This window comes from Zingiber officinale, chromosome 4A (genome assembly GCF_018446385.1).
Source record: "Zingiber officinale cultivar Zhangliang chromosome 4A, Zo_v1.1, whole genome shotgun sequence".
Classification (NCBI taxonomy): Eukaryota; Viridiplantae; Streptophyta; class Magnoliopsida; order Zingiberales; family Zingiberaceae; genus Zingiber; species Zingiber officinale.
The window spans coordinates 145,942,189-146,014,277 of NC_055992.1; the positions used below are offsets into that span (position 1 = coordinate 145,942,189).

The 72,089-nt window shown below is 37.4% G+C and overlaps 3 protein-coding genes and 1 non-coding gene across 5 annotated transcripts in view; 2 read left to right on the forward strand and 2 right to left on the reverse strand.

Moving 5' to 3' along the window:
- Window positions 1–19,481: 19,481 nt before the first annotated feature.
- Window positions 19,482–19,587, reverse strand: LOC121973891. The gene has a single exon (XR_006109800.1). It is a non-coding gene; the product is annotated as a small nucleolar RNA R71 (small nucleolar RNA).
- An 11,188-nt stretch (window positions 19,588–30,775) lies between these two features.
- LOC121971582 lies at window positions 30,776–42,848 on the forward strand. Of its 2 annotated transcripts, XM_042522906.1 has the most exons (7): window positions 30,776–31,482; window positions 31,996–32,059; window positions 32,460–32,685; window positions 39,746–40,149; window positions 40,232–40,486; window positions 41,743–41,781; window positions 42,566–42,848. In XM_042522906.1, the coding sequence occupies exons 4-7, from the start codon at window positions 40,081–40,083 to the stop codon at window positions 42,569–42,571; spliced, it is 369 nt and encodes a 122-aa protein (XP_042378840.1). In that variant the 5' UTR covers window positions 30,776–31,482; window positions 31,996–32,059; window positions 32,460–32,685; window positions 39,746–40,080; the 3' UTR covers window positions 42,572–42,848. The 2 variants fall into 2 exon arrangements, with proteins under 2 accessions (XP_042378840.1, XP_042378839.1); XM_042522905.1 differs by lacking the exon at window positions 42,566–42,848 and having other exon boundaries at window positions 41,743–42,559.
- On the reverse strand, window positions 33,656–34,545 carry LOC121972900 (F-box/LRR-repeat protein At3g48880-like). Its single transcript, XM_042524517.1, has 2 exons — window positions 34,175–34,545; window positions 33,656–34,091 (listed from the first exon to the last, which is right to left on the reverse strand). The coding sequence occupies exons 1-2, from the start codon at window positions 34,543–34,545 to the stop codon at window positions 33,656–33,658; spliced, it is 807 nt and encodes a 268-aa protein (XP_042380451.1).
- Window positions 42,849–68,147: 25,299 nt separating the features above from the next.
- LOC121971583 (acyl transferase 4-like) overlaps window positions 68,148–72,089 on the forward strand; it is a 6,777-nt gene continuing 2,835 nt past the window's right edge. Inside the window, exon 1 of the mRNA XM_042522907.1 lies at window positions 68,148–68,402. Within this exon, the coding sequence (XP_042378841.1) occupies window positions 68,192–68,402 (211 nt within the window). The 5' untranslated portion in view covers window positions 68,148–68,191. The remainder of the gene's footprint in view (window positions 68,403–72,089) is intronic.

Sequence of the window (72,089 nt, forward strand, 5' to 3'; positions counted from 1 at the left end):
ACAAAGTTGTTCTCTGGCTTCTGATGATGGGTAAAGAGAAAACATCGGCCAGCGGTGGGTGCAGTACTCATGGCAGAACAGCACCGCAAGCACATGGGTCAGTGAGTGTGTGACATCGAATCTAGCGGTGGTGGTCGAGTGTGGATCCGGCTGTCATACGCATGAGAGAAACGGGAGGAGAAAATGTTGTCGACGTTGGCCTGCTCGTATCGACGAAGGAGTAGCACAGGTTGTTGCATGATGCTAGTTAGTCTCGCAGCGGAATGTCGTCGCGTGGGTGGGGGATGCTCACGACGGAGATGAATAGGAGACCAACTTAGGTTTTGATTAATTAAACATTGCTTTGATATTCAATCAATTCCTAACTTAAAATGTGTATTCTAAACAATCCTTATATCCTACCCGTTTATCTCTATAAAATTTAAAATGTCTCATATTAAATTCTAAAAAATTCCAAAAAAATTCTAATAAATGCTATAAATTCATTTCATTATTAATTATTTCATTTTTATTTTTCTAAATAAATTCATTTAGTTCTAATTTTAATCGTTTTAAATCATTATCCAAATATATAATATATATATTTTCGAGTATCTTACACGCCTACTCAAAACTACACTAAGGGTGTGTTTGGTTCAAGTCATCATGTATGACCTTGGTTATGTGATTACCAGGTAATCACATAACCAAGGTTATGGGGAATAAAACATAACCAAATGTTGTTTGGTTCAACCTAGATAATGTAACAAAAACTTGTTTGTTTGAAGTTTTAATGAATACCCAAGTTTAATATTTTACCGTATTACCCTCAATTACAAAACCAACTATACATAATATTATTATTATTATTTATTTATTTATTTTTTAATGTTTTTTACTTTTTTTTCGGTATATTTTTTTACTTTTTATGTGTTTTTTTTATTTTTTTAATGTGTTTATATTTTTATATTATTTATATTTTTTTATTTTTTTTACATTTTTTAATATTATTTATTTATTTATTTATTTTAAAAAAATTTTAAAATTTTAAATTTTTTAAAAAAAATTAAATTTAAAAAAAAATGTAATTAAAAAAAAATTAATTTTTTTAAAATTTTTAAATTTTTTTAACATTTTTTAAAATTTTATTTTTTATTTTAAAATTTATATTTTTTAATTTTTTTTAAAAATATATTTTAAAATTTTAAATTTTTTAAAACAATTTTTATTTTTTTTACATTTTTTAATATTTTTTTACATTTTTTCTCTTTTTTTCATATTTTTTCTTATCGGAGGATATTTTTGGTAAAAAAAATTCGTTAACCCCGGAATCAAGAAAAACCTTAGTTTTCTGAGGTTTTCCGATTCCGGGCTGCATGACCTTTTTGCTGACGTGTCAGGAATGGAACATTACTTAGGAATCATCGAATACCTAAACCAAACAAGGTTTTTGTTGATAACCTTGGATGGATAACCAAGATTATCAAGAATAACCTCGAACCAAACACACCCTAAGGATTGCAACCGTAGCCAGCGTTATTGAAAAGTCACAACCACTCGAAGTTAACAGTGCCAGGCAATGAAGAGTCACAGTCGCCAATATTAAAGGGCATACAACTGATAAAAAATAAAGGGCGTTAGGTAATGAAAAGTCATGATCGCAGGTGGAACAAACACCTTTCTCTTCCTATAGAAGGTAATTGTTCCAACAATCGAAGGTATGATAACAACAATTCTCAGAATCTTCATCGACTCTAGTTCATTTTCTCTATTCATTCTGTATGTTCTCATCCACAACTTTGACTTAGCATCGGAGGGGTCACATCGAGGTATGACTTGGCCCCTTCTAATCTCGTGTTAATCCTTTTCTGAAAGGACAATTCTCTTGGCAGACTGGCTCTAGGAATTTACTAGTTCTTGGTAGACATTAGCCTTATAAGAGTCAGCTCATCGACAACCAACCATTGTTGCTTCATCGAAGGTTGACTAATCCCTAGGGTTCTGGTGCCGTGGTAGGACATCCAGGTTATCACCCAAGTACCCACTGTTCGAACTCCAACTATGACGTATTTTTAGGAATCTTTCCTCCAAGTAAGGGGCGTAATCAAAGGATGCTAGGTTTTTGGGATGGTCACCGTGTGCGCTTCCCAATTTACCCTAGTGATCGGTGGGAAACTTCCATAGGGCCGGGCCAGTCACTCCCAGATATAGTCAATGTGGCTAACTGGGATTATCATTTTTTTCATCGAAGGCTGACCATCCTTGGGGTTATGGTTCTGTGATAGGACATCTAGATTATCACCTAGGCACCCGCGGTTCAATCCCCAGTTATGACGTATTTGTAGAAATTTCTTTTCCAAATGTTCTGTGGGGTTAGGTCGGTCACCCTCAGGGCTAGTCAATGAGGTGAACTGGGTTCATAGTATTCATTGAAGGTTGACCTAGGTAAAAAAAGACTATGACGTGACCCAAGTCAACAGAAGGAAGTTCCACGACAGTTGACCCATCTAGATTTCACATCGGAACACCTTTGATCTATTTGGTTGTGTTTCTAGTAACTTGATATTGTTGTATAGACTCTGCAAATTGTTGCATAAAATCCTAGTGTTGTTCAGTTTGAGTCGTGATGAAGTTTTCTAGCAAAGTTTTCAAGTGGGATTTTGTTTGTAGTTGTAGATGGCATCCGCTTGTTTCGTCTGCGAAGGTGCAAATATTATTGGGCAATTGACATCTATATGATATGTTGTATCACAAATCTTACAATAAACATCAGCAAAATTCACAGTATTAAATTGATCATACCTTTGAGTGAGAGTGTCCATCTTTGCATAAAAAAACTTGTTCACCACAATGAAAAAAGAAGCGAAAAAATTGAAGAAAACATAAAAATAAAATAAAATCTAGATTAATTAAATTCCAAATAAATCTAATATTACGAAGCGCATTCCTCGGCAATAGCATAAAAAATTTAATGTGTGCTAACTGCAAGTGCACGGTCGTCGTCACATAATAATATTATCATCCTCTAGGATTATGGGGTCGAGTACAATTTACATGGAACAAAAGCTATCTAGACGAATCAAACAAGATAATTATGAAACAAAGGTGTTTGGCTCAAAAAAAATAAATTTTTAAAGATTAGAGCACTTGTTCAAACATATGATTTTTTTATGCTAATGTCATGCCATGAAAATAAATATAAAATATGTTTGATTCTTGATTCAATTTTTAGAATACTTAACATACTAATAAGTATTAACAAGCATTAACATATATTCACATATGTTTGTATGATCAAAGATTAATGGATGGATTTCTTTGAAATAGACTGAGAGATGAACCTTAACCTAGGAGCTTGCATATTAACATACTTTGCGATTATTAGAGAAAAGGGGAGGGGTTGAAAGGTGAACTATGATCTCAAACCTATAAGATCCTGGACTTGAGGGTCTATTCTCAAGGATACCATTGGCTATCATAGAGCATAGAGGGTCTATCCTAATTTGACTACTATGAAAGTAGGGGCTGTGTCAAGCTAGATACATTGATGTATTCTCAAAAGAGAGAATCATGTACCTTAAGATAGACCACCTTCAAGCATTATCTAACATTAAGGTAAGAGAGGGATTTATAACTAAAATTTCAACATTCATCATGGTGAAACCAAAGTCTTATGATCGTCTCTAAAATTGATTTCTCATTGTTTTTTAATTCCACTTTCTTAGTTCACCTGCTTTCACAACAATTTCCTCATTTGATTTGCCTAGATAGCCTCTATTGCACATAAACTGCTATACTCAATAGTCCTAGAGGATGATAATTTTATTACTTAATGATGATCGTACACTTGTGCTTAGCATGTATCAACAAACAATACCACTTCTCTCCCTTCTTAATTAGAGGATCCTATTACCTCTAGTCTCTCAGTCCATGACTTAGTATGGGGCAACTATAAGCCATTGTCACCTTCATCAATCAACATTCAATCTTTTTGTTTTCAACTCAACATGGTGCCTCGATAAGTTTAATTCTATCATTGGATCAAATGACCTTTAGACTTTCCATCCATGATTCAATATATGGTGTATTTGCCACCATAAGTTCGATTTATAACTGTGACATATTTGTAGGATTTTTTTTTTCCAAATGAAGAGTACAACCAAAGGATATTGGACTTCTGCACTACAAAAAAATAGGAATTTAGGGACGAATTTTCCAAAAAAAGGAATTATTTGCGACAAATTTTGTGACAAAAATATATTCGTCGCAAATTAGTCGTTGCTACATTTTGCAACGAAAAAAAATTATTCGTCCCAAATTTTGCGACGAACTATAATTTTTGTCACAAATTTTGTTGCAAATGTACACTGCATAGTGTCTTCAAATTTGGGACAAAATTAGATTTTCGTCCCAAATTAGGGACAAATTCTGGTTTGTCCTGAATTTGGGACGAATTTCGGTTCGTCCCAAAATTCGAGTTTCCGCATTCTCAAAGTTCATCCGATTTCGGGACGAAAATGATTCATCCCAAATTCGGGACGAACAAAAATTCGTCCCGAATTCGGGACAAACAAGATTCGTCCCAAATTCCGGACGAAAAATATTCGTCCCGAATTCGGGACGAATCAAAATTCGTCCCGAATTTCGTCCCTAAGTTGTGGTAAATCAAAATAAGTCAGATTTTGAAACGAACCCAAATTCGTCCTAAGGTTCATCCCAAATTAGGGACGAATATTGGATTCGTCCCAAATTAGGGACGAATATTGGATTCGTCCCAAATTAGGGACGAATTCTAGTTCGTCCCAAATTAGCGACGAATTCGAGTTCGTCCCAAATTTGGGACGAACCCGAATTCGTCCCTAATTTGGGACGAACTCGAATTCGTCCCAAAATACATTTACCCAGCACCCATATATTTTTCATTTTCTTCATCCTATTTTACATATCAAATACATTCAAATATTTATACACATCCAAACAACTACACATCCAAACAAACATTCAAACAACTTCACATCCAAACATTCAAATATTTATACCAAACTTCAACACACATCATATTTATACACATCCAAACAACTACACATCCAAACAACATTCAAATATATCAACTCATAATATTTACACATTCAAACTACACATCCAAACTAACATTCAAATATATCAATTCAACAAACATCATATTTACACATGAAAACAAGAACTAGTTTGGTTCATCAACTCATAATCCAAATAACAAATACATCTAAGCATAAAATAAAATACTAATCGTCATGCTTCGGGAGCTTCATGCACCTTCTTCTATGCTTTGTTCTCCTTTTCCTACATCAAATTACAAATGAATAATAACTAACATTTATAACAATATATATATATATATATATATATATATATATATATATATATATCAATGATATCATATTGAAATAAGACATTTAAAACTTATGCAACTAACAAGTTAAATATTGTCTTGTTTTTTTTTTTAAAAAAAAAAGAAAACTAAGAAAATTAACGATTCTATAATAAAGAAAAAGTAATTAATTAATTCCTTGATGGCATCCTAAATGGAGTATTAGATCTTGTAGATTTACAAGCCTGATTATGCTCATGATAGCATCCTAAATTGAACTTGCTTTTCTTAATATGGGTTTTCAGAATACCAACAAGAGCAATTTGGAAACTACAACATAAATCAAAATTAGAAATAGAATTGGTAGCTGTCACATGAAAAAGACCCTAGAACAATTCTGTAACGTTTCCTAAGAAACTTGTATTTGGTTAGAAATAAATCTTTTCAAGTTCATTTGGAGTATCAAGTAACCTATAAGAAAATTGGCTATTTAGGTGCATGATAAAAATAAATCTTTCAATGTCATGTCCCCTTGCTTTTTTCTTTGCTTGTCTCATTCTTTAAATGTCTTTGTGATTCCTAATGGCTACAAGGAAATCTTGGTCATTCTCTTAAAGATAATAGAGGGGTAAACAAATCAACCAGATTGGGAAATAAGTTTACTTAAATTATGACAATTCCTTTTCTTTCATCTCTTCAAGGCGAGCTTCAACTTTGCACAAAACCCACTAACTATTAGAATCACTTCAACATAAACAGTAGAATTTCATAGCTAGAAGAAGCAAGAAATTTAGGAAAGATTAACCAAATAAATCTAGAGACATGGTCTTAATACATGATTATCATAATATATCAAAGACTTAGATAGCAAAAAAATGTTTATGTAATAAAAAATACATCTATCAAATGTTTATGACATAATAAAAGTATTGACACGTATATAACTAAATTGCATAGATTAGTAACAGAAAAATCAAAAATATAAAACATGGCATAAAATGCAAAGTAGCAAGGTAAAGTAAAAATTTAAAAGAAACTATAACAATAAGTGTAAAAAAATATCTAATATAAAACTTACAATAATTTAACTAAGATTCACCACCATCGCCATCATCATGATCACCATCGTCACCGTCACCGGGAGGATTCTGACTTGGAGCAGAAATTAACTTAAAATGTCGTAAAATCAATTCTTGATTTAGGCGCATTTGTCTCATTTCTTCATCCCTTTCATTTAAAATATCCTTCAACTGTGAAACCTCTTCAGTCAAGTGGGTCATCTGCTGGGTCTGTGAGGAGGAAGAAGAAATACAGCCAACTCTATGGGTTCTGCTCAAAGAACCCATTCCAAATATCTTTCCTCCTTTTTTTGACCCTCCACTCGCTTGTAGCCATAAATTTAAATCAGTAACAACAGATGGCTCAGACCCCTCCATATCTGCACTAGTATAACCAGAACATCTTTGTGCTGCCTCTAGTTCATCATATTTCTCCTGTATTGTAATAAAAACATAAATTATAATTATAATAACATTAAGTTATTATAGTGCGTACATTAATAATAGAATCTAAGGTATAAATTTAGATCAAAAATTTATTCAAACCTTGATTGCTCTAGCTATATCCCTGCTCCAAGTCTTATCTTTTTTCTGAAAGGTGCGGGTGAAAGTTTCTATAAATGTAGGCTCCTTTCCTAGTTCTTTGGACTAAAAAAGATGATTAAATAAAATCAAATAGTGTCCAATAGAGTAAGAAAATAATGGGAGTGTTAAAAAATTACCAATATGCGTCTATGCTCATCAATATTGATAGATCCTCTCGCATATGTAGCAGACATGTATGTCTCCAGAATTAAAAGATTGATTTGTTTTATTTTGGTGACTTCTTGTTTTAAACTCCTCACTTTCCCAATAATTGGTAATCCTTATCTAGTTGTCCTCAGTAATGAACGGTGGTTTTTTCCCCTTTGACTTCGCATGATTGAGTACATGACGAATATGATTGCCACATTTTTTTCATGAAAATCCTTCTTATTTCCATGTCATCATTCATGTCCCAAGTGAATGATCACTGTAATAGAAAAAAAATAATTATTTATATATTTACTTTCATTTAAGATATAAAACAAATGAGATATACCTTAAATTCACTCCACCATAACTCTCTAGTCGGTGTTGGAGTGCTAGTATAACTCATCGAGTCCCCTCTCCAATGGTTATTCACGATTCTATTAATCTCGTGAATAACATGGACAGAATTATTGAACCTATTATAATTTACAAAAAAAGCATGTTAAATAATTATGAAAGTTGATAAAATAAAATATTTTAATTTTGCTTACGAATCTCCACAAGGGGCTATAGACTCTCGAGTGTCTGGCCTCTCTGTAATCGAATGTCAGGAAGGAATGGAAGAGGTTGTTGGGGACTCGATCGATGAAGGTACAGCCGAAGGGGAAGGGGAAGGCGATGGTGCACAAGAAGGTATTGTTGAAGGTGTATGCGACGGTCCTGCAGTGTCTGCTTGATTAGGTGGGGGTGTAGATACAGTGTCTGTAGGTGGTGTATGCTGAGCGCCCCGTCTACGACCACCTTGTCGAAAGAGATTCTGAAAATTCAAACAAATGATAAATTTAATACAAATTTGTTTCATAATAAATAATATGAAACCAAAGAACTTACCATATTTGCTAAGAAAAAAGTGAATCCACGAACCCCCGAGAAGACGATAAGATGTAACTTGTAATTATTTAAAAAATACAGAGTATTAACAGATAAAACAACTCTTATTTTAACCAAGTCATAGGTTCTATCAATTTGATATTTTCAATTTAATTATCGCTAACTATATTGGGGCTTTGAGTTCACTAATGTGGTCATGAGATCGATACGAGCACATAGAAATTTGTTCCGCGTCATTCCGAGCTCTATAGGTCTAGTTTTTTTTTTTTTGAAAGATTTTTTTTTAATTTTCAAATATTTACAGTTTGGGACGAACTCCAGAGTTCGTCCCAGATCTAGGACGAATTTTGGAGTTCGTCCCAAATTTCTAGTTTTCTTAAATTACAAAATTAAATGATAAAAATACGGATGCATGACCTAGATACCTTAGAATGACACGAAACTAGTTCCTATGCGTTCGTATCGATCTTCTGATTGTAATGAAGGCCCCAAATATTTTTTCCACTCAATATTTTGGGGTTCATAAATTTTTATATCAACATTTAAAATAATCATTTTTGAAACTTTAAAAACCTGAAAATATTAGCTAAAAAAATAATTTCGTGTCATCATTATGATCAGAAGATCGATACGAATACATAGAAATTTGTTCCGCGCCATTCCGAGCTCTATAGGTCTAATTTTTATTTTTTGAAATATTTTTTTTAATTTTCAAATATTTACAGTTTGGGACGAACTCCAGAGTTCGTTCCAGATCTGGGACGAACTGTGAAGTTCGTCCCAGATCTGGTTTTCCTTAACTTTGGTAAATTTATGTTTGCGGCAAAAAAAATTTTTGTTGCAAATCTCGTAAAATTTCCAACGAATTTCATATTTCATCCCATATTTGCAACAAAATTTTCGACGAATTAATGTTTGTTGCGAGTTTGCGACAATTATTCTTTTGTTGCTAATTAGCGACGATTTCTCCATTCGTTGCTAAATTCATGGTAAATTTGCGACGAAATTATTTTGTTGCAAATTTTCATCCCTAAATAATAGATTTTTTGTAGTGCTGGGCTGCCCATCGAACGTTCTTCCCTATTTATCCTGGTAGTCAGTAAGAAAATTATGTAAGGCTCAACTGATCGAACTAGTCAATGATACTAAATAAATTTATCTTTTTTTCTTTTTTTTCTTAAATATAGTGCAACAGTGATTGCCATTCATATCAAATTAACTTTAGTCTTTTTTTAGAAATACCCTAACCGCTACAATAAAACTGGAATAAGAGTATTATCAAAATGAAAAATATATTGGGCTATTGTTTTTTTTAAAGGCACCCTTTATTACTTTCTTGATCATTTGATAATTAATGTTTCCACCAAGTAGAGGTCGATCCCCTCGATTTTGCTCCAACAGCTTTACTTGCCTTCCCTTCTTTCCAATAAAAATAACTATCAATGCTCTCCACCCAGTCAAAAAAGTCATTTGCTTCCAGTTCACTATCAAATTCTGAAATTTGAACTTGTACACCATCCTCTTTAGTATTTTACAAGTCGTGCACTGTATGATCCACCCAAAATTAGAACTATGGTTTTCTTTGTATATTTGATCGATTATATCTTCTATCCCATCTACATGACTAACAACATTTCCATTATCATTTCTTTGATTATTAACATGTTCGATCATGGCAATAACGTTCTATTCATGTTCTGCAGTGTATAAAAGGCGTCCCCTCGGGATAGTACGGTGGTTAAAACAGTTGGTATTTAATTGTTCGATGGGCAACAGAAGATTGAAAAATTAGATTAAACGGTTTTTAAAAAATTTTACACATAAATAATTTTATTTAGATCAAACAAATGATCCTATTTAATTATAAGAATTTCTATAAATTCTCTTATAATTCAACATGCAAACATTATAATATTTTATTTACAATTCTAGAAAAAAAAATTAGAATCATTACGGAATATCTTTTGGATCTTGAGTTTGTGTCTAAGATTTGCAGATCACAAGAATTCTTTCAATACCACAATCTTCCTCACTAATTCTTTAAATCAACCGATGGACAAAACGTGTGGACTAATTCTCCTAACTTTTCTCACAAATCAACTATGAAAATTTTCGCAAAATATTCTCTTCTAGAGAGAGAGAGGGACATGTATTATATAGTATAGGAGAGAGGGAAACATGTATTATAAAGTGGGAGAGAAAGAGAGGGCATGTATTATAAAGTGGGAGAGAAAAAGGGGGAATGTACATTATAAATTTTGTTAGAATATTTATAATATTGTCAAATATTTGATTTCTCCTTTTTTATATTTTATTTGTAATCAAATTACAAATAGAATTTTTCCTCTGGTTTAAATGATAAACAATTTTATTATTTAATAAATTTTGTGAGACTAAATAATTAATCAAATTAATTATTTAAGAGTATCCATCATGATTATACGAAGATGGTTTGGGGACTATGGACCCATAATTTCAAGCTCCAATAAGTTTAGATAAAATTAATTAAAGCTCTTTAATCAATTATCTAATTTATTAACTCCAAGATTATTCCACTAAAATCCGAAATTGCACTATTGAGAATTATGGAACGTGTTACTCAAAAGATTTGAACAACCCATTGATATAATCATTACATGTCAATCAACCCTCCGTTTATGGTTTACAAATAGAGCTGGGTGAAATTATCGTTTTACCTATCTATTTGTATCTAAAATCTTAAGTACCATTAATTCACTAGTGAATAGTTAATTCATAATCTAATTATGAATTAGAGTGCTCAAACTATTCAGTGCTAGAATCAACACTCAATAGAACCATTATAGTATCCTTTCGAAAGTTACAGATTCCATATCTATAAATCATATTCCCTGCTAAATGTATAATCGAGTTTCCAAAATATAAGTGTGATGTGCGTAGATTATATACACTTTTATATATATTTTGGCGTACATTTACTTATATTTCATGAGCATAATCTATGTTTATTGTACCCTATTTCATTATAATGTCATACTTACATTATATTCTATTGGGAGATCTACTCTTTGCTTGTTTTGATTGATAGGACGTGATTTAGAGCAAAAATAAAGCTTAAATGAAGTCTAAAGCTTCCAGAGTGTCTGGGCCATGTGAAACTCACACGGGTATGCGAAAACTAAGTTTTTTTCATGTTCTGGACGTGTAGACACCACACGACCATGTGAAGGCCATGTGGAGGTCATGTGGAGGCCTTGTGGAAGCCACATGGTTGTGTGAAGGTCATGTGGAATTTTCAACAATATAGAATGAAATTAAAATGGCCATAACTTTGTGCTCGGTTGGAGTTATGGTTGTTCTTTATATCAAAATGTAGAAAACTCAAGATCTACAATTTTGATGAAGGCTTCAACTAGAGATAACCTCATATTGATGGTGTAAAAGATGTTGTAATGAGACACGACCTTGACATAGGGTCGTGTCAAATCCTGCACTGTACACCAAGAGTAAATGGGCATAACTTTATTCTTAGTTGGAGTTCCGGGTTGTTCTTTATATTGAATTGTAGATAACTTCAAGCTCTACAACTTTTTTGAAGACTGCAACTCAAGAATACCAATATAAGAGGTGCTAAAATGGCCTACAAGTCTACACATCCTTGATACATGGCCAAAAAGAGCTAGGCCGTGTGAGCCACATGGTCGTGTGAGCCACATGGCTGTGTGAGCCACATAGTCGTGTGAGCCACATGGCTATGTGAGCCACATGGCCGTGTAAGCCCCATGGTCGTGTGAACCACATGACCGTGCAATATTTTTAGAGAGTAAGCAGTGGCTGGCCGTGTGAGCCACACAATCGTGTGAATCCATCCAGAACTAAAGCAGAACATGGCCGTGTGAGCCACACAACTGTGTGAATCCATCCAGAACTAAAGCAGAACATGGTCGTGTGAGCCACACGACCGTGTCACTCTGGCCAAGAGCAAAATGTATGAGGCCGTGTGGATCCACACGGTCGTGTCACGGGCCGTGTGGTGCCCATGCCCTGCTCTATAAAAGGGGGTTTTCTCCCCTTTTCACTAATATTTGGCTTGAGGATCCCCCCCCCCCCCCCCCCCCCAATTTCTTGGAGGAGGGTTCTCCCCCTTGGGAGAACCCTAGAAACCACATCTTTGCCAATTTGTCCACTTCCGGAGCAAGGGAACGCCTTTAAGAACACCACGCTTCAAGGATAAGCACTCTCCTCTCTCTACTTCTTTGTGTTGGGTTATAGTTTGGTTCTTTCTTTGTCTTTGGTTGTATTTCTTTTGCAATGAAGTAGATCTCTAGATCTAGGATATAGAAAGTAGTTGTGATGTGATTGTGAATATATGAACTATGTATTTGGATATTTTCCTATGCAATGAAGTATTTATATCATCATCTATGTGTGTTGTGCCTTGTATACGTTTGATGAAATGTGTGTGAGGTAAATCCATATAGATGTAGGGTTAGATCACCATGTAGAGGAAGAGTCTTGGAATGCAAGATCATGGGACCTTGTGACAAAAGGTATCCCTTACTTTCTACGGCAATTCCTTGAAACGGGGATTGACTCTCTACTAGGAAAACTAATTAGAGTTTAAAGGGTTCTCCCAAATTAATGTTAGGAAGTGACTTGTGTAATCTAGGAACATGGACCATGGGCCCTTGTGGGAGAACGATGTTCCCTATAATCGGATTTCCTAAATTGCCTCTTTCACTTAATTGCATTAATCTACTATTAGGAAGTGATCTATGTAATCTAAAAACGTGGACTGTGGGCCCTGGTGACAGAAGGATATTCCCTATAATCGAACTTCCTAAATTACCTCTTCTACTTAATGGTGGTAGAACTTGGGTAAACCTTTTGGTGCGATCTTCACGGGATAGTACCGAACTTTAGTTAAAACTCCTACATGAGTGTAAGCATGGAGTTAGGTAAATGAACAATGCATAGGGACATTAACTAGCATCATAGTGAAACCGAACCCCTAGTATCTATCCATCCCAAAATCCAACTCTCCCTCTTTCTCTACTCTTTACATTCTCTCTTTTCTTCACTCTCTCTTTTTCAATTAAGCTTCGATTGTTTAGATAATTCGCCGTGCAAAGTTAACTAGTGCTTAATCAACAGTCCCTGTGGGATCGATAATCTTTTATATTATTGACGACATAACCGTGCACTTGCGGTGACGTAACAAAGTGTTATGCCTATTATTAAAAATAGGTTTTAACAAACAAATCAAGAGACCTATTAATACAAACAACGAGTCTATGACTACTCGGGATTTAGATTGATCAACATATGATTATCTTAGCAATGTTGATTTAAGTCTTTGTAACAGTACTTTAAACATATACACTTAAATCACATATGGTCCTAGTCCTATATAATCATATTATATAAAATGTCTCTACTTAGTGTCACTACACTAATTATCCGGATAAGACTATCATATTCATAATGTCGCCAAATTATATTAATGTTACTAATTAAAGATCCATACTTTAATCAATCATGAACATTTTAAATATATTATCTATGATTTTAATCCTCTTGTATATAACAATCTTATATACTAAAATCATAGTCACAACAATATATTATGGATTTTATATAGATATTTATTTTTATATAAGTAAACATAAAACAATCAAACAATAAAATGAATGCTTCTTTTATTTAATTTAGCAATTAATAGTAAATATCTGTTTTATGGGCATATTCCCAACAAACTCCCACTTACCCTAAAGTAGATGAGACATATCTTTAAGACCCATTCCCTCTAAGTGACCTATGAACATTTTTTCAAGTAATGTCTTGGTGAACGAATCTGCAAGGTTCTCTTTCGACGCTATCTTCATAACGTTGACATCTCCTCGATATACAATCTCCCTACGGAGATGGTACTTTCTTTCACTCATGATTTTGGACTTAGTAGTTATTATTTTCATGTTAAAAATGTTGTGACATTATTTATACAGGATTCATTATTACTGTGGGAGATTATGTGTTTCCTAAGTCTTATCCTATTTGAGAGGAGTTACTTTAGGAAACACACTAATTTAGATTTCGGATACATTTGGGTGGTACCTGAATGTATAGACTTGGAACGTTCCTATTGGTAGAATGATATAAAGAAAGACATCGTGGATTTTGCAGCTTGATGTCTAATATGCCACCACATGGAGGCTGAACATCAGGGACTAGTAGGATTGTTTCAGTAGTTTTAGATACTAGAATAGAAATGAGAGCATATTACGAAGGACTTTGTTGTGGGATTAGGTAGGACACGGAGAGGACATGATGTGATTTGGGTAATCGATGACTAAATAACCAAATCTGCTTTGTTTCTTTCGATCCGTAGGACAGATTCTTTGGATCGATTTGTTATGCTGTAGAGAGATCACCAGACTTTAAGCTATATCTTTGAGTACCAAACCAGATAGAGAACATCACAGTTCTGACAGTTTTTTACAATAGATCATGGGTATAGAGTTCTATTTTAGTACTTTCACCCTCGGATAGATGGACAGTCTGAGCGCACTATAAGACATTTGAGAATCTGCTAATTGTGTATGTTATGGATTTTGGAGATGTTTGATTTACCCACGGTTGGCTTGATAGTAATGTGGGCATAGCGAAAGCATGGTGAGCTCATGACCCATAGATTCATCATTATCTACTTGGAAGTGGATCATCTTGTAATTTTATAAGAGAACCTTTAATCCATCATGGTTAGAAATTTGTTCATGATACTAGCATGGAGTAGTATATGGCTATGTTGTTTAGTTATTACCCTCAGATGAGGATCCCTAAGTTGAGAAGTAAATTTGGAGACCAAATTTTTGTTAGTGGGGGAGAATTTAAAATACATCACCCAAATAATAATTAAATAATAAGGTTATTTGAGAAATAATCTTATAGAATTTTTTGAGAATTTTTAAAAAATTTTCAGAATTTAAACGGAGACTGTATTACTTCTTTTAAGGGGATGGATCACTTGGGCTAGGAGAAAGTCTGTTTGAAATACCATTTTAATAGGAGTTGATTGAGGAAATCAACTTAGGGTTTAATTAATTAAACCTAAGTTGATATTATAAAACTTATTAAATCTTCTCTTTTCCCCTCATTTTCTCCCTATTCCTCCTCCTTCCCCGATCCCTATTTTCTATCGCCAACCTCCGCCCACACCACTCTGTCCAGTCTCCATCCGCATTGCCTCTCCGATCACCAGGCTCCCGTGTGCCATCGGCTTCTCTCTGACCATGAGTAGGAAGCCATCACGATTTCTATCTACCTTTCTACCTCGCGTCACTACTGCCACGCTACATGATCGATTATCGCACGACCCTACTGTGAGACATAGAGCTCCACCTCTGTTGGCCATCATAGCAGCCACCACACACTACAACAAAAACCCTCATAGACATCGGTTTTCCACCGGTGTCTATTACATTTTCGACCGATGTCTATGAAGGCGATGTAAAAGGTCTGCCATTTTAGACATCGGGTTAAAACCGTTGTAGTATCACTTAACGACACCGATGTTCGAATTGGTTATTAACCGGTGTACTATCACTTAATGACACTATTTCATCAACGGTGTAAAACCGATGTAATATTATATGCTAATAACACCAGTTTTGGCAGCGGTATACGACCGATGTAATATTAGTTAATGACATCGATTTTGCAACGATGGAAAACTGATGTAATATCAGTATTTTTTAACAACACAAATTCGATTTCCGAAATAGTGAAAAACCCACAGAAACAAAAAAAAATACACAAATATTCTTCATTCAACAGGATCCATAAAATACACAAATATTCTTCATTCAACAGGATCCATAAAATACACAAATATTCACAAATTACATAAATATTCTTCTTACAACAGTATCCATAAAATACACACACATTCTTTTTGCATCAAAACCTAATAGACATCAAAATCAAGGTACAACATTCTTTTAACAACACATCAAGGTAGAACATCGTGAGTCCAAAATCAAGCTGAGGCTACATTAAATTATGAGAATCAGAATCTATTCAACTTGCTATCCTGCTCCATTCTTCTTGCGCCTTTCATTTCCCTAATCTCACCGCTTTTCACCTTCAAATGTCTAGTTTTCTGAGTTAAAACATCCACTGTTCTAATCTGTCAAACAAAAGTATCATTTGGTCTACTTAACTACAGCAAAGAACAAAAATAGAAGAATTATACATGCTACAGAAGTCCTAGAATATTACCATCAGAAAGAAATTGATGGACCCCGTGATAGTTTTGATGTGATCAACCAAGTTAGTTAGGTCCTGCTGTGTTTGATCCCTGTGTCTGAGTGTGCAGGAGCTTAGGAGCACAGGAAGTCGAGCGGAAGATGCAGCTAGCGAGAAGGACGGCACGGGAAGGGAGCTGATGGGCTCGGTGCGTCCGAAGGACGAGAGAGCTGCGGAAGAGTACTCCGGTGGGCGTGAAGAGCGTGCGCAGCGTTCGAGGGACGTTAAGCCAGGACGGAAGGCTGCTCGAGGAGAAGGCCGGGAATTGGGTTCGGGTGAGCCCTATTCCGGTTGGCCGCAATCACCCAAAAGAACGGAGCTTCGGAAGCCAAAGCGAAGAAGAAAAAGAGTCAAAAGAAGCTGGAAATTACTGTAGCAGAAAGTTACTATAGCAGAAGTTACTGTAGCTTGAAGGTGCCTTAAACAAGCTTGAAAGCGCCTTGAAGCCTGTTCAAGGCGCCTTGAGCAGTCCAGTTTGACCGTTTGCGCTGCGGATAAAGTTTTATCCGCAGATCGAGTTGGAGGCGCCTTGAACCCTGTTGGAGGCGCCTTGGACTCTCGGGATAAGATTTCCAGGGCCTATATAAAGGCCCCTGGAGCTAGGAATTCAACAACAACTCAAGCATCCAATCTGTAAGCAATTCCTAAGCAACTAGTGAGCTTCCAAAGTGTAAAAGTGATGTGCGTAGATTATATACTCTTTTATGCATGTTTTTACGCACATTTACATACTTTGAGCATGCTTGATCTATGCATTTTTATACTTCCAGCTTTCCTTTTAGCATATTTACTCTTTTGGTTCGGAGATCTGCTTTTTGTGCATTTTCTGTACACAGGAGTCGATTTGGTGAAGAATCTACATCTTTGGGCATGCATTGGAGGAAACGAAGGGAGAAAGCACCGGGCCGTGTACCTCACACGGCCCTGCACTGGTATGGAGCTCGGGCCGTGTGGAGTTTGGCACCAACAGAAGAGGAAGATGACATGGCTGTGTGAACCGCACGACCGTGTCAAGATTTGAAGCCAACCAGAGCAGAAGCCTTACAGGGCCGTGTGGACTACCGTGTGAGATTTCCAGAGACCAAGCAGGTGTTGGTGCACGACCGTGTGAGATTTCCAGAGACCAGGAAGGCACTGCACCGCCGTGTAGCATTTCCAGAGACTAAGCAGGGTGGTGTGCACCACACACTGTAGCATTTCCAGAGCAGAGGTTCGTGTGGAGTCACACTGCAGTAGCTTTGGCAGAGAGGGAATGACATGGCCGTGTGAATCTCACACGTCCATGGCCGTGTGGCGCCCGATTCCTCCTCTATTTAAACCCTTCTTCATGAATTGAAAGGGGATCTCTCCCCTTTGGGAGAAAGCAAGATTTGGTGGTTTCCTCCCATTCTTGGGAGGATTTTCCGGCTCCGGAGCGAGGATTGGATCCGAAGACAAGGCTTCTTCGTAGATAAGTTTTCTTTTCCCCTCTTCTTGTTTTCTTAGATTGGGGATTCAAGGAATGCTTGTAATCTCTATTTCTTCGGGTTTTCTTCCTCGATTCATGGAGTAGATCTTGTATTCTAGGATTAAGGGAGTATTTGTATGATGGATTGATGTAATCTCTAATGGATTTGCCATTTTCTTGTTTCAATGACATTGACTTGCTTGTATCAATTAGATCTTGAATGATTAATGGTGATTTGTGCTTAATTCTCATTCTTGATTGATTGTTTGGATTTCTTGTGGACTTTGTAAAGATAAACTCTCACTCGATCATCCGAGGGATCCACGTGACAGGTGCAAGCCCGTGTAAGGACGTTTGAGAGATAATCTTGAAGAGGAAATAGGGATATTCAAGAGAGTAGGATGGATTTTATGACTAGCTGCTTGTATCTTGATAGATTAATGAGTCGTGGGCTTCTACGTTGATATCCGAGGAAGGCATAGTAATAGGTGCACTTCTGTGTAAGGACAACATAGGTACATGTCTAATTAATCCTATTTAGATACATTTCTCAGTCCTTAGCCGGTTGTCTATTGCAAGAGGGAACCGGCAACTTTCTACATGTTTGACAATTGAGGGATAAGAATTGGTGAACCATTTACATTCAAGAAATCTTACAAAGAAACCGAAACTCCTAGAATCTCCCTTTATCATAACCCAAAACACTATACTCTTGTTTGTTGATCTTTAAGACTAGATTTGTTTACCTTTACTTTGCTTTTGAAATGATTGGATAGTTGTTTAGCTAATTCGCATTGAGGCATTTCTAGTGCTTATTCCAGTCCCTGTGGATACGATAATCTTTTATATTACTTGCGACATTTCCGTACATTTGCGGAGCGTAACAAGTTTTTGGCGCCGTTGCCGGGGACTGCGCTATAACATTAGGAATTATCAATTGAGTTAGACTAAACATAACTTTTCTTTCTTTCTTTACATTTTCATAGTTGTAACTTTAGAATTCTGTTTCTATAAGCTTTTCTTTTCTTGAATAACATTCTTGACAATTCTTTTTGTTGTAATTCTAATTCTAATTCTAACTTTGCATTCTTGATTTCTAGCACTCTAATCTAACTTTTCTCTGTTTTCTCTTTTGATCTAGTTTCATTCTTCTTTTCTTTTGTAAACATATCTTGCAATCTTTAGCATATGAATTATTCTAGACATTTTTCTTTTTCCTTTTATCTTTTCTTTCTTGTTTTCATTATGCACTTTCTTTCTTGCAATTTAAATTCTGCATTCGCTTTCTTGCTTTTCATATTGCATTTTATTTCTTGTTTTTGATTCTTGATAATTTTCTTTTTCTTCTTGAATATCCATGAGCACTAACATGTCAAGCAGGACCATGAGAAATTTTTCTACACCCTTTTCTGCAAGATTTTTATCTCCCATTGTGCAACCTCAAATTGAAGTAGAAAGTTTCCAACTAGACCCAGAGATAATTTTCATGATACAAGGTCACAAATTTGGAGGAGAAGTATCAGAAAGTCCTTATCTGCATCTTGAAACATTTTTAGAGATTTGTGATTTGGTGAAATGTGAAGGAGTATCAGCAAATGCAGTTCGATTGATGACATTTCCTTTTAGATCAAGGATAAAGCAAGGACTTGGCTATATTCTCTCCGTCCTCAAAGCATCACAAGTTGGGAACAATTGGAGAAGCAATTTCTGAATCATTTTTTCCCTCCAAGTAGAACGGTGTATATGAGGAATTGCATAACAAATTTTTCTCAGGCATATGGAGAATCATTATTTGAAGCATGGGATAGATTCAAGAGTCTTCAAAGATAGTGCCCTCATCATGGTTTTGAAAAATGGTTGATTTTGCACATATTCTATGGGGGAATTTCTTTCTCAGACAAGACTTTATTGGATTCATCAGCTGGAGGTTCTTTTATGGACAAAAGTGTAGATGAAGCTTATTCGTTAATTGATCAAGTGACATTGAACCTCCATGAATGGTCGAACAAAAGTTGGATGGAATTTCCCTCAGATATTCAAAAAGTGCAAGCTAGAAATGTAAGAGAGTCTGTCAAACAAAATGAAATTCAACCACCTAAAAATGTTGAAATTCACAAGTCACAGAGTGAGGAGTTCAAACATTTGGGGGCAAAGCTTGATAGTATTGTTTCAAAATGGTTTAAAGAAGATCCCCCTCCTACACAGTCAAGATCCAATGAAAAGTGTGATGATGTGGGGTTGAGAAGTGGCAAAATCATGAAGAACTGAAGAATGACATGTTTAGAATTGAGGAGAAGAATAATAGAAGATCACAAGAACTCAATTCCATTTATCTAGGAAGTTCCCAAAGGCCAGAAGTACCTTTCCCTCAACGATTAATCACACCAACATTAGATAAGCAAGTTGGACCTCCTCCAAAAGCTCAAAGGGAATTTGGGAAAAAGGGAGTTCAGTCTTTCCCAGGACCTTCACTAAGGGTTCCTTTTCCACAAAGGTTAGTGGGGGTCAATGAAAATAAAGACTTCGGCAAATCCTGTGACACTAATATGGTTGAGTGTAGATTTTTGAATATATATGAAGATGAAGATTTTTCAGATGAGGATTTTATTGATAATGTAGTGGTAAATAAGTTTTCAGATCTATCTCAAAATTTTATAAGGTGTTATAGTGACATCGAATTTTCAGATGATGAATGTGATGTGGTAGATCAACTTAAAACTGCAAGTGAAGTTATTGATCCTCTTGTTATTGATTCTCCTATTGAGGACATAGATGTTGGTTTATTTTTTGATGTATGTGTTGATGATGATGATATGGAAGAATGTGTAGGGAGCTGTGTTGTGGAAGCAGCATCTCAAGGATCACCACCTTTGTCAAGACAACCCTTAGAGGTTTTAAGAATTGATCATGTTGTGGAACAATGTGTAGGGACTTATACAGAGATAGTAGAGTCTCGAGAATCACCATCATTGATATCATCAACACCTAAGCTAGAGCCAGAACCATCATTTGATTCAGAGGAAGTCACATCTACATGTTTAGAAATTTCAGGTATTTCTCAACAAAGTAAGGTTAGTATTTCTTGTGATCTTTTGGAAAACTTTATGAAGGTACCTATAATTGACTTTGTTGGATGTGATTCAGTTTTTATTACTTATTCATCTTATCTTGATATGATTCTAGCTCTATACTATATAACATGCTTGTGGGAGATTTGTTTTTCTTTTGGATGTGCAGATTTCACATGGGCCAATAATTGGAAGCTCAATCTGAACCGTCTTCGACCACCTGAAAAAATTTCCAAGAAGACGAAGATGGAGAGAGCGTTACTTCAATTTTTAATGCCAATGTTTAAAGCTCTCTCCATAATAAGAACCCTTGGTAAGAAGGTTCTAAAATATCTTACCCCTCCAAGAGCAAGATTTAGATGAATCTAATGAGGTGGTCGAGCTAATGACCTTAAACAAGCGCTTCTTGGGAGGCAACCCAAGTTCATTTTCCTTGTTTTCATTCATGTCTTTAGTTCTTTCTAGTTTCATTTCTGAACATGTATCCTCTACTTAATTTTTCTTGTCTATCTTATTTTTGTAGAATTCAAAGTTGTGGAGGAATGTGAGTATTAGATGGAGGAGTATCTTTAAAAAAAAAACATGAATGTCAACCATTTGGAGCTCATCACTTGGTAACTTCTCTTAAAACCTCCTCCACCATACTGATTTCATCGGGACGATGAAAAGTTTAAGTCTGGGGGGGTGTCATGTATTGTTTAGTTTGGTTTTCAGTTTTTAGTTTTTGAGTAGTTTTTCATGTTGGTTCTTATTTTCTTTGCTTGTTGCTTTATTTTGCTTGTTTTTGAAATAATCATGGCAAAAAAAATTTTGAGAACATCAAATCTTCACTTATATGCTTTCTTGGATTCAAGTGAAATGTTAGCACGATTATTGTCTCGATTCATGATGTTCGCATGATGCTACTAGTAAACTTTGTGTAGTTCTTTTTTTTCTATCTTGGGAAGCATTAATAAGCTAAGAATCTTATGGTGATGAGTTTTAGTTTTGGTTCAACCTTAAGGATTTTATCTTCACTACACTTGTGCTTGATGCTTGAATAGTTGATGTCATTGAAATAGTCATGATTCATCTTGTTTGCTTAGTACTTGGTTTCCATGGTGATCTCTCAACTTTCATTTTGGTTACTGGATGAGGCTCAAATCATTAAAGCTCATTTGGAAAAATCAAAATATCCCAACATGTGTGCTAAAAGTACATTTGTGAATAAGTTTTGCACAATGCAAACACTTATAAAAAAAAATGAACAATAAGGGATATAAAAAACAGTTGTCATGAGTGGAATCTAGCAAGTCACCCCTTTGAGACCGAGTTAGGTTACTGGGGAAATGACTGCTTAGCTTCCCTTGAGATTGAGCACACCTTTGAGACCTTGGGTTAGTTGAGAAATATGAACCAAGTGAATGGTGAGTAAGTGCCTATCACTGGTTACTTGTCTTTCACTGGAAACATTAGGAATTCAAATTTGATGACGACTTGACTAGGACATGGATTGAAACTTGAAGGGTGTTGAGTTACTTTTACACTGCGCACAAGATTCTTATGCTTGAACCATACTTTACTTGTTTCCATGATCAAGCTTGTTAATGAAACTTTTTGATAGAGTTAGGAAAGTGCACTGGGTTTTATGAATGTGTTGTAGAACATATGAATTTAGACTGCAACATTTTGCTTGAGGACAAGCAAAGGTTTAAGTCTGGGGGTGTGATGTGCGTAGATTATATACTCTTTTATGCATGTTTTTACGCACATTTACATACTTTGAGCATGCTTGATCTATGCATTTTATACTTCCAGCTTTCCTTTTAGCATATTTACTCTTTTGGTTCGGAGATCTGCTTTTTGTGCATTTTTGTACACAGGAGTCGATTTGGTGAAGAATCTACATCTTTGGGCATGCATTGGAGGAAACGAAGGGAGAAAGCACCGGGCAGTGTACCTCACACGGACCTGCACTGGAGCTCGGGCCGTGTGGAGTTTGGCACCAACAGAGAAAGATGACATGGCTGTGTGAACCGCACGACCGTGTCAAGATTTGAAGCCAACCAGAGCAGAAGCCTTACATCTACTGTGAGATTTCCAGAGACCAAGCGGTTGCGGTGCACCACACGGCCAGTGAGATTTCCAGAGACCAGCAGTGCACCACACTGTAGCATTTCCAGAGAGCGAAGGTTCGTGTGGAGTCACACACTGCAGCTTTGGCAGAGAGGGAACTGGACATGGCCGTGTGAATCTCACACGGCCGTGTCACGGGGCCGTGTGGCGCCCGATTCCCTCCTCTATTTAAACCCTTCTTCATGAATTGAAAGGGGATCTCTCCCCCTTTGGGAGAAAGCAAGATTTGGTGGTTTCCTCCCATTCTTGGGAGGATTTCTGGGCGATTCTAAGGGAGATCTCGACGATTTCGACTCCGGAGCGAGGATTGGATCCGAAGACAAAGCTTCTTCGTAGATAAGTTTTCTCTTTCCCCCTCTTCTTGTTTTCTTGGATTGGGGATTCAAGGAATGCTTGTAATCTCTATTTCTTCGGGTTTTCTTCCTCGATTCATGGAGTAGATCTTGTATTCTAGGATTAAGGGAGTATTTGTATGATGGATTGATGTAATCTCTAATGGATTTGCCATTTTCTTGTTTCAATGACATTGACTTGCTTGTATCAATTAGATCTTGAATGATTAATGGTGATTTGTGCTTAATTCTCATTCTTGATTGATTGTTTGGATTTCTTGTGGACTTTGTAAAGATAAACTCTCACTCGATCATCCGAGGGATCCACGTGACAGGTGCAAGCCCGTGTAAGGACGTTTGAGAGATAATCTTGAAGAGGAAATAGGGATATTCAAGAGAGTAGGATGGATTTTATGACTAGCTGCTTGTATCTTGATAGATTAATGAGTCGTGGGCTTCTACGTTGATATCCGAGGAAGGCATAGTAATAGGTGCACTTCTGTGTAAGGACAACATAGGTACATGTCTAATTAATCCTATTTAGATACATTTCTCAGTCCTTAGCCGGTTGTCTATTGCAAGAGGGACCGGCAACTTTCTACATGTTTGGCAATTGAGGGATAAGAATTGGTGAACCATTTACATTCAAGAAATCTTACAAAGAAACCGAAACTCCTAGAATCTCCCTTTATCATAACCCAAAACACTAGACTCTTGTTTGTTGATCTTTAAGACTAGATTTGTTTACCTTTACTTTGCTTTTGAAATGATTGGATAGTTGTTTAGCTAATTCGCATTGAGGCATTTCTAGTGCTTATTCCAGTCCCTGTGGATACGATAATCTTTTATATTACTTGCGACATTTCCGTACACTTGCGGAGCGTAACAAAAAGGCTTCTCTGCCTTCAGAGAAGGAGATTTTCTTATTGCGCTTTTTCTACTGTCCTGGATTAACAACCTCCTTGGTTGTAACCAGGTTAAATCTCTGAATCTGTTCTGTTTCTTTTTCTGTTTCATTAATTTAGTTGCTATTACTTTGCTGATTTTATTTCTGAGTTGAAATCCGAGGAGGGTAGTTTTTGTTCTCTTGTTTTCAGCAATTCACCCCCCTCTTGCCGGTCTCCGCTGTACCAACAAGTGGTATCAGAGCCTGATCGCCTCAGAAGGACTAACCGCCAACTGAAGCACTACGATCAAGACGATGGCCGGAGCGAACATCCATCCCTCGAAATTCGACAGAGACTTCACGACGTGGAAGAGTAAAATGGAGGTATTTTTTAAAACCGAATTTGATATTCTTTTGATAATGAAATATGGTTATGCAGTTCCAAAAGATAAGGAGGAAAATACCTGGACGAAAAAGGAGCAAGCAGATTTCGTCGCCAACGGAAAAGCTGAGTTCCACCTACTCAGCGTTCTACCGCCGCAAGAGGTAAATCGGATTGGAAGCTACGACTCCGCGAAAGATCTCTGGGAAAAATTCCTGGAGCTTCACGAAGGTACTTCCGAAGCGAAGCTGGCGAAGCGCGATATCCTCCGGAACCAGTTAACGAACCTCCGGATGAACCAAGGCGAGAAGGTAGCGCAACTCCAAGCGAGAATCAAGGAGCTGATAACGCAACTAACAAACCTTGGAGAAGAGGTAACCAACCGGGACTCAATCCGGTACGCGCTCAACGCCTTCCCCAGAACTCCAGAGTGGGCCTCCTTAGTAGATGCGTATTACATCTCTAAGGACCTAGAGGTAAGTACGTTAGAACAATTATTTTTCACTTTCGAACTTCACGAGTCTCGAGTTTCAGAACCCAACGGAGCAGAGAAGACAAGTCAGAACATTGCCTTAAAGGCAAAGATGAACAGTTCTGACTCCGAAGCCTCAGTCGACGAATTCGAAGCGGCACTACTGGTAAGACGCTTCAATAAATTTTTCAATTCTAATAAATTTAAATCGCAGAGGCATCACCGAAAGAAGAGGACAGTTCGTTGCTACAACTGCAACGAAGAAGGGCACATCAAGGAGGACTGCCCAAAATTGAAGAGAAAGGAGAAAGAAAAGGAAAAGCCAAAATACAAGAAACCAGAACCCTCCAAGCACAAGAATCTGAAGGCTACTTGGTCAGATTCGTCATCCTCCGAATCGGAAGTCGAAGAATTCTCGGGACTAGCACTGATGGCCAACCATCAGCAAGAAGAAACGTCCAGCTCAGAGATGAGCATCGACGAAGGGGGAGGAACATCAGAAGAAGAAAGCAGCAGTGAAGGGGGAGCGTCACCAGATCAGGTAAGTAAGGTACGCAATCTAACCCCCTCTCAGTCTTTTCGATTTATTAAATCGCTTTCTAAAGACTTATTCGAAGTAGAAAAAGAAAATAAAGAATTAAAAATGAAATTAGCAAAAGCATGTCCACTTGAAATGTATGATAATGTAAAATCAGAAAATGATAAATTAAAATTAGAAATTGAAAAACTTAAATCTGCTGCATGCTTAAATCAATTTCCAAATTCAAAATTAAGAAGTTATGGCAAATTAAATTGGTATATAAGGAAGCATCAAGGTCAACTTAGGAAAATACCAAGAAACTATGTACCCCCTAGATTTTTGAATAATCTTGTAGGAAGGAACCTCTATTGGGTTCCAAAATCTGTACTTAATTAATCTTTCAAAAATTAAAAGCTTACAGTGAGAAAATTAAATATTAAATTCTTTATGGAAGCTTTGTCTAAGGAAGTGGTTGTTGCTCCAATAACCAAGAAGGCCTAGTGCCTCGCCACGACCTGGAAGCTAAAATATTGAAAGAAAATGTTTAATTAACTTTCTGAAAAAGCATTAAACTAGAATTAAATAATGCTTTAAAAGTTTTTAAATCTTTTCATAATTCTAAAAAGTCAGATTGTGAAAATTCAAAAATTTAAATTTGACTTAGAAAATTTTTTTTGACGTAGAAATTTTTTTTTTCTAAAAATTCAAAAATTTGAGTTAGAATTTTTCTTTGTTTGGAAAAATTCATTTTGACTTAGAATTTTTTTTGTTTTTGTTTTGGGATTTTTTTTCTATTAACCCCATTTTTGCTGTGATCAAAGGGGGAGAGAAAAGTACAAGTTTAGGGGGAGTTAGAAAATTTTAAAATTTCTGTTATTATTTAAAATTTCTGTCATTATTTTTATAAAAAGTTACAATTTTACTAATTGCAAAAATTATGCTTAACTTGTTAGTTTAGTAATTTTTTCTTTAAAATTATTCTTTATGTCTATTTTAAATCCTAACTTGAACTTGGGTTGATGCACATCAAAAAGGGGGAGATTGTTGGACCCCGTGATAGTTTTGATGTGATCAACCAAGTTAGTTAGGTCCTGCTGTGTTTGATCCCTGTGTCTGAGTGTGCAGGAGCTTAGGAGCACAGGAAGTCGAGCGGAAGATGCAGCTAGCGAGAAGGACGGCACGGGAAGGGAGCCGACGGGCTTGGTGCATCCGAAGGACGAGAGAGCTGCGGAAGAGTACTCCGGTGGGCGTGAAGAGCGTGCGCGGCGTTCGAGGGACGTTAAGCCGGGACGGAAGGCTGCTCGAGGAGAAGGCCGGGAATTGGGTTCGGGTGAGCCCTATTCCGGTTGGCCGCAATCACCCAAAAGAACGGAGCTTCGGAAGCCAAAGAGAAGAAGAAAAAGAGTCAAAAGAAGCGGGAAATTACTGTAGCAGAAAGTTACTGTAGCAGAAGTTACTGTAGCTTGAAGGCGCCTTAAACAAGCTTGAAGGCGCCTTAAGCGCCTTCAAGCCTGCTCAAGGCGCCTTGAGCAGGCCTTGAGAACGTTGCTGGATAAAGTTTTATCCGCAGATCGAGTTGGAGGCGCCTTGAACCCTGTTGGAGGCGCCTTGGACTCTCGGGATAAGATTTCCAGGGCCTATATAAAGGCCCCTGGAGCTAGGAATTCAACAACAACTCAAGCATCCAATCTGTAAGCAATTCCTAAGCAACTAGTGAGCTTCCAAAGTGTAAAAGGCTTCTCCGCCTTCAGAGAAGGAGATTTTCTTATTGTGCTTTTTCTACTGTCCTGGATTAACAACCTCCTTGGTTGTAACCAGGTTAAATCTCTGAGTCTGTTCTGTTTCTTTTTCTGTTTCATTAATTTAGTTGCTATTACTTTGCTGATTTTATTTCTGAGTTGAAATCCGAGGAGGGTAGTTTTTGTTCTCTTGTTTTCAGCAATTCACCCCCCCCCCCCTCTTGCCGGTCTCCGCTGCACCAACAATCAACATAATAAATTATTTGAAGAAGCAACCATATAAGCTTATGGAATGAGAGAATGCTACACTCATTAAAGTTGCTTAAGGATTATAGGAGTTAAACAAATCTCCAGATCATAAAGCAAAGTGATGCCACTTATTTTAGGCAAATAAAGCAACCATATAAGCTTATGAAATGAGAGAATGCTACACTCATTAATGGTTGCATAAGGATTGCTTAAGTCAACATATAAATTTTCTTTAATGGGATGTAGGTCAATTAATATGGGTTGTTTAATTCATGTGTTTTATGTTGTGTGAATTGCTTAAGGTCATCCCTAAGCTACTGTACATGCTATGTCAGAGATAAATTCATCCCAATTTGTGTGGGTTCTTTTCTCCTTTTCACCTAAGCCATATGCATAAACCATGTACATATTAAGTAGAAGCAACTAGTTTTCACTCTTGTGAAACAAAACATCTAATGCTTTTTGTATTGTGAGAATTTACTTGGATCATAGTAAGAGTATCCATCCAGTATGGGTGTCGATCTGTGTCCAATAGGGTGTTTTTTGCAAACGTTTACATGCTATCAAATTAAGAGTGTCAAGTTTTGATTAGAAGTGTGGATGTTGACAGGTGTAGAGAAGGCATATGAAAGCCAAAGTATCAGAAAGGACAATATCTAATGGAAAAAAACTATATTCACTAATGCATTAAAACCCCCATTAAATCAAGAACACAAACAAGTACTTATGAACTTTTGATGTAGCCTGATGTGGGCATATAGTGAAATATACTGTCCTAATTCCATTTGTGGAAACAAAATTGTCAGTATAGATTTTGTCAAAAGTTGGAATGTAAAATTTGTTTATTTATCTCCTCATAAATTTTTTGATAGGATATAAATAATTTAACCTGAAAAATCCAAAAAAGTTAATGTAGGCTGTACACTCAGAGCTAATATCAATTAATTTCAATATTCCTAGTGATAAAATATTGCATATAGCTCAATGGAAAGATAAGATCCATATAGTTAAGCCCAAATAATTAAGACAAACACATCACGATTAACATGATAAAGGTTAATTATATTAAAATTAACAACCCCGATAATGGAGGCGATGGAAGATTGCAGTGATTCTTATTTCACCAAAAAAAATGCCTTTAGTGTTGAGCATGAATGGTATCATCACATGGACAGAAGACGAGTGTGGTCCTCTATTGTCTTTAAAGACTCGCCTCAAAAAAATATATGAGAAAATGACTTTCCAAAACCTTCATTATAGATAAACAAATACCTTCATAATCCCATATATTGAGGAAGTCATCCTCAGCAGGTCTTCTAAAAATTGATGCTTTGTCAAGAAACCACTGGAATAAAGTCAAAAGGACAGTAAGTTATAGCAGTAGTAAACAGAAGTATTCCAATGCTAATAATATAGTAATATATATAGCATGCCTGAACATAGAGAACAGCAGCCTTGTGACCATCAAGTTTGTGTACTGGTGCACCAACACCACCAGAAGTTAGGTTACATTGATCAAACATATGCACAGACTTATCAACAAACCTGAGAAAAAAATATGATCATAGATAAAGAAATGCTAAGGTTGTATATAATCACTGACTCACAAACTCAAGACATCATGTTTATAGGAGAAAGTAACAAAATACTGCCTAAGAACCAGCAGAGGTTATAGAATGGGAACAAATAAACATCAAGAATATACGTAGTCAAAATAAGATTTTGATTATGGGGGTTCCAGTCCACACAATGAAGGTCGGTAGTATGAGCTTTCTCGACCTTGCATCAAAGAGTATGTTATTAGAAAAAAAAAGTAAAATAGAATAAGATGAAACTAAAAAAGTGTCCATATATTATGACGTATAGACATAAATACTTCATTAAGATTTGTTTGTATCAACCTATGCAAATTCTTAAAGAGACAAGTAAGGACCTCTAGAAAGCACAAAAGGCTCATTAGGACACAACCAGTGCAAATTCCACATTCAGTTAATGTTCTGTCAATATCTGAAATATGTAACCTTTTTATTAAGATGAACATCCATATGTATCCATGAAATAATTGTCTTTTGACTATTGACTAACCAAATCTGGACAGGATCCATTAGCTCCCAACATAGGATGGCTATTGGGTTGCAATTCAACATCCTAGATAAGAACCTTCAAAAAAAAATATTAGTTGCATCGCAGCTTACCTTCTTCATAGCAACTCCGAACACAGAAATGCAAGAAAGCATTCCGTCCAAGACATCAATTTTCAATAGGCAAACAAGTGAAGAGAAAATTCACCAAAGTGGTTGAGGAAAATGAGTGTTGGATTAACATTGCCCCAGTCGATCTCAACTTGTGGATGTTGGAGGGGATCACCATACACTTCACCTGTGCTTATGACAAGAAACCTGGTGCTATCTCACTTGGCCAAGCCAGAAAAAATATAGTGAATTAAGGCATTACACAAGTAACAGGAATCATCATCTGTTCCTCCTTTTGCTCGATTGATTCCTCTTGCATATAAATTAAAAGAGGATGTTGGCATCTCACCTAAACAAGCCTGAACCACCATTACGCAAACACAGTAGTCTTTAGAAATGAAGAGAGAATGCAAAATGGTGTTAAAATCAATGTTTTTTTACTAGACATAAATTTCTTTAGAAAAAGATAATATAATGAAAAGATCAATATACACTACAAGAAAACATGACTTCAGAAACGGATTTTTGAAACAGAATTAAAATTTGTTTTAGATTTAAGTAAATTAGAGACTGATTTGCTACAAAATTACTAATTCATTTCACTTTAATAAAATATAATATTTGAAAAGAAATTAGAGACGAAATTTAAAATGAATTTGAAACTAAACTCTAAATAAATATTTATAAACAAAAATAAATATAGATTATAAACATAATTTGAAATCATATAATTTTGATTAAAAATTTTGTTTAAAATTTAATGAAAATTTTAAGACAGAAATAAAATCTGTTTAAGATTTATATAAATCATAAATGGATTTGATACAAAATTAGTAATTTGTTTCACTCTGTTTAAGATTTATATAAATCATAAATGGATTCGATACAAAATTATTAATTTATTTCACTATAATAAAAAGATGAATTAATAGATAAAAAAAATAAAAGTTTTATCAAGATTTCTATTAAAATAAATTGATTAATCCAAATTAATTAATTAATTCATCAAACACAATTTAATTAGTCAATAAAAAAATAATGATATTTTGTTCCCTTAGGTTTTTAATTTAACCTAGATTTTGTTTTTTCTTACCGTTCCTTTCCCTTTCCATGCTCCTGCCTCCCTATTCCCCGCCGCCTGCCTTCCCTATTCCTTGGCATGAGCCCTCCGCCGCCTGCCTCCTCACCACCACCTAGATCAATCCGATTAGATGAGGAAGCAATTTCCATCCTCTCCTGCCTCCTCCTGACTTCCGAGCCCTCTTCCCGCAGAATCCTAGTCGCTTGTACCCACGCCTCACCCCACCCTAATCCTTTTCCTTGCTTCAAGTCCACCCCTTACCACCGTCGACCTCTTCCCCATCTTCCTCCCCACATCAACCGAGCTACTGGTACAAGCTCATCTCCGATCGAGACCTCTTCCCTTGGTCGTTTGAATTCAAGGTTTTGGGAGAGCTCTCGAACCCCAAAGTTCCTTTTTTTGTCTATTGTTTAGGTTTTTGGGTTGTTGAATGGCGATGGAGGATGCAACAGAGAGTTGTGACAGTTGGGATGTGGTGGATTTGGCTTGCATACATACTCGGCAGAAACTGCAACACTGTGTATAACCAGTTCCTTAACTACCACCATCTTTACTCTGATGCATGCGCCACCTTCACGTTGCGTTGTTGCCATTCCACGAAGTCACCACCTACACCACATGCGCCTGTGCTATTGCAGCCTATAGTCACATAAGTTTAGTATATGGAAGATTCCTATGAGTGATTCTTCTATAGAACTTCCTAAAGGTAAAACTGCACTAAATTTTTTTAGTCTCCATTTTATCTCACTGCATTAGGAAGCATGCTAGATAATTTTATAACTTTTTTTGGTTATCATTTTTTTGGCTTGTCAGAGATTGGGGCAATGACTTTTTTTTGTTAAGTAATAATTTCCTTAGACATAAAGTTGATATTTGTTCTTGTTCTTGATCGTGCTAATGGATTACCTATATATATCTAAGGATTTTGAGCATGTTATCTATTTAGAATTGATAAAGTCAAATTCTATAACTATGCACCAAACTATTCATCTTTTTATTGACATATTTTCAATTAGAAAAAGTTCACAAAATTATTGTTTGAAGGATATGGATGCATTATGATATTGTAGGTCTGAAATAATTTTAGTATAGTTTTTTAAGGCTTGGAATAATTGTAGTATGATCATTAAATATATTTTTTTAAGGGTATGGTGCAATATATAAGTTATAATTTAATAGTCATTCTCAAATCTTAATTTATTTCATATTTTTATTTTAGATGGCATCCACATTATTGCATAGAGGAGGTCAAGTGGATGAGGATACTTATGCATGAGCAATATGTAAGTTATAAATTATTTTATTTTATTTTACATTTTGGAATGATATGTTTTTTTATCAAATGCACTAAATACTATGATTATTTAAGTAGCTACTTTTGATTTAAAAAATTGATTATTTATGTTTTCTTTCTGCTTTTAGTTGTGACTATTGTCTTGTATTGTCTCATATTCTATTTTGTTATTCACACTAATCTAATGTTCATAGTTTTGTGATCTTTATTATTTTAGAGCCAAAATAGTCTTCATGAATAGATTTATTGATTCTTAGCATTGACACCTAACTATGAACTAATCAGTGGATTAACAATGATGTTAATTATGGTTTTTGTATAATCTCAATTTATTTGTATTGAAAATTTGGGATTGCAAGATTTACTGGTTTTATATTTGGATTTGCTAGATTATCTCAACAAACTTGGTTGGTTTGTTACTTTATACAAGAGAAACAATTCATCTCATGGAGTTCAAAGACATGCTATTAGCAAGAGGATGGAGGAAGAAATTATTGAATGAATAAATTTGAAGCTCGTTATCACAAAAAGTAGGAGAGGGAGGAAAAGCTTATCGAGGAAGGTAGACAAAGAGAAGAAAATCTCAAGAAGATGATTCATAAAATAATTCAAAAGGTAGAATATACAAATCAATTTTATGTAGGAGGATCTGGTCCCATGGGCATCATGATCGATAATGTAAAAATTAAATTACTTATGGTGAGATTTAAAATCTATATAGTTACTTATTGTTTGAGTATTAATTAAATTTGCTTGGATGATGTAAATTTTTTATTTATCAATGTTAATTGTATGATGCTTTTAGATTTAAAAATTAGTTTTTAATATTTTTAATTAGCAATAAATTTAAAAAATAAAATTATATATGGATTTATATAATTAAATTTATAAATCGATTAAAATTATATTTGACATGTTATTTAAGACGGATTTAAAACAAAATTTAGAGATAAAATTTATATTTTAAACTAATTTCATTGGTCAATTTAAAACAAATTTATAAACGATTTTCTAATCGGTTTCTAAATTAGAGATGGAATAATTTCGTCTCCTAAATTAGCAACGGGGCTTTCAATAACAGATTTTAGAGACGGAATATTCCGTCTCAAACTTTCTTTAGAAACAAAAAAATGACTTTTAGAGACGAATTTTTTCGTCTCTGAAGCCCTGCTTTCTTGTAGTGATAAAAGGATAAATGATCCATCTTTATCGCTGGTATGGATAAATAATCCATCTTTATCGCTGGTATATGAAAAGCGATGGTAAAGGAATGGAGGATGAGAAAAGGATATGATCGTCTTCGCAGATTTGAACTTGTAGTGGCCCGGCAATCCGGGGCAGGCATCCACCTCCAAGAGCAGAGGATGCACCAAATCAAGGAGAATGATCTCGAAGTTGGGATTCTCCAAATGGTGTAGCACGTTCTCCTTCCTCCCCATGAATCTATTATCCACCACGATGACACTGTTCGCCCTCGTAATCAAGTGTTGTTCGATGAAGATGAGCTCCTGGATCTCGGTGTTGTTCTCTCTTCCTTCAGATTCCCTCACGTTGCCGACCAACCGTGCCATGGTGGTCATGGGCGTCACCGGTGGAAGAATCCGGTTTGTTGCTCCGACTCATCAGTCTCATACCTGTAATCATCGAGAAGCGTTGACCCCTCGTGCTCGAAGCCTCGAACCGCTCGATGAGCGACACCAGCTTCAGAATCTCGTCGTCCGCCTGGAATCCGAGGCAATCCTTTACGATCAATGGACTTGCTCAACTCCAGGTGCTTCAGCTCCGGCAGGCACCGCGCCAGGGCCTTGGCGTCCTCGCGCCCGATTAGCCCGCGCACCTTCAACCCGACGAACCGCGAGAAGTTACGGTCGATCTCGGCGACCGCCTCCAGGAATGAGGAGGGATTGGTCTCCATCTCCAGATGCTCCAGATCCTTCCACCGTCGCACCAGCTCCGGGATTCGAAGGTCGTCCTCCAGCATCAGGTTGTCCGGCAAAGCCAGCACCTTCAATCTCGGGCATCTGCGCTAATAACCGATGAGCAAATTCGTCGAACAGGTAGTGAGCGATGAGGGCGACGAAACCAGAAGGAGGCATAGACTCACTTAACAGAGGCATAGGCGAGGTCGTGGATGGAGACGGCAGAGGAAAGGGGGAAGGCGAGTTGGTCGACGACGCCGCGGGAGCGGTGGAGGGCGAAACGGAGGAAGGCGGAGAAGGAGAGGGGGGAGTGGAGGCGGTAGCGGAGCGCAAAGGCACGGGAGAAAGGGCTCCAGGGCGTGAAATCGAGGGAGCGGAAGTTGGGGCGGCGCCAGCAGCTAGGGTCGAGGGAGGCGCGGTACCAGGACTTACAGACGAAGGGGACGACGACGGTGAGATCTCCGAGGGCGAGGCGACGGAAGATATTGATGAGGCAATCGGCCTGCATCTCGTCCCAGCGCTGATCCCCTTCCTCTTCCACTGTTGCCTTCAACATGTTCGATGAAAGGTGTGACAGGGAAGGCGAGGAAACATCGCGTCACCTGTCGGTGTTGTTCTATCTTCCTTCGGATTACCTCACATTGCCGACCAACCGTGCCATGGTGGTCGTGGGCGTCCTCTCGCTGTTCGGATCTCGTCAGCCCCTACCTTTGCCGAGAAGAGCGAAGAGAGGAAGGAGGAGGAAGAGAGGATTGGCCGAGGAGGCAGAACAGAACGATTTATGCTGCGATTTTGCTTAGGATCGAAGCAGGTGGTTTTGATCCTGCTCGGGAGAGGAAGAGGTCCAAGAAAGGGAAGAAGGAAGGGGCGTCGATCCAGGAAGGGGAAGAGGGAGATGAGGCTGAGAGAGATGGTCGGAGGTTTAGGTTTAGGTTTAGGCTGAGAGAAGAGGCACAATATTGGTTTAGGTTTGGAGGGAACTTTGTGAAGGGTTGTAAATTTTGGCTGGTGAAAAAATTAAATTATTTTTTTTGGTTCATTAACACCGGGTTTTAAAAATCACTATTAAAACTGGTATCTATTAACAAAAAAAAAGATGCTCAGAGACATCAGTTAAAAAACCGATGTCTATGAGCGAAAATCTGCGCTCATAGACATCAGTTTTTGAAAAAATCGGTGTAAAATACTCAAAGACATCAGTTTTTGCTTAAAACCATTGTTGTTCCACCGATGTCTATGAGGGTTTTTCTTGTAGTGACGGGATAGGCCTGGACATTGCCTGCTGCTCCCGAGCAATCAAGGCTGGTGCTACCTCCTCTTTCGTGCCCTAGTTCTAATCCATTACTGTCAATGCTGCCACCGTCACTGTGCTAGCTGTTGTGAGCGCCACCATCGACATTGCATGTCCTTCCCATTATGGGTTCATTCTGAGATGCCATCTCTCCTCCCTGATCGAATTGTAGTCTCCCTTCTCCGACAGTGTGGAGTTTTCTTTTCTCGATTCAGACGTCTACCATGTGAGAGCCTCTTATCGTTGCCTCACTTCCAGCCATTATAGTTGTGGACACCATAGCCCTCTACTCTACTCTGGCCACCATAGTAGGTCATGGACCTTGGAACCATGAGTTTTTGCCGGTAGCCAACTCACCTTCGTTAGTCATTGCTTCGATGGTAGATTTGGTGCCGTTGGATCTTCGATCGTGAGCCACCACCAGCTATCATCAGATACGGTTAACCCTAACTAAACTCTACTGCCTTTCTTCAATGAAATGCATGACTAACAATTGAGTTTAATGTTATTTGAGAGATGATACTATGGCTAAATCTAATCTAATAATTGAGATGGATTATATTAGGATTAATAGTGGATTAGAGCAATTTGATCAAGAAATTGGGATCAATTGAGGTAGATTATTAATTAAGGTTAATTAATAATCATTTTGATTAGGGTATTTCCTAATTAGTTGGGATGCAGTTTAACTATTTATGACATATGTAATTAGCTAAATACATTATGTGATGTAGGACTTTGGTTCGAGATGAGTACTTTGACACAGGGATTATTTAGCTCGATCCTCATTTAAGGTAGGTACTTCTTTTTTGGCCTCTATAGTTCTTTGAACTTAGTGCATGGATTATTTGATGGATTATGTTACTTTACCTTGATTCCACTCGTATTTTATCTATGCTTGATACTTATATGCTTGATCTTTAAGATGACCTCTTTATTATCTATATAGTCTCACTATTTGATATTTCTATTCTGTAATGTACACACGTGTATGGTGTGTACTGTAGGAGTTATCGTACTAATTATGCATATGTTAGTGTGCCTATGTGTTGTTACTTATTGTATATCTTGTTGGTAGTCACATGTTGGATCTTTCCATGCATACAGGTATATATGATTGATGGATCATGTTTCTGTTGGCGTAGCGGGCCGGCAAGAGGGGAGGGGTGAATTGATTGAAACAAAAAAAAATACCCTCCTCGATTTTTTCAACTCTAGGAATGCAACAATAATAAAAGAAAACAGAAAAGAAGACTCGGCAGTTGACTTGGTTACAACCTAGGTGGTTGTTAATCCAAGGCGGTTGAACAACTCATTAAGAATCTCCTTCTTTGAAGGTGGAGAATCCTTTTACACACTGAACGCTCTAAGAGTTGCTTGGAAGTTAGTACAAGAGTTGATTGATTATTTTCTAGCTCTAGGGGCCTTTATATAGCTCTTAAAAATCCTATCTCGAGTCTTGAGGGTGCCTCCAAAGGGGTTGAGGGCACCTCCAAGGGGATAAGCGGATAAAGCTTTATCCGCATGCTAATTGTCACAAAGACTTGGTCGAGGGTGCCCTCAACGCCATGGAGGGCACCCTCAATGTGGAGGGCGCCCTTAATGCTGCAGGGTATAAATAGCTCCAGCTTATCTTTTTCTCCTTTTCAGCTTCCGAAGTCCTGATTGCTTGGGTGATTGCGGCCAATCGAAATAGGGCCACCCGAACCCAATTTCTGGCCTTCTTCTTCAGCAGGCTTCTGCCCATGCTTCTCGTCCCTTAAACACCGCGCACATTCTTCTCGTCCACTGGTGTACTCTTCCGCAACTCTCTTGTCCTTCAAACACACCGAGCCCGTCGGCTTCCTTCCCGTATCGTCCTTCTCGCTAGCTGCATCTTCCGCTGGACTTCCTGCGCTCCTAGCCCCTACACACTTAGACACGGGGATCAAAACCAAATAGGACCTAACTTAACTCAGTTGATCACATCAAAACAACCGCGGGGTCCAACAGTTTCTGGATATTTATATGTTGTGTGTACACACATGTCAGGTGTGTACTATTGGAGGTATCTTGTCGATTAAACCTGTGTGGTGGTGTGTGTACATATGTCTAGTGTATTATTGGAGGTATCTTATTGATTATACCTATGTTGTGTGTACACACATATCAGGTGTGTACTATTAGAGGTATCTTGTCGATTAAACCTGTGTGTTGGTGTGTGTACATGTATCTGGTGTATTATTAGAGGTATCTTGTTGATTATACTTATGTTGTATGTACATGTGTCAGGTGTGTACTATTGGAGGTATCTTGTCGATTAAACCTGTGTGGTGGTGTGTGTACACGTGTCTAGTGTATTATTGGAGGTATCTTATTCATTATACCTATGCTATGTGTACACATGTGGCATGTGTGTACTATTGGACTATCTTGTCGATTAAACCTGTGTGATATGTGCACACGTGTCTAGTGTGTACTATTAGAGGATCATGTTAATTATGTTGTATTTATGTTGAGGGAGTTGTTGCATTGATGATCATTATATCGGTATTATGATTATTTACTTCATGTTCATCATTGCACTATATGCATGCTGATACATGTTATGATACGTCAGCCTGTCGAATGAAGGAGTCATGATCGAGAAGGATAGGAGAGGTATATAGCCAATGTACCTTCGTGCACTCAGTTAGGAAAAGCCCGATCGAGCATAAAGGTACTTAGCCTTATAGAAGCTCATAGTATATTACAGGCGAAGTGAAGGCCAAGCGAGGTCCCATGTGCTTGCACTCGATTGGTCAGGCAAAGCCCAACCAGGAGTAAAGGCATTTAGCTATACAAAAGCCCATAGTATATTATCGTCCAAGTGAAAGCAGAGTGAACACTAAGGTGCCTTCACACGCTCAGTCAGGCAAAGCTCGACCGAGCATAAAGGGCACTTAGCCTTATAGAAGCTCGTAGTATATTACCGGCTAAGTAAAGGTCGAGCGAGCATCAAGGTGCTTGCATACGCTAAGTCAACAAAAGCCCAACCGAGCATAAAAGAACTTAGCCTTATAGAAGCTCGTAGCATATTAACGACTGAGTGAAGGCCGAGCAAGCACCCATGCACTTGCACGCGCTCGGCCAAGCAAAGCTTGATCGAGAGTAAAAGTACTTAGCCTTACAGAAGCTCGTACTATATTACCAGCCGAGTGAAGGTCGAGCGAGCACCCATGTGTTTGCACGCACTCGGTCAGGCAAAGCCTAATTGAGCGTAAAGACATTTAGCCTTACAAAATCCTGTAGTATATTACCGATCGAGTGAAGGCCGAGCGAGCATCCATGTGATTGCACTCAACCGGTCAGGCAAAGCCCGACAAGGTGTAAAACATTTAGCCTTACAAAAGCTCGTAGTATATTATCGGTCGAGTGAAGACCGAGCTAGCACCAAGGTGTCTCCATGCGCTTGGTCAGGCAAAGCCCGACCGAGCATAAAGGTACTTAGCCTTATAGAAGCTTGTAGTATATTACCAACCGAGTGAAGGCTGAGCAAGCACCCATGCGCTTGCACTCAATTGTTCAGGCAAAGCTCGACTAGGTGTAAAGGCATTTAGCCTGGCAAAAACCCATAATATATTACCGGCCGAGTGAAGGCCGAGCGGGCACAGGGTGCCTTCACGCGCTTAGTCAGGTAAAACCGGGCCAAGAGTAAAGGCACTTAGCCTTATAGAAGCTCTAGTATGTTACCGGCCAAGTGAAGGCCGAGCGAGCATTGATATGCTTATATGCACTCAGTCAAGCATAGCTCGATTGAGCGTAAAGGCATTTAGCCTTATGAAAATTTTTAGTATATCATCGACCGATTGAAAGCCTAGCAAACACCAAGGTATGTATATGTGCTCGGTCGGGTAGAACCCGACCGAATGTAAGGGCACTCAGCCTTATAAAGTTCATAAATATTCTCAGCTGAAACACGTTTAGCATAAGGTATTCTCAATATATACACGATCGGCTTGAATAATTGGTCGAGACATGCTTAACAGAAGCATATAAGTATGACAACTTAGCAAACTTGTCGAGAAATATCTTCTAGAAGCTTCTTCAATTATAATGACGTGTTCATATGCATATATCATCATAAATATGACTCACAAACGATAAAAGAGGTACATCTAGGGTACCAAAAAGATTTCTTAAAAAGATTATTGAATGAAGCTCAGGAGATGACTTCATCTCCTAACAAACTCTAACAAACCAGGGACCACTTCATGACTACGGAGGTTACATGAGGTAGTATAAAAAGGGAGATCCTTTCCATTGGTAAGGTACGCAAGTTCTAGCATCTAAACTCTTTTTCAAAATACTTTAGTTATTATTCTTCTTCTTTTTCTTCTTCCACCCTTGAGAGAGAAATTGACTTGAGCGTCGGAGGGCCTAACCATGGATCACCACCCCGGTTTTAGGTCACTAACGCTTTGTTGGTTTGTTTCGCTGTGCGCAGGATGGTGGAGAGGTTAATTTAGGTTTCCAGGAGGCTATCTTCATTAAGGATCATCGTTCACCGGAGCTAGCGTACCACTTCATAGATTTCAAATAGGATCAAATTTGGCACCGTCTGTGGGAATTATTCACAGATTTCAAATAGGATCAAACTTGAGCGTCGGAGGGCCTAGACTGAGATAAAGTCGCTAAGCATAAAAGGGAGCTAATGGAGGCAAAGAAGAAAATTTCAGAACAAGATGCACATATACAAAAAGTTGAAGCAATGGTATATAAAAGTGGGCATGCGACATTTTGATTGATGACAAAGGCAGTTACTCAGTGAAGTTACATCACATGAAAGAAGACGACATTAAGATTGATGATGATGACATGCAGATTTTGTCTAAAGATGATGTTTTACAGGTATAACACTAGTTGTAGTTATATTAATTAATATTATATAGTTATAAACTTAATATAATCAACATGCCTATTTGTATTTTAGGGTAAATTAGTTGCATTGATATTGGAATCTAGCACAAATGTTGTTGCATATGGTACAATTGTTTGTATCAATGAACCGAATAAAATGCTTCATGGTGTTTCATTTCCCAAGAATTGTATGCGAGTCTCCATTGATGAAGCAGTGGATAAATCAAGACCTTTGCCATATCCAATTCCAAGTGAATGTGAAGTAATTGGTGATGTCATAGGAACCCATGTGGCTTGGCCACAACACTTGATAGTGAAGCAAGATGAGGTATATGTGAATTTGTATTTCAAATTAAATTGTCACTTATTTCATTATTCAACTTATCTAACTTGTTTACATTTGAAATTATTAGAAGCCTCGAAGAAAGAACTTTGAACAATTAAGAAAGAAAGATACTTTGTCGACAAGTGTCCCAAGATCATTACATATGTTATATTGTTATCGTAAACATGCTCTAAATGAAGGAAGATATATACCAATGCATTTAGATAATGATGTGTTTGACGATAATTATAAACTTTTTCTGCACCTTGAGGACATCATTCCTTTGTATCATTTGGAGCCAATTTCAAGCAATTGTGTAGTTGTCTACTTATGATAATTGACTTGATTTAAGTAATGTTGGCAACTTTTTCTGTAAAAATGATATTTTATTGTTTAGTGTGTTAATTTTATTATGTTTTCAATGATAGTTATCTTTATAAAAAGATGCTAAAAAAAACAAGAAAGAGAAATTTATATTTATGAATCCACACAACATCCCATATATGGCAAAAACTACTTACGACAAAATAGGTAAGCTTGAAAGCTAAACCAAAGGGCAAGTATTTTAGCAAATAGGCTGAGTGTGCATAAGCAAATCAACTAGTTGTGTTGCCATGTAGTATCGGGTAAGTAAGAATTAAAACATCACTTTCAATTGCTTCCTTTCAGTAATTCATAGAAATTATATACACTAATTATGTGTTTGTGCATAGTTTTCATTAGATTCTCACTGTCATTGAACCTTACAAGGATGTTATTTATTTGTTGGATTCCCTAGGTCATCGCATTTGTGATGAGAATTGGAAATATGTAGTGGAAATGTGAGTTCATATTTCTTTTATTAAGCATTTATTTTACTCAATAAAAAACTCATATATCAAATATTATTAACGTATGAAGGGCCTTAAGATTGTTTAATTCAAACAAGGGAAGAAAGGTAGAAAAAATGCCAAGTGGGAAGTAGTAAAGGTATGTGTAATTATGCTTAACATATATTTTAATGTATATATTTGTCATTAACAATTTGTCTCTAATTACCATAGGATCCTCAACAACAAGATGCGAAACAATGTGGTTATTATGTGATGAGATTTATGAGATAAATTATTAAAGAAGTTGAAACTATCGACAGAAATTCACTACGATCAATAGTAATATTATCTTGATTATCTCAAATTATTTGAAGTAAATTATTTAAAATTTGCAAAGTGAGTTTTGGTTTTTTTTTTTTCATTAACATAATCTATGTGTGTTCACAGTTCACAAAAGCGGAGTACTCTCAAGAAGAAATTGATGAGGTGCAGTCTGAATTGGCGGAATATATAGAAGATCATATTTATGAGTAGATATGGAATGATGTTTGCCATAATTCAATTTAGATTTAAGTTTATGGAATGATGATCCTCTTTTTCCATTTAGTTAAAGCTAATATATGAATTGATTAAATTTCTTTTTTTAGACACTGCCCTATTACTTTAACAACTACGTGTGTGCAGGTATAATGGTAGTTTGCCAAAAAATGGCACATCAATATTTCATATGTTTGCCATAATCAACAGAAGAGCTTTAGCTAACATAGGAGAATGGTAGTTGTCACATTATAGCTGTCACACATCTCCCTTTGATGTGCCAGTTTTTTATTACCAGTTTTAGCCAGCACGGGAGAATGGTAGTTTTTGATTGAATTTCAACAACTAGGTGTGCAGGTTTTTGATTTTTAATTTGTATGTGTGTCAGTTTTTGGATTTTTGATTTGTTTGCCTTGTTTGTGCAGTCTTATCAAACACAGGGTCACTAATGAAGGATAGGAGCATAAGTCAATTTAGAATGATATGCCGAGAATCTGCTTTCTTGCTTTTTAAATTTGTGCCCAGAATCTAATTTATAATCTGCTTTCTTGCACATAATCAGTATAGAATGATTTGTTTGCCTTGTTTGTGCATATTCATCTGCTTTCTTGCTCTTTTAAATTAGTGAATTTTTTCAAATAGAGATCATGTTCTCTATTCAGGATCTCAAATTTTACAACAATAACTTTTAGCATTTCTTTGTCTACTTATACAAATTTTTGTTTTGATGCAGTATTAAAGTAGTGTTAAAGAGCTTGAGAAGTTGAGCCCAAAGAAAGGTGTCATAAGTCAGCCAGTGGAGGATATGTTGCAAAACTTAGTGGATAATGGTCTTGTTTTTAGGTACTTCTGTGAGTTTATTTTCCTTCATACAATCTAAGGGTTTTGCTTTTGTATAAACTAAACATATATGGATACAAAGTTAATTTGTGGATTATGTGGACATATTTTTTATTTGGATTGTATGAAATTGTATCTTTTGCTAAATAGTTGAATTTTTTAAAAAATTATGGGTATTCATATTTTCTGTTTGGGGATATTGTTTGTAAAGTTTGTAGATATTTTCTATATCTTTTGGAAAAAAAATTATTTTTAAAAAGACAACGCTTCTCTATCCATTTAAAAAATATTGTGTTTGCTAAAAAAGATAACACTTTTTAAGCGTTGCAAAAGCATTATTTTTTGCAAAAAAAGATAACCTTTTTTTAAGTGTTGTCTTTGCAAAACCAACAACGCTTTTAAAGTGTTGCAAAAGTGGTCTTTTCAAAAATAATAACGCTTTTTAAGCATTGTCTTTAAGAAAAACGACAACGCTTTTTAAGCGTTGTAAAATTATTGTCTTTGCAAAAAACAACAACGCTTTTAAGCATTATCTTTGAGCACACTTTTAACAACCTTGCTTTTAACAATACATTTTCAGCCATAGACAACCTATAAAAAACATTGTCTTTTAGCTTTTTTCTTGTAGTGACTATTTTTAGTAATTTTTATTTTTATGTTATTTTTGGTATCCCTTGTAATTATTGGTCATAATTAGTTTAAAACAATATCTTATTTTATTGATTTTAATTTCTACCAAGAGATTTCTTTTTTGGAAAGATATCTTTTCTTTTTCTATAAGTAGTTGAGGTCTATATATTGGGATTTCTTTCCTTTCTTGCTTTAGGGTCTAGAATCTATAGAAACTCCTATCAAGTTGTATGAGGATTCATCCCTCAATTATTAATAAAGTTTACATTTTAGCAAATGACAATTATTCTCCTTATTTCTTTAGGTTCTTTTCTTGTCTTCTTCTCTATTCCCTCATTCTCGTCGTAGAATAATCGCTATCTTTTTCTGCGTCATATAAAAAAGGTGGAAGTCAAAATTATTGTGCATTATCTTCTTGATTTGGTTGACTCTTCTTATCCCTCTCCTCTTTTCATTATTGAGAACTTTAGTTGTTGCTCATTCCTTGAAAAAAATCATTCTACTATGTCACGCCCCGGGGAAGTCCCTGCCAGAAGAAATTTCGACAGCATCTCCCCTGTACGGGTGACAATCTGAAACTTACTACATCAATCCAGATACTTCAACCAACACGGTCGGAACAATAACAATAAAAATAAGTCAAACACCCACGCAGTTTAATAGTAAAACTAAACTAATGCAATGATAAGAAAAATCCATTCAAATATCCTACTCAACTACACCCATAAAGCTCAAAACTTATATCTTACTCAACTACACACATAAAACTCAAATCACGACGCAATAAAAACAACTCACCTCTTTTGCCGTCCAAGCAGGCATGTAGTAAAACATATCCAATAAAACTCATCGACAATAAAGATAATACAATATTCATAAAGCAAAATCAGCATAAGTTCAATACATAGACAACTATATAGTAAGAAAAGAATAATGAAAAGGTCCATATGAAAATCCTCGAAATCTAGAGGGGGCTAGCGACTGGAAATCCTCTGGACAGCCTCAACCTGAAAATAGTATATCAACGGAGTGAGTCAACTCCTCAGCATGTAACTACTGATATGCATAGTAAGAAATATAACAAATAGCACTAAACATGTGTACAGTCTCCTGATATAAGAACAATAAATGCAACTGAAATAAATAGGAGAACAACTGTACTAACCAGGACCTGGTGTATGGATAATAAACTGAGAGATATATAAATCCTGTATGCATGTCAAACATATGCATCCACCCAATATGCAGCAAACACAAGCAATAAGTGCATCAATGTGTATGATGTCAATGACATGCCCTGGTTGTTGGAGCAATCCCAATGGTTCGTGCGACCATGTGTTTTGATGTTTGGGCAAAGGGTTTAAGTTAGGTTCATTCTTGTATTTGATATGTGTATGTGAGTTGTGCAGAACTGCAGGATACACATGTGACTCGGGTTGATGACTTCGGGTCCGGTGAATGATGGAGCATCCGAGGGATTGTGGACAAGGCAGCGAGGACAAGGGCCGAGGGAAGCGACTTCGAGGCATACGCGAAGGATGGCATTAGGGGCGAGTCGTGGGCTTGTATGCATCCGAGGGACGAGAGCCAAAGGAAGTAGGCTTGAAGGCAAGAGATCAAGGTTGCAAAGAAGCATCAAGTGAGTCCAAGGGTGAGGGTCCGAGTGCTGAGAGATTGTACTCGGGGTAAAATCCTAGGTTTAGGATTTTACTGTAGCAGTGATTGTAGCAGTACTGTAGCAGTCGACTGCTGAAAACAGCAGTCGACTGGGAGCGAACAGAATGCTTCTGTTCGCTCGACCAGTTGAAGCAGTCGATTGCTAGTTTTAGCAGTCGACTAGTATCAAGCTGTTGGGATGTAACGGTCGAATTTCCACAGAGGGTAGTCGACTGCTAGTTTTATCAGTTTACTGGTATGCAGGATTTTCAACCCGTGACCTATATAACCAAAACTTGGGAGCTTGGTTATGGCTGACGAAATTAGTGGTGGTAAACCCTAATTAGTAGTCTACTTGTTCTCAAGTGTTTGTGAGTGTTGTGGTGAGGTTTCTCCACCCACAAGGAGCTACTTGAGATAGCCGAAGTTTGTCGGGGGCTAATCCACCGATGGATTGGGATCGTCCACCTCAAGGACACACCGTGGAGTAGGAGTCGTAATCTCCGAACCACGTTAAACGAACGTGTTAGTGGTTTGCTTGTTTTTCTTTCCTTTAGTGTTTAGCTTTCATATTTGTAGTTAGTTTGTATTTCCACTGCGCATACTAACGAGTGTAGGAAGCAATCGATTTGGGGATGTCGTCTATCTAACTCCCCTTCAAGCCGGCCACCGATCGCCTTACAAGTGGTATCAGAGCCAAGGTCGCACTTCACTGGACTAATCACCGAGAAGAGCAAATACAAGAAGATGACCGGCTTGATTGAACCATCGAAGTTTGAAGGCGGAGGCATATGGGACATCACCTATTGGATGATGAAGATGGAGTTCTTCTTCGACACAGATTGGGCTACCATGATGGTAATCAAGGAACCGTTCGAAGTCCCGAAAGACAAGAAAGGGAAGAAGCTCCGACCACGATATTGGACGAAGGAGCAAACCTCAAGATCAGAGGCAAACAATAAGGTAATATCAATTTTAATTGATATGTTGCCTTCTAATGTGATGAGGTGTGTAGGTGAGTACGAGAATGCTCACAATTTATGGATCAAGATAAAGAAGGTTCAATGGGAAGAACTCATGACTACACACGAAGAGGAAAATCCGAAAAAAAAGGATGAAGTGGTCCAAGAGGAGAAGAAGGACCAATCAGATGTAGAGACCAATTCAACATCAAAAGAAGAAGAGGAAGTGAATTCAGTCACATTCGAGGAGAAGTAGGATGAAGAGAGGCCATCCACAAGTGTGGATGAGGAAAATGAGACATCATCCACATCCTCAAGGGTTGAAGAAGAATCCAAGACAAGCGAAGAAGAGGTCTTGGAGGTCAACCAAGTGAGCACCTCCACCGAAGCAAAGTCAAAAGACAATATCATTTGCTTCGGGTGCAATGAGAAGGGGCACTACAAGAGTAGGTGTCCATTGGGTAAGAAGAAGGTAACTCCTAAACCCATTCAAGTTAATTTAAACACTAACAAGGGTTGTAGGAATGAAGAAGGTCAAAGAAGGAGAATGTGCATTGTATGCTTCACATGTGGGGAGAAGGGACACTACCACACAAAATATCCCAAGAAGAGGGAGATCAAGAAGCTTACGCAATTAAAGAAATGGGAGAAAGAGAAGAAGAAGAAGAAAAGCTCAAGTCAAGGGAGAGCTTCAAGGGTAAGGGAGGTATACCCTGACTTGAATTGCAATTCAAGGTTTAATTCTTATATACCCATGCATGCTAAAAATAATTGCTATTATTTACCCATGCATAACTTTGGTTTCAAATATCATGATAGAAGTAGGGTTAATGTAGATCAAAACCCTAAGGTATCCATTCATGATAACTCTAGAAATGGTAGACCTAAGGAGACCTAAGATATTAATCCCAAAAAGGGGAGACATATGCCTAGAAACGTGGGTAGGTCTAGGAATATCCATGGTGGACATGTTAACTCTAGGTTTAGGAACCTAGAAAGGGAAAATCAAGCTTTAAAAGCAAAGCTTGATCAATTGGAGAAAATCCTAGATAGATTTAATGTTGGATCTAGAGGGTTAAGCATGGTGTTGGGTAGTCAAAAATTCAACAATGATAGATTGTGTTTAGGATACCGATCTAATGTCTCCAATGCTAAGGTAAAGTCTTATGCTAGGATTACATATGACTATAGCAAGGAGAAGTCAAGAAATGGCAAGGGAAAGCCATTTAAAAGTAAGGAGAAATTAACCAAAGGCAAGGTGTCCAAGGTTAAGAAGGTTAGGTTTGTAGGCCAAGTGTCACCGGAGGTGCACAGTGTTGGTTGCTACTGGAACTATCGTACTGGTTCCCCTGTACAAAAATTTTGTACAAGTCCTGAACCATTCCTAACAACTTATTATGTTCTTTAGAAATTAAATTTGGAATTGCAAATAGAACTTAACATTATTGATTCCAAATTCAACTTATATGTTCTTAGTGGTTTAGACTTGGATCACAAACGATGCTTAACATTATTAATCCTAATCCACCTATGTTACAAATTCAATTAAATATTAATTTCAGAGATTGACTTCAAGGTTAAACATGGCGAGGCACTAGGCCTTCTTCGCTTTGGGAGCATCCACCACTTCCTAGACAAAGCCTTTCAACAAAATTTAATATTTAATTTCCTTATAGTAACCCTAGGTTTAACCAAAAAGAATAATCGAATCACAAGTTCGAAAAACAAAAAAACACAAAATTGAAAACATAAATTTGATAACCTAGATTCATTAGCCTCTTGTGTTTGGTATTTCAAGATCTAAATAAAAGGATGAACTAGTTATGATGCGGAAACTAATAATTAGTTATACCTTTTATAGCTTATAAACCTCGCGATCTTCTATTGTATTCCTCTTCTTATCTCGGACGTCGTGTGGGCAACGATCTACCAAGATGAGAATCCACCCAAGCCTCCTTCTTCTCCAAGCAAGTTTCGACCAACAACAAACTCCTTGAGTTGAAGAACTTCGGCCACCAACTAAGCTCCAAGGGATGCAAAGAAACAAAGCCTCCTTTCTCTACTTCTTTTCCATGCAAAATCCGGCCACCAAGGGTCTCCTAGAGAGTTGATGTCGCCGGCCAAGGAAGAAGAGAGGAAGGGCCGGCCACCACAAGGAAGAGAAGAGAGGAATACTAGATGTATATTGTTATGAGGTGAGGCACCTCTACCCTATCTTTTATATTCCTTGGTCATGACAAATAAGGAAAGTTTTAATAAAAACTTCCTTATTTTCTTTGCCATAGAAAGGAAAATTTAATTGACAAAAAAAAATTCCTTTTCTTCTATTAATGTGGTCGGCCACTTTAAATCCTTCATGCAAGGAAAGTTTTAAACACAAAATTAAAACTTCTAATTTGTTTCCAGAAATTTTTAAAATAAAAATTTCTCTTTGAAAATTCCCTTCATGGTTGGTGGTTATAAAAGGAAACTTTTATAAATTAAAATCTCTCTATTAAAATATGTGGATGATTACAATAAGGAAAATTTTCTCAAAATTAAAATCTTCCTTTTAACAATAAATAAGGAAAGATATCAAATATTTCTCTTAATCTTTTGTAGAAACTATAAAAGGAAAGATTTAATTTTAAAACTCTCTTTTAAATCATGATAATGGTTACAAAAAAGGAAAGTTTTATTAAAAATTAAAATATTCCTTTTAACTACAAATATGGAAAGATATCAAACCTTTCTCTTAATCTTTTGTAGAAAGCTATAAAAGAAAAGATTTAAATTTTAAAACTCTCTTTTAAAACCGTGAGGATGGTTACAAAAAAGAAAAGTTTTATCAAAAATTAAAATCTTCCTTTTAATTACAAATAAGGAAAGATATCAAACCTTTCTCTTAATATTTCGTAGAACGCTATAAAAGGAAAGTTCTAAATTTTAAACTCTCTTTTAAAATCATGGCTCTACATAAGGAAAGATTTTAAATAAACTCCTTTTCTTTAATTGTGGTCGGCCACCTAAGCTTGGGTTCAAGCTAGGGTCGGCCACCTACTTGACCCATCCAACCTTGGTTTGACCGGCCCTAGCTTGGGCTCCAAGCTAAGCTTGGCCGGCCACCTTAAGGTGGGTATGAGTGGGTATAACACTTTATAATTAAGAGGTTATGACAGAGACAGAGAGGAGGAATTGGTTTTGGTCTCCCGAAGAACTTGAGTTTCCCGTGTTCGCCCCGAACACCCAACTTGAGTTCATCAATAATAACTCATACCACTAAAGAGTTATTATTGAACTACTGCACCAATCCCATATTACTATATGACCTCCTTCTTATCAGAAGTGTGTTAGTCTCCCTGTATTTAAGATATAGAATGTCCACTAATTAAATGAGTTACTGACAACTCACTTAATTAATATCTAACTCCAAGAGTAGTACTACTCAACCTTATCGTCATGTCGGACTAAGTCCACCTGCAGGGTTTACATGACAATCCTTATGACCTCCTCTTGGGGACATCATCAACCTAGATTATTAAGACACAGTTTCATTCTATAATCAACAACACACCATATAAATAATATCATTTCCCAATTTATCGGGCCTATTGATTTATCGAGCTAAATCGCACCCTTTGAAACATTAAAGAAATAAGTATTAAGTAAATGTGCTTGTTATTATATCATGATTAAGAGTACACACTTCTATAATAACAGAGGTATTGTTCTTTTATATAGTAAGTATAAAAAAAACTACCTCAAATGGTTCTGCTCAATACACTCAGAGTGTACTAGTATAATTTTATAGTTAAGATAAACTAATACTAAATTATACTATGACTATTCCAATGGTTTGTTCCTTTCCATCTTAGTCGTGAGCTACTTTTTATAAATTATAAGGAACTGATAACATGATCTTTTGTATGTGACACCACACACTATGTTATCTACAATATAAATTAATTGAACAACTACACTTAGCATATAAATGTAGATATTTGACCAATGTGATTCTTTATTTCAAAATAAATGTTTACAAAAAGCTAGGCTTTTAGTATACACTCTAACAATCTCCCACTTATACTAAAATACTATGTTGCCAAATATGTCACCATACATCTGATTCCCATTCCTTCATCATGGCCATCAAAAGCTCTTGCCTTAAGGGCCTTAGTGAAATGATCTTCTAGTTATCATCTGATGCAATTTAGGCGACAACAACTTCTCCTCGTTATATGATGTCTCGTATTGGGTGGTACTTGCGCTCTATGTATGTGTTTACTTGTCTTATGGGCTCGTGGTTCCTTCGAGTTTGCTACTGCACCACTTATTATTACAATACATTGTAATAATTTTGGGCAAACCAGGAATCATATCTAAGTCTATCATGAAGTTACTGAGCCATCCAGCTTCTGTGGCTGCCTCAGAGGCTGCCACATACTCAGCTTCCATGGTGGAGTCCGAAAAACATCTATGCTTATCACTCCTCCATTGTAATGGCTTTGTCTCCTAAAGTAAACACAAAAACCCCGAGATCAACTTACTATTGTCCCTATCTGATTGGAAGTCAAAATCTGTGTAACCCACAGGGAGCAAATCATCTGCTTGGTAAACCAGCATATAATCTCTAATCCTTCTCAGGTAATTTAATATATGCTTTACAACAGTCTTATGTCCCTGTCCTGGATTACTTTGATATCTGCTAACCATGCTCACGACAAAAAAGATATCCGATCTCGTACACAGCATAGCGTACATTAGGTTTCCGACAGCCGAAGCATAAGGAACTGCCTTCATATCCTCTATCTCCTTTGATGTCTTCGGAGACATCTCTTTAGATAAAGCTACTCCATGCCTAAAAGGTAGAAAACCTTTCTTGGAATCTTGCATGATAAAACGAGCAAGGATTGTATCGATATATGAAGCTTGGGACAACCACAACATCCTTTTCTTGCGATCCCTTATTACTTTGATCCCAAGAATATGTGTGCATTCTCCTAAGTCCTTCATATCAAATTGCTTGGGCAACCATATCCTTACTTCCAACAACACTTTGATATTGTTTCCAACTAACAAAATGTCATCTACGTATAGTACAAGAAATACTACCACGCTTCCATCACACTTCGTGTATACACAAGACTCATCCGGACACTTAATAAATCCATGCGACTGGATTACTTCATTAAATCAGATGTTCCAAGATCTAGAAGCTTGCTACAGTCCATAAATAGATCGATTTAGCTTGCACACTAGATGCTCTTTGTCCTTTGCAATGTACCCCTCTGGTTGCTTCATATGGATGTTTTCTTCAAGATTTCCCTTAAGGAAAGCTGTCTTGACATCCATTTACCAAACCTCATAATCTATATGAGCGGCAATAGATAAGAGTATCCGGATAGACTAAAACATGACCACCGGCGAAAATGTATCCTCATAATCGATTCTCTCTTTCTGAGTGTACCCTTTTGCAACAAGCCTTGCTTTGAAGGTTTCCACCTTCCCATTTGTCCCTCTTTTCCTTTGTAAATCCACTTATATCCAATGACTTTTACACCATTTGGTGGTTCTACAAGCTTCCAGATCTTATTAGAATACATAGATTCTATTTCAGAATTCATCGCTTTTTGCCAAGATGCTACATCTATATCTTGGGGTGTTTCGTCATATATTCGGGGATCAAGTTCATGTTTACCTGGGACTAAGTCCGACGACTCTCCCAAAAACATGAATCTTTCAGGTTGCCTAACAACCCTCGTACTATGACGAGGCACTGTCTGTCGTTGTGTATCATTTGTGAAACGTGTTGCAGTTTCTTGTGATATTTCATCTTGCACTGTTGGTACTAAAGTAGGCGTGCCCTCTCGTATTTCTTCTAGAACAATTTTACACATGGGTTTATAGTTCATTACATAATCTTCCTCTAAAAATCGAGCATTGGTGCTAACAATGATCTTTTGATTTTTAGGATTATAAAACAAACCACCTTTCATTCCCTTAGGATATCCTACAAACAGACAAACTTCTGTACGTGATTCCAACTTATCATTATCTCTCTTCAGCACATGTGCTGGACTACCCCATATCCGAATATGACTCAGACTAGGCTTACGGCCATTCCATAATTTCCTGGAAGTAAAGGGTACTGATTTAGAAGGTACCATATTCAGAATGTATACTATTGTTTCCAGAGCATAACCCCAAAATGAATATGGTAATTTCGAATAACTCATCATCAATCTAACCATTTCCATAAGAGTCCTATTCCTTCATTCTGCCACACCATTTTGTTGCGGTATACTAGGTGCAGACAATTGGGATTGAATCTCAGCCTTTGATAAGTAATTCGTAAACTCTCCAAAGAGGCATTCGCCACCACGATCAGACTGTAGTGTCTTGATACTTTTACTATGATGTTTCTCCACATCAGTCTTATACTCTTTGAACTTATCAAAGCATTCAGACTTGCAGCGCATCAAGTAAATGCACCCATATCTCGAATAGTCATCTATAAAAGAGACAAAATATTTTAAACCACCTCTTTCTTGGATAAACATAGGACCACACAAATCAGAATGAACCAGTTCCAACACATCTTTGGCTCTATACCCCTTGGCCTTAAAAGGTCTCTTGGTCATTTTACCTTCCAAGTAAGATTCGCAAGTTGGAAAGTTTGCCAACACTAATGAACTCAATAGTCCATCGGCTATTACCTTTTGAATCCTACTCAAGTTAATATGACCAAGCCTTAGATGCCAAAGATATGTTTGATTCATTTCCGAAGGTTCCTTTCTCTTATTAGATTTAGAAGATGTGTTATTAATTTTTATTTGTTGCATCGTGGGAGTTATTGAATTTAGACTATACAAATTGTCAACAAATGTATCAGAACAGATAACTTCCCTATTTATCTTGATAACACCTTTGATATCATAAATAGACAGAATATCCATCCTTGTATTGTTTTAGAAAATGAAATCAAGTTCTTTCTAAAACTTAGTACGTAAAGATAATTTCTTAAAACCAATATTTTATTCCTATAAACATCTCCCACTACAACAGCTGCTACTTCTGTAGCATTGCCCATGTAAACAGTGATTTCTCCTTCGTGTAGTTTTCGGGTTTCCTGGAACCCCTGCAATGATTTACAGACATGATCAATGGTTATCATATATACACGCCAGGTACCGGTAGATAACACCACTAAATATGTTCCAACTACTAGAGAATAAGATATACCTATATTGTTCTCTTCCTACGAGGATAGCCCGCCTACAAATGTCTATACTGCTTGCAAATGAAGCACTTGCATTTTGACTTCTTCATTCCTACTTTTAGTCCAGTACCTAGAGATCATACAATCTTGCCTGTCAGCCTGATTCTAGTGTCCGAAGAGTTCCTTGAGATTGTATATCATGTCATGGACAGTAGGCATGGTCTGATGTTGATGTTGCAGCACATTTGATATAAAAGCCAAATGTAACCCCGCGTCATCTCATCTGGCTTGACCTATTTCTTATTATACTCAATCTCCTCTTCACTAGAATCACTATTAGGCACATTAGGGCAGACCTCTAACAGTACAAACTTATAGCCTTTAGCCGTTAGGATAATGTTCTTTTCTAATCTATGTAATTGGGACCAGTAAGTTTATTCTCTTTCAGTATAATAGCCAATGGGTTGAAAGTCATCCTAAGAATCACAAAATAAACTTTGGGTCAAGACTCTAAATTTAAAATAATATTGATTCCTCAAACAATATTATTTAAATTTACCAACACCTCAAAACACCATGAATTTTGCATGTCACGTTAGTGTGGACGTATACAAAATCAAACATTTGTAAGAAGAGGGCCTTACCAATTAATTTTATTATCTTGTAATCCTAACTTTATGACAAATAAAATTAATAGTTGGTATTCCTTTGGTCACACAAATAATAGCAGTGACTCCGTCGGGGAGGATACTATTAAATGTGCCTAAGTGTATACCATTACTTGATACTTCGTCCATTAAATAGGATTGTGCCCCTTTAGTTGGAGAAGATCACACGCTCCTAAATAATTTCCTATAACCATCCATAAAGGAAGTTTGACCTAGTGATCCGTAAACAAACTCATCCATTGTGGAGGGAGGTACTCAGAGTCAACACGCAAGTTTGTTGCATCACTTACAAACCAGTAATGGAGACCGTGGAATTTGTTTACTAATCCCTCTCCCACTTAGTTATTTAAGGTGAGGATTTTTAGCATGCATACACACATCACAGCAAATAAAGCAATAAATATGGAAAAATAATTTTTCAACTATTATGACCTTTTCCATCACTATCCTTCGTGTGCTGCCAACCCTAGCTACTGCCATGTTTAGCCACCGCAATCGGGTCTAGTCGCCTCATCTATCTTGCTTCTTTTTTCGCTACGCCTCTGGTCCATAAATAGTACCACGCCTCGTAAGGATACGATCCATGATAAAAATAGAATTTTACATTTATCGATCATATATTCCACGAAGGAATGTACATGTAATATAGATCGAAACAAAAATGTAAAATCCTAAAACTAATACAGCTCCTGCTGTATTTAATACATACAATCATGCACACAAATAAAATACCCTTGACATGTCCAAGGGTCCAGTCACACACAATCTCTATAAGCCATAATAGTTGGAGCCTGTAACCATAGAGTTAACATATCCTACTATTATCTTGCCTAAATTATGTATGACATGTGCATAATTAAACCGAAAACCAAACACACAGAGGAAAAACCCTAACTCTTATACCAATTTTTGGTTGCTATTGGAAATATCGTACAGTTCCCCTGTATAAAAATTTTGTATAAGTCCTGAACTATTCCTAACAACCTATTGTGTTCTTTAGAAATTAAATTTGGAATCGCAAATAGAACTTAACATTATTGATTCCAAATTCAACTTATCTGTTCTTAATGGTTTAGACTTGGATCACAAATGATGCTTAACATTATTAATCCAAATCCACCTATGTTACAAATTTAATTAAATATTAATTTCAGAGATTGGCTTCCAGGTTAAACATGGTGAGGCACTAGACCTTCTTGGGTAAGGGAGCATCCACCACTTCCTAGACAAATCCTTTCAACGAAATTTAATATTTAATTTCCTTATAGTAACCCTAGGTTTAACCAAAAAGAACAATCGAATCACAAGTCCAAAAAATAAAAGAAATACAAAATCAAAAACATAAATTTGATAACCTAGATTCATTAGTCTCTTGTGTTTGGTATTTCAAGATCTAAATAAAAGGATGAACTAGTTATGATGCGGAAACTAATAACTAGTTATACCTTTTATAGCTTATAGACCTCACGATCTTCTGCCGTATTCCTCTTCTTATCTCGGACGTCGTGTGGGTGATGATCAACCAAGACGAGAATTCACCCAAGACTCCTTCTTCTCCAAGCAAGTTTCGGCCAACAACAAACTCCTTGAGTAGAAGAACTTCGGCCACCAACTAAGCTCCAAGGGATGCAAAGAAACAAAGCCTCCTTTCTCTACTTCTTCTCCAAGCAAAATCCGGCCACCAAGGGTCTCCTAGAGAGTTGATGACGTCGGCCAAGGAAGAAGAAAAGGGGAAGAGGAAGAAGAGATGGAGGGCCGACCACCACAAGGAAGAGAATAGAGAAATACTAGATGTATATTGTTATGAGGTGAGACACCTCTACCCTCTCTTTTATATTTCATGGTCTTGGCAAATAAGGAAAGTTTTAATAAAAACTTCCTTATTTTCTTTGCCATAAAAAGGAAAATTTAATTGATAAAAAAAATTCCTTTTCTTCTATTAATGTGGTCGGTCACTTTAAATCCTCTATGCAAGGAAAGTTTTAAACACAAAATTAAAACTTCCTAATTTGTTTCCAGAAATTTTTAAAATAAAAATTTCTCTTTAAAAATTCCCTTCATGGTTGGTTATAAAAGGAAACTTTTATAAATTAAAATATTTCTATTAAAACATGTGGATAATTATAATAAGGAAAGTTTTTTCAAAATTAAAATCTTCCTTTTAATTACAAATAAGGAAAGATATCAAATATTTCTCTTAATCTTTTATAGAAACTATAAAAGGAAAGATTTAATTTTAAAACTCTCTTTTAAATCATGAGAATGGTTACAAAAAGGAAAGTTTTATCAAAAATTAAAATCTTCCTTTTAACTACAAATAATGAAATATATCAAACCTTTCTCTTAATCTTTTGTAGAAAGGTATAAAAGAAAAGATTTAAATTTTAAAACTCTCTTTTAAAACCATGAGGATGGTTACAAAAAAGAAAAGTTTTATCAAAAATTAAAATCTTCCTTTTAACTACAAATAAGGAAAGATATCAAACCTTTCTCTTAATCTTTTGTAGAAAGTTATAAAAAGAAAGATTTAAATTTTAAACTCTCTTTTAAAACCATGGCTTCCACATAAGAAAAGATTTTATTTAAACTCCTTTTATTTAATTGTGGCCGGCCACCTAAGCTTGGGTTCAAGCTAGGGCCGACCACCTACTTGACCCATCCAACCTTGGTTTGGCCGGCCCTAGCTTGGGCTCCAAGTTAAGCTTGGCCGGCCACCTTAAGGTGGGTAAGAAGGTGGGTATGGGTGGGTATAACACTTTATAATTAAGAGGCTATGACAGGGACCGAGAGAAGGAATTTGGTTTTGGTCTACCGATGAACTTGAGTTTCCCTTGTTCGCCCCGAACACCCAACTCGAGTTCATCAATAATAACTCATACTACTAAAGAGTTATTATTGAACTACCACACCAATCCCATATTACTATATGACCTCCTTCTTATCATGAGTGTGTTAGTCTCCCTGTGTTTAAGATATAGAATGTCCACTAATTAAATGAGTTACTGACAACTCACTTAATTAATATCTAGCTCCAAGAGTAGTACCACTCAACCTTATCATCATGTCGGACTAAGTCCACCTGCAGGGTTTACATGACAATCCTTATGAGCTCCTCTTGGGAACATCGTCAACCTAGATTACTAGGACACAGTTTCATTCTATAATCAACAACACACCATATAAATAATATCATTTCCTAACTTATCGGGCCTATTGTTTTATCGAGCTAAATCGCACCCTTTGATAAATTAAAGAAATAAGTATTAAGTATATGTGCTTGTTATTATATCATGATTAAGAGTACACACTTCCATAATAACAGAGGTATTGTTCTTTTATATAGTCAATATAAAAAGAAACTACCTCAAATGGTCCTGCTGATTACACTCAGAGTGTACTAGTGTAATTTTATAGTTAAGATAAACTAATACCAAATTACAGTACAACTATTCCAATGGTTTGTTCCTTTCCATCTTAGTCGTGAGCTACTTTTTATAACTTATAAGAAACTGATAACATGATCTTCTGTGTGTGACACCACACACCATGTTATCTACAATATAAATTAATTGAACAACTACACTTAGCATATAAATGTAGATATTTGACCAATGTGATTCTTTATTTCAAAATAAATGTTTACAAAAAGCTAGGCTTTTAGTATACACTCTAACAATCTCCCACTTATACTAAAAGACTATGTTGCCATAAATTTTACCATACATCTGATTCTCATTCCTTCAACATGCCCATCAAAAACTCTTGTCTTAAGGGTCTTAGTGAAAGGATCTTCCGGTTATCATCTAATGCAATCTAGGCGACAACAACTTCTCCTCGTTATACGATATCTTGAATTGGGTGGTACTTGCGCTCTATGTGTTTACTTGCCTTATGGGCTCATGGTTCCTTCGAGTTTACTACTGCACCACTTATTATTACAATACACAATAATAAATTTGGGCAAACCAAGAATCATATCTAAGTCCATCATGAAGTTACTGAGCTATCCAGCTTCTATGGCTGCCTCAGAGGCTGCCACATACTCAGCTTCCATGGTAGAGTCCAAAAAACATCTATGCTTATCACTCCTCCATTATAATGACTTTACCTCCAAAAGTAAACACAAAACCCTGAGGTCAACTTACTATTGTCCCTATCTGATTGGAAGTTAAAATCCGTGTAACCCAAAGGGAGCAAATCATCTGTTTGGTAAACCAGCATATAATCTCTAGTCCTTCTCAGGTACTTTAATATATGCTTTACAGCAGTCTTATGTCCTTGTCTTGGATTACTTTGATATCTGCTAACCATGCCCACGACAAAATAGATATATGGTCTCGTACACAGCATAGTGTATATTAGGCTTCCGACAACCGAAGCATAAGGAACTGCCTTCATATCCTCTATCTCCTTTGATGTCTTCAAATACATCTCTTTAGATAAAGCTACTCCATGCCTAAAAGGTAGAAAACCTTTCTTGGAGTCTTGCATGCTAAAATGAGCAAGGATTGCATCGATATTTGAGGCTTGGGACAAGCACAACATCCTTTTCTTGCGATCCCTTATTACTTTGATCCTAAGAATATGTGAGCATTCTCCTAAGTCCTTCATATTGAATTGCTTGGACAACCATACCCTTACTTCCGACAACACTTTGAATATGTTTCCAACTAACAAAATGTCATCTACGTATAGTACAAGAAATACCACCACGTTTCCATCACACTTCGTGTATACACAAGACTCATCCAGACACTGAATAAATCCATACGTCTGGATTACTTCATTAAATCAGACGTTCCAAGATCTTAAAGCTTGCTTCAGTCCATAAATAGATCGATTTAGCTTGCACACTAGATGCTCTTTGTCTTTTTCAATGAACCCCTCTGGTTGCTTCATATGGATGTTTTCTTTAATACTTCCATTAAGGAAAGCTGTCTTGACATCCATTTGCCAAACCTCATAATCCATATGAGCGGCAATGGATAAGAGTATCTGGATAAACTTAAGCATGGCTACCAGCGAAAAAGTTTCCTCATAATCGATTCCCTCTTTCTGAGTGTACCCTTTCACAACAAGCCTTGCTTTGAAGGTTTCCACCTTCCCATCTGTCCCTCTTTTCCTTTTGTAGATCCACTTACATCCAACAGCTTTTACACCATTTGGTGGTTCTACAAGCTCCTAGACCTTATTAGAATACATAGATTATATTTCAGAATTCATCGCTTTTTGCCAAGATGTTGCATCTATATCTTGGAGTGTTTTATCATATGTTCGAGGATCAGGTTCATGTTTACCTGGGACTATGTCCGACGACTCTCCCAAAAACATGAATCTTTTAGGTTGCCTAACAACCCTCCCACTATGACGATGCACTGTCTGTTGTTGTGGATCATTTGTGAAACATGTTGCAGTTTCTTATGATATTTTATCTTGCACTGTTGGTACTATAGTAGGCATGTCCTCTCGCATTTCTTTTAGAACAATTTCACTCATGGGCTTATGGTTCATTACATAATATTTCTCTAAAAATAAAGCATTGTCGCTAACAATGATCTTCTAATTTTTAAGATTATAAAACAAACCACTTTTCGTTCCCTTAGGATATCCTACAAACAGACAAACTTCTGTACGTGATTCCAACTTATCAGTATCTCCCTTCAGCACATGTGCTGGACTACCCCGTATCCGAATATGACTCAGACTAGGCTTACGCCCATTTCATAATTTCATGGGAGTAAAGGGTACTGATTTAGAAGGTACCATATTCAGAATGTATACTGTTGTTTCCAGAGCATTTCCCCAAAACGAATTTGGTAATTCTGAATAACTCATCATCGATCTAACCATTTCCATAAGAGTCATATTCCTTCGTTCTGCCACGCCATTTTGTTGGGGTGTACCAGGTGCAGACAATTGGGATTGAATCCCAGCCTCTGATAAGTAATTCTTAACTCTTCAAAGAGATATTCGCCACCACGATCAGACCGTTGTGTCTTGATACTTTTACCATAACATTTCTCTACATCAGCCTTGTACTCTTTGAACTTATCAAAGCATTCAGATTTGCGGCGCATCAAGTAAATGTATCCATATCTCGAATAGTCATCTATAAAAGAGACAAAATATTCAAAATCACCTCTTTCCTGGATAGACATAGGACCACACAAATCAGAATGAACCAGTTCCAACACATCTTTGGCTTTATACCCCTTGGCCTTAAAAGGTCTCTTGGTCATTTTACCTTCCAAGCAAAATTCGCAAGTTGGAATGTTTACCAACACTAATGAACCCAAGAGTCCATCAGCTATTAGCCTTTGAATCGTACTCAAGTTAATATCACCAAGCCTTAAATGCCAAAGATATGTTTGGTTCATTTCCGAAGGTTCCTTTCTCTTATTAGATTTAGATGACGTGTTATTAATTTTTATTTGTTGCAACAAATGTGGGAGTTATTGGATTTAGAGTATACAAATTGCCAACGAACGTACCAGAACAGATAACTTCCCTATTTATCTTGATAACACCTTTGCTATCATAAATATATAGAATATCCATCCTTGTATTGTTTTAAAAATTGAAATCAAGTTCTTTCTAAAACTTGGTACGTAAAGACAATTTCTTAAAGCCCTCAACCTAGATTACTAGGACACAATTTCATTCTATAATCAACAACACACCATATAAATAATATCATTTCTCAACTTATCGAGCCTATTGATTTATCGAGCTAAATCACACCCTTTGATAAATTAGAGAAACAAGTATTAAATATATGTGCTTGTTATTATATCATGATTAAGAGTACATACTTCCATAATAACAGAGATATTATTCTTTTATATAGTCAGTATAAAAAGAAATTATATCAAATGGTCCTTCTTAATACACTCAGAGTGTACTAGTGTAATTTTATAGTTAAGATAAACTAATACCAAATTACACTACGACTATTCCAATGGTTTGTTCCTTTCCATCTTAGTTGTGAGCTACTTTTTATAATTTATAAGGAACTAATAACATGATCTTCTGTGTGTGACACCACACACCATGTTATCTACAATATAAATTAATTGAACAACTACACTTAGCATATAAATGTAGACATTTGACCAATGTGATTCTTTATTTCAAAATAAATATTTATAAAAAGTTAGGTTTTTAGTATACACTCTAACACATAGATGTTGCCTAGCTATTGTAGATGAGTCACCTAGGGAGGTGACTAAGGTTAAGAGCTATAGGGGGAGCTCTAAGAGTTAAATTAGGACCCATGGCCAATGGATTTCAGGTGGGTTTTACTTGGGAGTCTCGACAAGCCATGAAATGTACCAAGTGGTTTGGAGATGGACTTGAGTCCCAAAACCTAGGGATTTGGCACAATTGGTTTATGTTTCATGCTTAGAAATATGACATTGAGGTCATATAGCATGATAATTGGTTTTGGATGTATAGATATCATATAAACCAATGCTAGGGATGCATTGTGGGTTAGTATGGGCAAATACATCAAGAGGAAGCCAAAACTAGGACTTTAGGTCAAGGTTCAATTGAACTTTTTAGCTAGTTTTGTATTTTGTGTCAATCTTGGGATTTATGATAAATATATTTTTTATATATATTTTCCCCAAGTAGACATTAATAAAATAGACCTCTCCACAAAATTTGAGAATTTTTGGAGGTCTGTGGAATTTCTGGTACATTTCTGAAGTTGGTCAAAAATGTTGATTTTTTCAGAAATAGCGTACCATTTGACTGCTATAGTTAGCAGTCGAATGGTAAAAGTGTTTTGAGCACAGAATGTCTCTGTAAGCTCATTTCGATAAGGGCAGTCGACTGGTACTTCTTTCAGTCGACTGATACCAGTCTGAAAGTGTTTTAAGCACTGTATTTTGACCGGGTCAGCTCGTATAGATGTATGGGATCCATGGGGGATAAATACATGAGTTTAGGGTCAGTTGGATGATAAGTTTTCAACAATTGGGATATTGTTTGAAAGCTTTTTTGATATTAGGCAAAGGGAGAGAAGTAAGGTTTAGTTGAGAAAACCTTAAGTGTCTTTGCGTTGGGGGAGCCTTATGATAGGTTCTTAAATAGCTCTGTGATAAAATTCCTAGCTCAATGGGGAGCCTAGGTGTAGGGGGAGTCTTGGGATAGGTTCAAATGCATGTTGCATTGTTTTTGATTCGGCAATGTAAGTCCAAGTGTGTAGCCTTGGCAACATAAGTCCATTCGGCAGTATAAGTCCAAGTGTGTAGCCTTGACAACGTAAGTCCATTGTTTAATATGTTTATTTGCTATGTGTTTTCTCTAACTTAAATGTATTGCCCAACATCAAAAAGGGGGAGATTGTTGGAGCAATCCCAATGGTCCGTGCGACCATGTGTTTTGATGTTTGGGCAAAGAGTTTAAGTTAGGTTCACCCTTGTATTTGATATGTGTATGTGAGTTGTGCAGGACTGCAGGATACACATGTTGTTTGGACCAATTATGTAGCTAGAGGGGGGGTGAATAGCTCGGTGCACTCGTCGTTGCCTTCGTTGCTTGTTCCTTCAAGATATGCAGCAGAAAATACAAAGAAACAAAGTACACAACGCTAACACTAAGGATTTACTTGGTATCCACCTCACAAGAGGTGACTAATCCAAGGATCCACAAACTCACGCACCCCCACTATGAAAACCCTCCTTTATGGTAACTACCAAAGGTGGAGAAGCCCTACAAGTTCACACTACAAGAAGAAAGGGAAAGGGAACAAAATACAAGCAAAAGCTTACAAGTTTGCACAAGAAAACCCTAACCCTAACTTTCTTCTTCTCGTTGTAGATCCGCCTCTTGACTTGGAAAAACCTCCAAGAACCTTCAAGATCTGGCGTGAGAACTGTGGAGAAGTGGCTGGAGTCGCTGTAAGGATCGGAGATGAAAGTCGTGGAAGTTCTACCGAAGGAATCGAACACCTGCAGCTAAATATGATGTCAACGGTCGGATCCCGATCGATTGGATTGCTCCCAATCAATCGGGGAGGCTTTGGATCGATCAGCGGATCGATTCAGAGTACCTCTGTGCTCTTAGGAATGGCCTGGATCGATCGGCTAATCGATCCAGCCTTTATCGCGCAGAATCACACTTCCCAATCGATCAGCTGATCGATTGGGGGCTCTGGATCGATCGGTTGATCGATCCAGAGCTGTTCTGTGCGATCACACACTTCTCCCAATCGATCCACTGATCGATTAGGAGGAGGCTTGTCGAAGACTCGCCCAATCGATCAGCCGATCAATTGGGCATGAGCCAATCGATCGGCTGATCGATCCAGCTCATGATTTCTCCCAAAATCAAGTCTAAAGTCCCTTAAACCAAAATCCGATCAACCATGACCTGTTGGTTCATGTGCCTAGCATCCGGTCACCCTTGACCTACTAGGACTTGCTCACCAAGTGTCTGGTCAATCCCTTTGACCCACTTGGACTTTTCTCCTCGTGCCAAGTATCCAGTCAATCCCTTTGACCTACTTGGACTTTCCACCTTGTGCCAAGTATCCGGTCAATCCCTTTAACCTACTTGGTCTTTCCAACACCAGATGTCCGATCAGCCTTGATCCATCTAGATTTCCTTGTGCCTGACTTCACTCACTAGGAATTCCTTCTGCCTAGCTTCACTCACTAGGTCTTTCACCTGGCTTCACTCACCAGGATTTCCTTCTGCCTAGCTTCACTCACTAGGTCTTTCACCTGGCTTCACTCACCAGGATTTCCTTCTGCCTAGGTTCACTCACTAGGTCTTCCCAGTCAAGTATCCAGTCACTCTTGACCTACTTGACTCTTCTTCATAATCTCCCCACACGAACAATTGCACCTGCAATCTCCATGTGTTGTTTATATGTATTGTCAAACATCGAACCCCAAACATCAAGACTCGAGCTTGACTCAGTCCAAGCTCAGTCAACTTGGTCAACCTTGACCTAAGGAATATTGCACCAACACATGTGACTCAGGTTGATGGCTTCGGGTCCGGTGAAGGATGGAGCATCCGAGGGACCATGGACAAGGTAGCGAGGACAAGGGACGAGGGAACCAACTTCGAGGCATACGCGAAGGATGACATTGGGGATGAACCGCGAGCTTGTATGCATCCGAGAGACGAGAGCCAAAGGAAGTAGGCTTGAAGGCAAGAGGTCAAGGTTGCAAAGAAGCGTCAAGTGAGTCCAAAGGTGAGGGCCCGAGTGCTGAGAGATTATACTCGGGATAAAATCCTAGGTTTAGGGGTTTACTGTAGCAATACACAGCAATTACTGCAGCAGTACTGTAGCGGTTACTGTAGTAGTCGACTACTGAAAATAGTAGTCAACTGGGAGTGAACAGAATGCTTCTGTTCGCTCGACCAGTGTAGAGCAATCGACTGCTAGTTTTAGCAGTCGATTGGTATCAAGCCGTTGGGATGTAACGGTTGAATTTCCACATAGGGCAGTCGACTGCTAGTTTTAGCAGTCGACTGGTAGGCAAGGTTTTCAACTCGCGGCCTATATAACCAAAGCTTGGGAGCTTGGTTATGGCTAACTAAATTAGTGGTGGTAAACCCTAATTAGTAGTCTACTTGTTCTCAAGTGTTTGTGAGTGTTGTGATGAGGTTTCTCCACCCACAAGGAGCTGCTTGAGATAGTCGGAGTTTGCCGGAGCTAATCCACCGATGGATCGGGATCGTCCACCTCAAGGACACGCCGTGAAGTAGGAGCCCTAATCTCCGAACCACGTTAAACGAATGTGTTAGCAGTTTGCTTGTTTTTCTTTCCTTTAGTGTTTAGCTTTTATATTTGTAGTTAGTTTGTATTTTCGCTGCGCATACTAACGAGTGTAGGAAGCAATCGATTTGGGGGTGTCGTCTATCCAACCCCCTTCAAGCCGGCCACCGATCGCCTTACACTGGTCACCCCTACTGCCAGTCAGTCATCTCACACATGATGGTGAGACCGAGTAGGTAGAGCTGTGACAATCATGCACTCTACCATCACTGCTCCTGATGAGTGACCGAGTAGACAGGATGCTGTCGGAGTACACCTATCCTCCTACCCTAAATCATAAGTGGGGGAGCTCAATGCTCTCATCTCCCTGAGCCAGTCCAGAGGAGGGATCCCTGACATGCTACCACGCTGCGTCACGCTACCCATGAGTGAACCAACGGAGCACTGACAGAGCACCTGCTGCAACACACCCTGCCTGAATAAAATCCACTAACCCATGAGTGGTTGTGTGTGTAGATCCATGTAATGGTGATGTGTTTAACAATAATGGAGCCAACAATCGTACAACATGGAATCATGCGAGATGATGCATGACACTAAGCCTGGAAATATCTTGATCCTTCTATCTCTACATAATTTGTACCAAGATATATATATGGATCAAATCAATGATCTAGGTATACAAATCAGATATGGTATAAAAACCTAGGTCCTGAACATAATAAGACATGGTTATGTCACTACCTCTATAAGCATATAAAATCAGGTGGGTACTAACATAGAATGCATAATAAGTAAGCAAAAACAAGCATGTAACATGTATCCGGTAGTGACAAACCGATGCAGATAAGAAACATAATTATTACTACTTGTTAAAACTACTATGCATATCAAATGACATATCTAAAAATAGATAAGTCTAGGTACCCATCTCCAATAGAAAGGTTCAATCCAATCCAAATCCGATGTCGAGATGCTCGTCTCGCGTCAAAGTCCTGTGTCACCAATATATATACATTTTTATTTAGCTACAATCATATGAGATAAATAGCTAAATAAACTTCCCTAACCGGATTAAGGAAAACCCTAATCAATATAATTACTAACCCAAACTATTAATTAACCCACAAATAAAAATCCATAGGTCATCTAGGGTTAGATCTTTAAACCCTAACCATTCACTATTCAATTATCTTAGCAAAATTCCCAAAAACTTGTATCCCACTAATTCCCTTACCTCTTCTTCTCCTTCAGCCATATGTGATGACAACAGACCTAATCAACCACAAAATGGTCGGAACTGAGGAAAGCCACAACTTGCAATACGATTAGATCCACTAGAAAAGTGAATAGATGACCCGGCAGAACCTGCGAATCAACTAGCTCAATAGATTCCTCCATCCATAGGGATCATAGACCCAAGAAGATCACCTCCGACGATGGCCGGTTGAAGGCAAGTACCTGGTGATCAGCAACCGGTGCTGGCTCGATCGGTGGTACTATGGAAAAAGATGACCCGACGGTGGAAATCTAGGGCACGGCTATACCTTAGATGCTGGTGACGATCCAGGCAAAGGGAGGGTGGCCGCTGCTCTAGGGCAAAGAGAAAGAGAAGCGGAGGTTGGCGAGGCTTGAGCGACAATGGTGGCGATCGGGCGACGCGAGAGGGTGATCGACGATGCAAGAGGCAATCGGTGTTCCTGATCTCCCCCTATCTAGGGCTCGGCTGGCGACGCCGCTGTCGGCTGTGGCGACCCGAGGGCGACGCTACAATAGGAGAAGGGAAAGTCGACACTGCTCGACCAGAAGAGAGGAAGAGATGGGGGCGCAGAAGCTTGGCCGACGTCGGGAGAAGGAGGAAGAAGGAGATGCAAAAAATCCCTCGGCCACGGCTTAAATCGCGAGGGAGAAAGGGAAACTGCTCGGCGCGAGGAGGTTAGGGCATGGCGTCACGGCGGGGGAGAAAGAAAAAAAAAAGAAAATAACAAGAAAAAGGAAAATCAACTTTTCCTCGCTTAAATAGGGTAGCCTAAACAGAATTTCCCGGAGTCGAATATTTATCCCTATAAATTCATCATACGAGCTCCGAAAAATTCCCGAAAAATTTCTAAAAATTTCGAAAAATTCCCTTATGATTATTCACCCTTTTTCGATATTTTACATGCTATGCTTGCAGGAATTCATATGGTGACAAGGAACAATGGTTCTAGTGTTGGATTCAGGACAACCCTTTATATGTCATTGTTTTGATATGCAATATAGCCTTACGATTGATGATAACTAGATCTGATCGATGAATCCTTTAGTCTGATTTTGATGTATCATAATACTTTAAATTTCAATTTGAAAATATAAAAGTTTCAAAATCATTAAAAAATTTAAATTGAGACTTCAATAATATCTAAACTAGCCGAGTTCAAACCAAACTTAACAAAGCTCATGGCTTATAAAAAATAAAGTAAGTTAAAATTAAATAACCATTTCAAAGACTTGATTTATTTTAAAGTCAATTTAGCTTACGTTATTAAAACTAATTGAATAACATAAAATTAAACTTGGCTCAACTTATTAGTTTACAACGCTACGTTCCAAACTATCCTCATGGATGTTGATGGAAACGTACCATTTGGAAGTGTTTCCAAAGTAAATTAATGGCAATTAAGTCTACCATACACCTTTTCTACTGGGACCGCTCTCAAAAAAATGCTAAGGTAATTACGATCCATCTTTTGCTTCAATACATCCACCTGCAAAGTCTTAAATCTTTATTAGCTTTCTTATTTCTTCAAGGAATATATAAGATCATTCATGAGAATTTATTGTATTATCATAAATTCTCTGACCATGCACGAAGCTTGCTTGGAATAGGAAATTAAACTAACGCAAAAACTTGGTTAATACTTTAGCGATAATAATGCGGGGTTTCAAGATTTGGCACCTCAGGAATGAGCTAGGGCAAATCCTGATTAAGTCTATATATGCTCTCCAACTTGTGTAGCCATTTTCTTCAAAAAGCTTGTCGAAGGCTAGCTAATTAAGTATATCATCGATGATCGAATTTTCCATAGCATTTCTAATATTACTAAAATCATCTAGTGGCAATGTCGCCAACACGGTCCCAAAGCTTCTAGCGCTATTCGAGGTTGGGAAAACAAGGATCAAAACCTTCACCTCCAATGCCCCGATCCGATACTTGAGGTTCTTGTAATACGACAAAATTCACCATTGAACTTCGATGAAGTTCTTCATGGTGTCCCGTGGAATTACCACCACGACAATTTTACGTGGAGCACGGACTCATTATTAACCTCTAACACTACAAGAAAATAGGGTTTCATTTTTAAATGAATACATGAGCTTTAGAAATAAATTATTACACTTCAATTTCGTAAAATAAATTGAATACATGAGCATTAGAAATGAACTATTACACTTCAATTTGCTTCACCAAAATTTTAGTATTATAATAATATATGTTATCTAGAAGCAAGTGCATGTGTGGTTTAAAATCTCATATTAACTTGTGGTTTTAAAATACTTCTTGGTTTTTTTTAATCACATGCTTCTCAAAATATTAAATATATCATATATGTAGATTCTTATTTTTTGTTATATATAGCGATTCTAAGAAAAAGAATTATATATAGAGTGAAGGGGTAGGTAGGATATGAGCATGGCGTCTTGTAGGGTGACGAAGGTGCGGGAGGAGCTCCTAGTACCATTCGAGCCCACGCCGTGCGCCACGCTCCCTCTGTCTTCCATCGACCACGCCCTGGGGTTGGCCTACATGCAGGAGATGATCTCCGTGTATCCAAACAATAACCGTGAGCCCCGTCGTCGTGGCGTGATATTACCGGCGGCGAAGGTCATCCGGGAATGTTAAAGTTAATGTGTTATCACTTAAGTTTACTCATCACTAAGGTTACTTGCCCACTAAGTTTCTAAGGTTACTTGCCCCCTAAGTTGCTAGGTTACTTGCCCCCTAAGTTTCTTTCAAGTCTATATAAAGGCTTTGTAATCAAAAGTTTAAGAATCAAGAAAAACTATCTATTTCTCCTCAAGAGCTCTACCAAAATACTTACCAATTTCAACAGTTGGTATCAGAGCGTCCAGGTTCTACCAATCCAAATCCATGGCCAGCTTGAGTTTAACAAACATCAACCATCTCATTCCAGAGTTTAATGGCGAAGACTATGATTTCTGGTACGTGAAGATGAAGACCATCTTTCGATTTCTTAACCAATGGGAGATTGTGGAGAATGGAGTACAAGAGCCCGAGGAAGCCACTGCCCTCAATGAGGCCGGTCTGAAGAAATTAGAGAAGTCTCGACAAGCCGACGCAAGTGCTCTCTCAATCCTTCAAAGAGCAGTCACTAAGGCTATATTTCCCAGAATCATGCGAGCCAACACGGCTAAAGATGCGTGGGAGATCTTGCAGAGTGAATTTCAAGGAGATGTGAAAGTAAGAGCGATTAAGCTCCAATCACTACTCAAGGATTTCGAAAATGACAAGATGCAGGAGAAAGAAACACTCATGGAATTCTCAACCAGAATCTTTGATCTGGTCAATATAATGAAATCTCATGGTGAAGATATTACAGATCAAAGGCTGGTACGCAAAATTCTCATCTGTCTTCCTGAGAAATATGATCCCATTATTGCCGTCATTGAAGAAACAAAGGACCTAACAACACTCACCGTTCAAGAAGTGATGGCGTCCCTAAAATCGTTCGAGCAAAGATTGTCCAGACATTCTGAGAAGCCAATAGAGGGTGCATTCCAATCAAAGCTCAAAATTGGTAACAACGAACGAGAAGGCCAATCACGATTTGGATGGAAATCAAGAGGACGAGGTGGACGTATCTCAAAAGGAAAAGGAAAAGACAACTCATCAAATTGCAGCAATTGCAATAAGCCAAATCACTCCGAGAAGGACTGTTGGTTCAAAGGTCAATCGAGATGCAAAATATGCAATCGATTTGGTCACCTCGCCAAAGATTGCCGAAATAGGAACACTTATCAGGCAAATCAGGTTGGAGAAAATCAAACAGCTGAGGAGACACATGGAACATTCTATGTATGTCACACGGCCACCAACAAGGAGCAAGGAAAATGGTTGCTGGACAGCGGATGTAGCAACCATATGACGCCGATCTCAGAAATTTTCTCTGAACTCGACATTAGCATCAATGCTCCTGTTCAGTTTGGAAACAGAGAGCAAACAAAGTCAAAAGGACTTGGGAAAATCGCCATCGAGACGAAGGAAGGACCGAGTTGCATCAACAATGTCTTGTGTGTGCCGAGCTTGAGTCAAAATTTACTCAGCCTCGGACAATTGGTGGAAAATGGGTACAAGCTCTGCTTCGATAACAATGAATGTGTTATATTTGACAGGAGAGATAAGTCAAAGGTGTTCACAAAGATCAAAATGGTCAATCGAAGCTTCGCTCTCAACATCAATTATGCCGACCTAAAAGCTCATCAAGCTTCTACCTCGGACTACCTGACATCAACCTTATGGCATCGACGACTCGGTCATCTCAATTTACAAAGCCTCAAAGAGTTATCTGGCAAGAGTATGGTGCAAGGACTTCCTCACATAGAAGGAAAGCAACATGTATGCGAAGGATGCACGTTTGGAAAGCAACATCGATTACCTTTCCCAAAAGGAGTATCATGGAGAGCTAAAGAAAAGTTGGAACTTATCCACACCGACGTCTGCGGGCCTATGGACACCCTTTCTCATGCTCAGAATAGGTATTTCATTCTTTTCATCGACGATCACACTCGTATGACTTGGGTCTATTTCATGAGGCAGAAGTCCGAAGTATTCATGATATTCAAGAAGTTTAAGAGTCTCGTCGAAAAACAGAGTGGATGCTTCATCAAAACCTTAAGAAGTGACAGAGGCAAAGAATACACTTCTAAAGAATTTCACAATTTTTGTGAAGATGAAGGAGTAGAAAGGCAACTAACGGTAAGGTACACCCCTCAACAAAATGGTGTTACCGAGAGGAAAAACCAGACAATCGTTGAAATGGCAAAATCAATGATGCACGAGAAAGGTTTACCCAAAATCTTCTGGTTGAAGCAGTCTACACAGCCGTTTATTTATCTAATCGATGCCCAACCACGGCCACACCAAACAAGACTCCGTTTGAAGCATGGAGTGGTAGAAGACCATCGGTGAACCATCTCAAGGTATTCGGAAGCATTTGCTATTCTCAAATTCCAAAAGAGAAACGAAGCAAACTTGACGAATCTAGCGAAAGATGTATTTTTGTCGGCTACAGTACCATGAGCAAAGGTTATAGACTATTTAACCTACAGCTGGGTCAAGTTATTATTAGCCGAGATGTTCAAGTTGATGAAAATGCTTTATGGAATTGGGAAGAAAACAAAGTTGAAAAGAAAGACATTCTGATCAGTACTGACAAAGAAGATGAAATTGAGCCAAGCACACCAGATTCAAGCTCATCTCAACCCAACGAAGAAAGCTCAACTGATCCAACTTCATCAAACTCCTCATCCCCAAGCGCAACTCCAAAAAGGTACAGATCATTGAGCGATATATATGCTACATGCAATTATTGCTCAATTGAGCCTGAGAACTTTGCTGAAGCAATCAAAGAAGAACCATGGAAAAAAGCGATGGAGGAGGAAGTTCGTGTAATTGAAAAAAATCAGACATGGCAGCTCGTCGATAAACCAAGAGACAAAGAAGTTATAGGTGTTAAATGGATCTACAAAGTAAAGCACAACCCAGACGGATCCATTCAAAAACACAAAGCAAGACTTGTGGCCAAAGGATATTCTCAACAGCCTGGAATTGACTACGGGGAGACGTTTGCCCCAGTAGCTCGGCTAGACACAATCCGAGCTATAATTGCATTCGCCGCCAGCAAAGGGTGGAAACTTTATCAGCTTGATGTCAAGTCAGCATTTCTCAATGGTGAATTGAAGGAAGAAGTGTATGTAGATCAACCTCAGGGTTTCATCCTCAAAGGAAAAGAAGAGAAAGTCTACAAACTTAAGAAAGCGCTATATGGACTTAAACAATCTCCTCGCGCTTGGTACAGTGAGATCGACAACTATTTCAACCGAACAAAATTTGAAAAGAGCAAGAGTGAACCAACTTTGTATGTCAAGCAGCAAGGTAATGATGTTCTTATAGTCACTCTTTATGTTGATGACCTAATTTTCACTGGAAGCAACGAGAAGATGATCGAAGAGTTCAAAGATGACATGGCTCAAAAGTATGAAATGAGCGATATGGGTCTACTTCGACATTTCTTGGGCATGGAGATCTACCAAGAAGAAGAGACAATCTTTATCTGCCAAAAGATATATGCAGAAAAGATTCTGAAGAAATTCAACATGCTGGGATGCAATCCTGTCTCTACACCACTCATTATGGGGGAGAAATTGAAAAAGGAAGATGGAGGAAAAGCAGCGGATGTCACTTATTACCGTAGCCTCATTGGTAATTTGTTATATCTCACAGCAACTAGACCTGATCTCATGTATGCTGCAAGTCTACTTTCAAGATTTATGCAGAGTCCGAG

Bases quoted from the DNA above. Each gene is read 5' to 3' on its own strand.
- LOC121972900 (XM_042524517.1), bottom strand. From the start codon at position 34,545: ATGTTGAAGGCAACAGTGGAAGAGGAAGGGGATCAGCGCTGGGACGAG. The intron at 34,092-34,174 runs GTGAGTCTATGC...TTATTAGCGCAG, and splicing joins CTCGCCTATGCCTCTGTTAA to ATGCCCGAGATTGAAGGTGC.
- LOC121971582 (XM_042522905.1), top strand. From the start codon at position 40,081: ATGAAAGAAGACGACATTAAGATTGATGATGATGACATGCAGATTTTG. The intron at 40,150-40,231 runs GTATAACACTAG...TTTGTATTTTAG, and splicing joins CTAAAGATGATGTTTTACAG to GGTAAATTAGTTGCATTGAT. The intron at 40,487-41,742 runs GTATATGTGAAT...GTGTGTTCACAG, and splicing joins TGATAGTGAAGCAAGATGAG to TTCACAAAAGCGGAGTACTC.